Raw genomic sequence first — 64,079 nt, 5'->3', positions numbered from 1 at the left:
TCTGCTTCTGAACTGTTGTCATCACTTTATATATATTTCTAATGTGTTTATATGTCTTGAAGGTAAAATCTTAATCTGCAAAATAATTCATCACATGTCATTTAATTGTGAAATACAGTAGAGTGGAAGTATAAAAGAGCATAAAGTGGAAATGCTCCAGGTTGTGCTATTAAAATAAACACACAGCATGCTAGGGTGTGTGTTTCCTCCCCTCTGATTGAAGCTCGCTTGGTTCCTGTCCATGCTTGCTTTATTCCAAATCTGCCTCAGACACAAAGCTTCACAAACACATTTTTAGCCCCCCCCTCTCTGAAGATTAGCTGATCCCATATCCCACAGAAAAACAGAAAAACAAAACAGGTCAGCAGAGCCAGTGTGCCCCACTTGCTGAGCAGAGATTAGACAGAAACAGGAGCTGGCTTTGCTTTCTCAACAGGGCTGTCAATCATGCGCCCCACCTTACTGACTTCATCTATTCTCCCGTGAAAGGCCTCTCCACTTGTCAGGGGACGCACCGCGCCTGAATGCAACAGCGAAACCCGGATCAGTTCGGGAGGGTTTCATGAATGTGTGTCATGTCAGAATCTGAGCATCCACAGATTACGGCGGGTGTCATCATCATCATCACCACCATCCCAGAGGCTTCAAAGAGTGCGGGAGAGAGGAGAAAGTGGGGGAGGTGGTGGGGTGAGGTGGGTTAGGAGAGGGGAGGGGGGGAGGAGGAGGAGTAGTGGGGCACTGTGCTCTAAGAACAGGCAGCTTGAGTGGGAACTCTAGTACTTGTCATCACAGCTGCATGTTGCTCAGAAGTGTGAGGCGAGGGTGTCAGCGGGGAAGCTGGAGGCGAAGCAGCAACAGCAATTAGAACAACAACAACAGTAAAAACAACAGCGACAACAGCTCGCATCACAAGCAGGCAGGTGGAGCGAGACAGGCCTGCTACATTACTGTATCAGGAAGCAAATGAGGCATCGCCATGGAGCTCACGAGGGAGTGAGCGCTCTGTTTCATTGGAAGGAGGCTTAAGTGCTCCCACTGCAAGGTTTCCAAATGAAATTCATAATAAGATCATATCAAAGTGGTCAAAACGATTCCTGTCATGAATTTAATAAGATTTTTTATCTGATTAAGCAACCATCTGAAAACACATTTCTTCCTCACTGGGTGCCGCACATCACTTAATGTTGGTAGCTGGTAATCTTCATTAAATAATTCCTTTGATGAGAATCACTTGGTGTAGCGCATGTTCCACTTTAAACAAACACCATAAGCTCAGTAAGTTGATCAGAGACGACTTTTGAAAATGCTGATGACTCCTAGTTCGTGTCGATATTTTTTCTGAATTTAGATTCAGTGAACTTGAAGTCTACAGCAAAAAGGCAAAATGTGATGCGGGTACAGAAGTGGTCGAGACGCTATTTGGTTTAGAATATGTTTATGCCTGATTATAGCCAGGGACCAGAACAATCAATCAACCAAGAAGTTTTGACACTGCAGGCATTGCATGCATTCAGACGAAGAATTCAAGAATTTGAAGAAACAAGGTCAACACAAAACAAGAAATGTGAGCGAACACACAGGCATCCATGCACTGGCTGTTTTACAGTAAAAACTCTCCAAGCACCCCTTTGCTAACAATGAAATGTGTAACTCAGTTAAGCTTGTAACAGGAAGCTTGGAGAAACCAGTCCTGCCAAGGTATATATAGATGAAATCTTTGTCGAAAAACAGATTGTTTTTAACGTACGTTTGTTCAGCCAGAGGCTTCTTCAGCTCTGCTGCAACAAAGAACATTTCAGGAGGTAATAACTCTACACACTTGCCCTTTTTTTTTAAATTATGATTTATTGGGGTACAAAACCAGGAAAAATAAAGTAGGATGATAAATTAACAAGGAGGTTAGCAAGCCAGGTGTGCAATTTTTGTTAAAGGACGTATGAACTGCAATGCACAGACTGTAAGAGTCTGGTAGCTCTCCTTCACAAGTCCCCATCAACCATAACTGAACGTTTTCCCCTGCAATGACCACCAGGGCAATGACCAAATATGATGCAACATTATGGAAAAAGCTCTTTGGCATCCAGCCATCATCAACTGAACCATGCAAACTACATGAGATCTGCTGCATCTTCTTTGAAAAACCAACTGAATCAGTTTTTCTTTTTGTATATATAAAAATATTCAGCACGACATGTTTTGTAATGAGGCCAGTTTTCAGTAAGGTCGAGTTAATGTTCATTTGAAAGAAAAAAAGGTGTAATGCAGGTTCAGTTGTATATTGAGCTGTTATCAAAGCTGAAACGCTGGCTTGTTTTTTTGGAAGTGTTCAAACCCGTGTGAGGTTATCTTTAGTTTGTTGTGCTGTTCAAATGACAGGCCTCCGACAGGTGTCTGTTATTGAGACAGCTCTGGCGTCTAAGATGTTGAAACTTTAGCAGAGGACGTGTTGTTACGTTACGAATAGTTCAAGAAAAAACAACAAAAATGTTTTCTTTTTTTCCTGTTTTAATGAGAAAAAGAAATCGGCATCTGTACTCTCGCTCTTCTCATAATTAGTGCTGGCTGCACACGCATGTGTTTGTGCGCTCTGGACTCCGTTTTGTGTGTCTGTGTGAGTAATAGCGCTTCCCCGGTGAATGCCTCCCTCCAGCCCATAAGCCATTATGTGCTGTTGAGAGGCGGAGGCGAGTCAGAGCGCGGGAGCCAGCGGCACGCACGCTCCATTAACGGACCCACTGCCGCGCCGCTCTGCCGATAATTTGCGTAACGAGGTCGGAGAGAGCTCCAACGGTTGGTTGGCTCGGTCTGCCCGAGAAGCTGCCTCCCTTCTCCAACGTCACACCACTTCCCGGCTTCGCTTACGATCCAGGCCGCAGTAGCGGATAAGGAAAGGAGAGAGAGAGAGCGAGAGAGACGGAGATTACAGGCGTGTGTGTCCCCTGATCCCACGAACGCGGTTTCCTTCCCGCTTTATTGTCTCAATGTTCCGTTTTCCGCTGATGTCCAAGCGCCATCACGTGGACGGAGCAGATGGTGCAGACTAATAACTAAATTGAAATAGATAGATGAGTGAGAAAAACACAAAACCGTTAGAAAATAGCTCGCTGTTAGATGCAGAGAAATAAATATAGTCAGACCAGTTAACCTCATTGGATTACTTTTTGTTATGTTAATGATAAAGTTAGATGGCGTTTGGAAAATATGAAGAAGAGGGGAGTTTAAGTATGCTTTGTATCCTCTTCCCCCGCCTTTTTAATCCCTCACTGGCCTCGCTGTTATGGCTGGAGAGTTTGGGGCCTAATTACCTTATTGGCCACAGCTGTGAAGGTGCAGGAGGAGTTCAAGGAGGGCTCATCATTCTTAATCTGCTGCAGTTCACTTTGCTCATTTGCACTGAACTTCCAAGATCTTGACTTCATTTACAGATAGTTTGTAAAATTCCACATCTGTAAAAAGCCTTTTAGACTCATTCTGATATGGCAGACTTTGGACCTCACATACCCCAGGCGAGAATGATACTTTAGACTGACGGAGAATATTTAAGGTGTAGCAGAGCCCCAGTGTTTGTGTTTCGTAGCTGATCATTGAATGGAAGTCAATGGAATGACTAAGGACCAGATTTACTGTTTGAGCCCATTAACTTACGTACTGCAGGTTACATTCTAAACACAACCAATTTAGCTAAATTTGTACTATTTGGTGAATGAATGAGAGTAGGTGACAGGGAAGCAAATTGTTAAGCACTGCAGGATGTCAAGGCTTGGGTATGCATTGCAGTCTCACAAGTAGCAATATGACATCACCCCCCCCCCCCCCCCCCCCCCACACACACACACACACACACTATTATCCAGTATTGAATTTTGCTTGAATATTGATCTCTTTTGTCTGTGGTTATTTAAATAGGTTGAGGTTTTCTTAAGCGTTTCCTCTTGTAAGTCAGATTTGCTTAATTGACCAATCTTACCAATACACAGTAAAAGTGTCTATCAGCGTCTAGTCAATTTTGGTGTCCAAAAAAATTTCTAATCAGTCTTCTTGAATTTTTGTAGATGTCTAGTGGTTCATTGATTTTTTTTTTGCAGTTATTTGGTGAGATCTGTACTGAGGTTGATGTGAGAGGAAATGAGATTTCCTTCTGGTCTTTTAAATCCTTCGACAGTCTTTGGGTTGTAATGAAAAGTACAAATATGTCTAATTGAGCTCAGTGTGCATTATTGGTTGTATTTTTGTTTAATAAAAAGTTCGTCATTGTCTGGATTTATTGATCCGTTGCTGCTTTAGACATGCTACACAGTAGTTTGAATAATGCTATGTAACTTTTTTGTCTACCGTAAACATGCTTTACCTTCTGACATAACATCTTCTCACTCAAATGCTGAAGCTTAGCATCCCGCTTTAACTGCTTAAAGCCAGTTGATTAAAATATCTTTCCAATGATAAAAAAAAACATTAAAAAGCAGTGTTTTTGCTCTAAACTAACTGCTATTTGTAGTAAGCTTACAGGTCTCTTAACAGGCTTTGTCAGAAGGGGTCATGTGGAAAGATTTGCAAAGACGAACTATGGAAAAAAAAATGAACCAGTGATATCAGAAATGAATCAACTTCAGACAAAACTGTTATTCTGTGTATTTATTGATAATAAGACCACTGATGGTGATTTAGTCAGTAGTAGACGGCATGATGCAATCCCTCTTGAGTGTCTAGTGACCCCATGTGTAAGCTGGATGGTATTGCAGCTTTATATTTACAGAACAATTGTTTGGAGAAGAGAGAGCTGGAAAACATACATTCACAAAATAAATGTACAGCTTTAAAAGCAAAAAAGCCACAAGCAAATACTGACCGAAAAACTGATTACAGCACAGCCACAAAGTCTAGATGCTCGCTTTGGCTGACACACGCTCACGGTAGAGATAGATAAAGAAAGAAAAACCACACACACTCACGCACGTACAGGATAGAGAAGATGAAAATCACTGGATAAAACTGTAAACTCAACGCAAACCAACCCATAATAAAGGTACAGCTAAACTGTGCGTTACTCTTAACAAAACATCAGCCACAATTATCTTTTCAGTTTCCTAAAAACTATTAAACGAATATAGATAAAACAGCACAAAATGTGATTCAAAACCGTTACACAACAGTTATACTGATTAGCATATTAGAATGAGAAACATTACATCATATAAATTACATTTCCAATACATATCTACAGATGAGGATGATGACGGCCGCAGTAGGTCGATGCACTACACAGAATTTCATAAATAGTAAATGAACATTGTTTGAGTCCTGCGTTTCTCTCTTCGTAACAGATTGCTGGCGTTACATTATAATCTGCCAGACGAAAACAGCCCAGATGAAGCTCAAAACTTGCTTAGTCGGCATGTCATGTTCTCAGCTGGGCCGTTTGTGCTAAATCCTGACAGTTGCTTGCACATGAAGACAGAAAAACAAATACTGAAACATCCCCAATGCTTTTAATTAAGTGCTTCTCGTCAAGCAGCATCCTACATTATTTCTCCTAAGGAGGGCTGTTCATCCAAACCACATCACCGCCGGAAGGTGTTGTGTCTCACAATTTCGACCACTCCCCGAAACCAACCATCGCGTCCCCACCTCAAACTCAGATAGACAAGGAGCCAGATGCATAAACACCGTGTACAAAACAAAAACTATGCATTAGCCTTTTCTTCCCCCCTTTACATACGAGGTACTTATAAAGAAAAACAATGCATATCTCACAGATTCTTAAGACCACAAGTGCACATGGTTTTAGACCAATTTGAGCCTCGTATGAGGTGGAAACAAAAAACAGAATACACAAATTAACAGTTTCATGGAACTCTGTCAGTGTGAAAACTGATTTTGTTTCTCATTGTTAATTTTACAAGACAGTCCTGGATTTGTAACATAGTATCGCAACTAAGTGTGGGTGCCATTAATAAATGCGGCCGTGCGTCATGGTCGGGCGTAATGGCTGTGGGAGACCTTTGCTAATGAGGCTTTGAAAAGAAAATGAACCTTTAGAGATCTTTCTGGATTTTTTGGCACAATATTGGCACGTGCAAAGCCAACATACCACGATGCATCTGTACACATCTGTCTCTCTCACAAACTTTTTTACAACAGCGCTGTGTGATCCGGTGCACGGGTTCTGCGTTCATGGTCGCAGGTAAACAATGCCTGTCTTATGCTGTCTTTGTGTGAGGTGATATGCGCTTTCTATTCAGAGTTGATCCCTTCTGTCACTGCAGTTTTATTTCAGTGTTTCATTTGTGGAATTGCAAGCAGAACAAAAAAACGACTTATTTTTCTCCTTTCCGTCAGGTGTCTCAGCTTTACATTCGATAAAAGCTTCTTTTATGCCGTTGCTTTCATTGTCAAGCCTATTATGCTGTGGCCCAACAACATTTTCATATGCAAATGCCAAATTTGGGTAGTGTCCGCAACCATTTATGGCTAAAAAAAGTGGAAATCAGTTTCACGCACAGCATATCGTTTAACAATGATTAAGATGTATAGTAGAGAACCCTACATACGCACTGGTTCATAATATGCCAAAAAGAATGTGTACATATGTTTCTGGCTCTGTGAGTACACAGTTTCAGTCATGAAACCACACACAGGTTTATGCATCTGGCCCCCAATGTGTATCAACCTTACATTATAAATGCCTGTGCAGAGAGACCATCCAAAAGTATACGCTAAGAATGTTAAACTTAAACATAACTTGATGATTCATTCAGAGCCTGGAAAGGTCTGGTCACACCAACATGTAAAAATGCAACGCTTTGCAACAAAATCAGTCAATTTCAGTGGAATCAAAGCTTTGCGGAGGCAAAGAAGATTTGCTTGAATTTTCTCAGGCTTTGGTCTTGAAAGTGACGACTCTGACGGAATAAAATGCTATAGTTCAAACAAAGAGTTTCTTTTTTCTTTTCTTTAGCAGTGTTTTACATTTACTCTGTTACAGTAAAAGCAGCTTTAACGAAGATAAAAGGTTTGACAGATTTAGAGAAAGTCATTGTTGACTGTTCCAGTCTAACAGAGTCAGTTGGTGTGACAAGGCCCTCAAACTCCAAATAATGCATTTCTTTCCCCTCATAAAACTAATTAAATAGCATAAAGTATCGATTTAAGAGTATGTAGAGGCTACACATCTACAAAGCTGACAATTAATTTTAGCCACAGAGGGAGTTTTACAACAAAGATTATGTTTGTTCACTCCAGACTAAAGCTTTAACTGATATTCCATTTCAGTCATAATTTGCTCAATATTTAAATTTTACATTTTGGACAAAAAAATATTGTTCTTTATCTGAAGGTAAAAAATACTCTACAACAATTCTCCTTTTTTTCCCCCTCTCCCTTGACAAATAATGATGAGCAATAGCAAAGTCAAATGCAAAACTAAACATATCTATTCAACGATTATTTTCAGGCTTAAGTAATGTCATTGTGTACAAAGGTGCGCAGTGGCCTTCTGAGGAGACCAACGCTGCTGTCAGTCCAGACAACTCCGCTCTACCTGTTAGCTTTGGGCAGCACTGATCGGCGATAACTGCTAATGAGCAACTTTAACATCAAGCAGCGATGTGATGTGTGGTATAGAAAGCTTTGACACAACCGCAGCTGATCAAGGAATGGTGCTTTACAATGAGATACATTAAGATATTACATTAGGATCACAGGCAGAGAGACTGACAGAGGTAAATTCAGATTCAGATGTGTTTTGGGAATTTACTCTTGTCTATTCTTCTCGTCATCTGCCTAAAAAAAAAAGAAGAGTTCACGGTGTAAGACTTTTTTTAGCCGTCTATTTGTAGTCAGGTGATTTTGACTCTTTGAAATGTCTCTCACCTAACACGTCTCATCAGCTAGACCATCTCATACTGATTGGCTGTGATGATCCTGGACAGACAGCAGGCCAGCAACATGCCTATCAGCTGAAAGACAGACAGAAAGCCCAACATCAAATGCATCTCTCCATCATCCCCCCATTTTTTTTTTAACTACAGTCAAACTTTTTTTTTTTAACTCCTACCTGTGAGAATGCAATTCCAAACGTCACTCCTGCGATAATGGCCATGTTGGTTTCCATGAACGAAGTGACCAGCTCAAAGCAGCCCTGAAAAACAGGTGGCAGGTTAGTCTGCGGAGGGTACCAGGACATGTTATGTGTGCAAATTAGGGGCAGTATGGGTATGTGGGACAGTATCTGAGGCAGTTGTTAGTGCACAGAGAAGGAGGAGGTTTGAAAAAGAATGTGCCAGACGTCGCCTAATGAATGAGACTTCATGGACCACAGGTGAAAAGTAGGAAAACGTTATAAAACCTACCTGGTGGTAAACCTTGTTCGGGGCTACAGTGGCATTGCGGAGGTCTTCTGGGTTGCAATCAGATGAATCAAAGCAGCAGCTAGCGGGAATGCCATTGGAGGGGTAATACACACTGGCAAACCAACTGGTGTAGTTGTAAATGCCACAGCAACGCAGCTAAAAACAGAAAAGGAGAAAGATTTAAGAAAGTAAGAAAATTCACAGTTATGGCTCTCTATAGGTTTTGCTTTGAAGAGACCCAAATGAAATGGTTTCTGATGACGCTGTCAATCTTTAAACAGCGCAGTAATCTCCTGCAACCGCTGGGTACTGTAGTTTTACTGTAAACATTTCATGAACCGAAGCAGAAGCTGCATTTGTTTCTTCACAGTCTGACAGTTGCACGACCACCTTTACGCTTTGATTAGAGCATGCATTCCCCCTGAAGACCCCATCGAGCACGTCTTTTTGAGCCCGCGCCAAAGGGTCCTTTTTATTTTGTTGTCCTTCTTGTTGCCATGGCAGATTTCTACAGAAGCCCTAAATGGACAAACCTAATCCTAGCTCTTGAGGAGACCTTCTGTATTTTTATCGGCCAGCCATGGCAGTTCGTCATTCAGTCAGAAGGGTCAGAATGAGGTCAAGAGGCTCTTGAGCTGGCTGCAGACTGCAATTTTATCAGTATATGTCTCTGTGCCAAACAAACTGGACCTTAAATTAAATTCAATAATACTTTATCAATCCTAGGAGGGAAATAATATTGCTGCAGTATAAATAATTGTTTTGGATAAATAGCTAAATAAAAGTCAATTGAAAAAGTTTAAAAACGTTGAAGCGCAGCAGGGACAGAGATGTGGTTGAAATTGTCCACGACTGCACTGGGGTGTTGTTTTTGCAGCCTGGCAACAACTTGGTAGATGATGTCAGACTCGGCTACAGCAGGTAACAAAGGCGAATTCTCTCTGTAGAAATTCACAGCCAACAGTTCAACATCCGGGTGCAGAGATGCTTTAAAATGCATTTAATGCAGCAGACTACATATGAAAAAGTACACATTTAAGAAGACAATGTTAAAGATAACTAAACTGATGATGAGTGGAGGAAAAAGGAGAGGAACTGCAATCAAAGCTGTTAGCGTACAGTCCATCATCCATAGTCTACTTTGTAATGTGGTGACGCTTACTGGCCAGCGCTGGTAGTGCTTCCATCTGCTTACCATTTGTCGGCTTTTTACTTGAAAGTCCTTAAAAGCCTTTGAAAACATGAAAGCAACACAGCGGCAACCAGCTCATCTTGACTTGTTGACAGGCAAATGCTTTTGAAGAATTTTGGCAAAGTTCGTTTCTAGTTTAATGTGGATATTAAAAAGAAAGAGAAAACGTGCCCCGTCTATAGAATATGAGGTGCTGCATAAATGTGCTGGTGAATGAGAACCACATTGTAAAGCGCTTCGCAGGACTACAAGCGGAAGCTTTCCTCTTTAAGCCAAACACTATTTAATGTTGGCACTCACCTTGTGCTGCAAGTTATCAACAGCACGGCTCGCCTCGTTTTCAGCGTTGTAGTTCAGGACTGCATCAGTGTACGTTCTGCGAAAGGTTAACTTTATCTGCAGCATGGAAACATACACGGTTAATCCTGAACATTAACGCAGACTTGCACAACTTTCTGTGTAAATAGCTGCAACAAAGGGATACTGACCTCATGGCGAAACACAAATCCAGAGATCCCTGCCACTAACTCAGCCAGGAAGACGAGTGACAGAAACATGGCATACTACAGAGAGAAGAGGGAAGTGGCTGATTTGCATAGTTAGCATTAAAACCCTCTTCCTTAGGTGGATATCATTTGCCTATGGTTGCATGCACTCAAACACACTCAATTAACCATCATTAACCGCACAAAGTGCCCTGCAGCATCTATTGGATTTCTCATCCCTCTCTGCGGATAGAGGTCAAACATTATTCCTTCTATCATGTGACCTCGGGGTAATTAATCAGCGCCTACAACGCTACTCACTCCCTGCAACATAATACTCCTCCCTCCCTCTTGCAGCCTCTCACCAGCTTTAGCATCCATGGGCTTCCTCTGCAGGTGGCGAAGCATCCAAACAGGCCAAAAACGATGATGACGGTCCCGGTGCCAATCAGGACGTATGGGGCGTTGGTGGAGTTGTCGGCTATCAGAGAGATGTACGGGCCCAGCATCAACTTCCCCCATACTCCTACTGCAAGCAGGATGGCTCCTGTTATCTAAAAGGTGGGAGTTTGGGAGATGGAGAGAAAGCACAGAGAACAGAATGAAAGCAGGGAAGAGGCCTTTATTGCTGCACTTGTGCGATATTACAACAGTTGTCTTTTTCAGTGTGTCGAGGGGGAGGAGGAGAAAAAAGATCAAGGTGGAACAAAAAAAGGAGAGCAATTAGAATAGGGAGGAGGAGACAGAAAGCACAAAATCATCTGGTGTACGAAGTGCAGATCGCCTGCTTTATGAATATGCCTGCACTCTGCTGAGAAAAGGAAAGAGGACAAATCAAAGAAGCTCTTTGATCCGAGGCGAGACGCTTCCTCCTGTTGCGCCTCTCTTAGCATTTCAAATGAAAGCTACGGATAAAAGAGCGTGTTGTTCGAGGCAGCTGAAGCGGCGTGTGTCTCAGCTGGGTTTGTCTTGCTGGCGCTGGGAAGAGAGTGGGGTGTGGAACGGCTGCTGATGATCTGACTCCAGCGAGGGCCAACTCGCACACATCCCTCCTTCCAAGAGGAGGCTGCTCGCCATCCTCCTGCCAGGCCCTCTGACAACAGAAGGAACAGGCTGTGCTGAATGTCTCTGTGCACCATCAACACCTTAAAACTGAGGAGAGGGATCTACTCCGTTCTCAGCAATTCTCTCTTCACTATTTGCCAATGAAAAAAGGGAAGAGAACTGATAAACCATAATATAAAAATCCCTTGCATGTACCGAGGCCACCATCTTCCCTTTTTGCCTGTAATTTAAAACAGTCTCAGAAGGTTATTGAAGCTGTAAACCATATTTACACTTTGTCCCACTGGCAGACTGTGCATATAAAGACTAGACAAAGGTTTTTCACCAAAACAAATCACCAGCCTGTGGCCTGCTGTCCTTTGACTACGTCTTTGTTTGTTGATCTGAAACGAAGCGGCAAAGTGTCCTTCTCACCGGTACTTTTAGTGAATGCCTGTTACAGCTACAGTGTAAAGGCCTAAACTTGAAAAATTCTCATCTATTTTCATGTCAACATTCTGGCATACAAGGACAAAGAGCCTCGACTGTGGTCTACAGAGGCAGAAAACTCTGTATGAAAGGCAATTCTCGAAGAAAGAATCCGGCCAAAACTACTGATATGTCTACAAATGACCGATTTAAGGTGGCAACTAACAATGATTTTTGTTTAATCCATAAATGATCAGAAAACAGGGGAGAACAACTTCCTAAAGCCCACGCTGTCATAATAAAATTGGGTTGTTTTGTTAAAAAACAGCTAGTCTTAATACAACATAACATAATTAATACAAATCTTTTAATTGTGCCCATGTATTTGTCTGTTTGCGCTTATATCTTTCACACAAAGAAGAGGCCTCTTTTGTGAAAGGAAAGGCCGTACAAACGGGTATTATTGACAACATGTGGGCAGCGGATGCTGAGGTGAGAAAGCCCACACAGCGTATTGTCAAACCCATCACATGCAGATGAGATTTTCATTTCAAATGGTCTCTGAGCTGTCTATCTAAATCCTAGCCCTCACTGCAAATGCTCTTTTCTCACATTGCTGCAGTATCGCACTACGACTGAGAGATCACGCTTGTGAGGACTGATTTGTGTTGGTCGTTGTTCGTATTTTGTGGAACTAATTATCAGATTTGGGTGCATCTGCTCTTTGAAAGGAAACACATGAACAGTCAGCTGATGAGATCCATAACAGGAAATGGTAAACTTCCCTGCCACGGTCTGGCGGCCTGACCAGCGTGTACCTGCCTCTCACTCATGGATGGATGGATGGATGAATGGTAAACTGGGATTATCTTGTTTGTGTTTCTGTCATGTAAAAATCTTACAATGACGGATGTTCATAATAAGTGTGGCCAAATTTTTCAAATAATCAGGTCAATATAGGTAAAAGTAATCCCTGTGAGCAAAAACTTAAGGTGTTTCTGATTTAATAACAGGCTGATATGAGTTTGTTGTGTCACCTGCCACAGCCACGACAAGCCCGGAGAGTACGGCTAAGATGAACAGAGGAAAAATAGAAATATCTAGAATTAGAAAATGGGGAGCTAGAAATGAGCATAACAGGTCCCATTCTGATCTCACACTAGGACATCCAATAGCTATACTGGTCCACGGTGGAAAACATTGTTGTTACATGATAGAGTAAAAGAAATTGTCCAAAAACTACATTTTCCTGATACATTTCGCTTTCTAAGGACAGACAGTCAGATTCCTCTCGCTTTTATGTGATAATCAACATTTCGCTACATTATTACGCATTACGTTTGAAGTCTTTGTATTTCTGTTGAAATGCCCACATACAATATCTCGCTAAGTGACACTGCTGATTTGGCCAAAAACGCTCACAAGGACATCTAAGGAGGGGAGGGCAGAGGTGTTAGTCATCCGACTTCCCTGCAATAGATCGATCTCACTTGTCCTCTGTAGTCCTTCCCCCTTTTGGGGACAAAGCTCCCAAACTCAACTCGTAAACGACCTCGTTTACAGCTGAGACCCGGGCTGCGGCTCCTCTTTAAGCGATTGACTCCAAGCCCATATACCGTAATTCTTAATGTGTACCTAGACAAAAATCTGCGTGTTCTTTGAGTCAACCACAATTATTGCAATAAAATACTAATCACTAAGCAGATATATTACCATCTAAAGTTGATGTGGCAAGACTATTACTACAAAAGCCATTATATACACATCTTGTGGACACTGCAGTTTTATATTAACTGGGATCATAATGTTAGCCACCTGGTGAACCTGAGTGCAATAAAAAAAAAAAAGCTCTTCTCAGCTTTTTTGCTGCTAAGTGCGATTGTAAAAGCTACATTTGTTTGGCATCAGTGTGGTGCCGAAGAGTCTATGAATCAGAGCTTCTTCACTGGGTTCGTCATGACATTAATGCAGTTTTAGCCAACTAGAAGTTAGAGCCGGTCGAGCTGTTAACAGATAAAGGGATAAAACATTTTAAAACTAAAACGTCTTTATCCATGGCAAAATAAATGATGTAGAGGTAACTCTCTGTGCAGTGGCATAGATGACTGTTTTAACAACAGACCTTGGTAACACTTTAAGGTGCTTTTTTTTTGGAAGGATGCACTGCTGTCACTCTTTTTACAGACTTGAATGCATTTACTATGAGAGACTTCAGGCATGAAGCAAACAGACAGAGACAAATGCTTTACCGCTGCTTTGTTAACACATCGTCAGCGCATTTGTGTATCTGTTGAGAGACTGGATGCTCTGATGGGTAGACGATGCTGATGTTTAATGCTTCAATTTAAGCACCAGACAAGCAAATGTCTTCATTGACAGAAAAACCATTTCAAAACCCATTATTTGCATGCAGCAGATGTGGTCACTGATTTGCAGCTTTGACCAGGATTGACCAACGCAGAGGACTGCAGAATATGGACTACGTTACCTTTAATTTTGCATGTTTTTTTTGCTTTTTGCCCTCGAATTTAGGAAACTTTGGCTCGGTTAAATGAAGACTTGGGCCAGAAACAAGTGAAACTGTTCATAAATGTGGCTGAAAGCCAGAGAAACAAGTCAACACTACAGGTCTTGGACATAAAAATATCAAAGTGATAGACACAAATGTTATTATGCTGTCATATCACACAGCCTCCCTGTGCAAAAGGGTTTTAGGAGACCTTACATCAGCGACAAAAAAGTCGCCGCATAAGAAATAAAAGGATCATCCTGTCTTTGCTCAACTTTTAATGTCAATTGAATCCGAGGAGCATGGGTGAATAATTCAGACTTTGTGTCTGCTGCTCAACTCTCCACACTTTCAGACGCCCTTCCCTCTCCCTTCTGGAGCCCCACTGCCCCCCACCACGTTTTGTTTGAAATTCAATGCCCAGCCAGCCACCGTGGTTACAGCACCGAGTTTAAAACGGGTCGCCCCCACCTTCCCCTTCGCCTCCCTCGGACTAATAAAGAAACAGACGGTGCAATGACAAAATATGCTGGCGAGGACACCACGCAGCCTCTACCACCTGCTCCGCATTCCACCGGCCTGTGAGTGTGTGCCTAAAGAACGGCGGCACAGCTCTTCCCACTTGAGACATTATTTGCCGTGACAAGCTGCTGACAGCGAAACCGAGGCCTGACACGGACACATCTCTCCCACTTCGAAAACGAGTGGCAGCGTCCTCTCCCAAGATTCGCCCTCAGGGGTCGAAGAGACCCGCTGAGCTGTGAGACACTCCTTCACTTTGGCCGCCTGAAACCTGATGCTGTAGATGTCATGGAGTGCATACAGAGCATCCAACCCAGACTAAATATAAAAGCTCATGTCTGTGACACCGCTACACGTCTGCAGAGCAGACAAACGCACAGCTCAGCTCTCCTGCCCGACCCCTCAGGACTTGAGATCTTAGCTGGAGGACTGAACTCAGCTTTAACTTTCCTTGGCAAAGATTGGATTCACTTAGTTTTTTAAAGGGCGGTCAATAGAGGTGTTAAAGCTATTGACACATCCTGCAACAGCTTCAGCACCTTCACACATCTTACGTTACGGTCACTGGCCAGAAATCTAGCAAGAATGAGCGAAACGGCACAAAACTCAGCCCCATGTCGTGTTAAGCGTGACTAATATGTCATCGTCGATGGGTTCTTGCACAGTTGCAAGATCGTATTTGAGGAGGGGAAATTCAAAGGGTGTGCCACATGGTTTTGACTTGTTACGCTCTACAGTAGCTCAGTACAGATGCCTGAGAGTACACACGAAGACGCAGTCGACACACTGAGGCATGCACGCTATCATCTTCATACAAATAAGTGTTATTCTATATATGCAATGCTGCCTCGCAGGTCTAAACATAGTACGGCATTGAAACAAGAAATACTCCGAGCTCGCAAATTCCAGCATTCTTCTCTCCTTTTTTGTCGTTGACAAAATATCAGAGACAGCTTTTTTTTTATAGTGTTCACTGTTTAAAAAGCTAATGACGCTCAAAATGCCGGATTCTCTCACGCGTTGCAGAAAACTGGACACCCAAAGATGTGCGTTTGACAATATTTTCTACGATAAGATTTAATAAGATTTACGATAAGTTAATATCTTACAGATCACTGAGAATGAGCCGGATTTTTTTGATGCAGTGATTCACAACACAACAACAACGCCCCTCCCAAAAATGTTTTTTTTTTCCCCTTACTTTCCCTTACTTTTGTAAATCTAATTACACAACACGGGTCACGTGCTTCCGTTTCTCCAAACACTCAATCGGAAGCTCGTTCGAATAGTTTTTCTGCCCCTATATACTCTTATTCAAAAGGTTTAATTGATGGCTACAGTAGATGGTCAGACTTAGGTTTTAAAATCTTTTAAAAGGGTACGGAGTCAATAAATCACATGCAGTTACCCGCTACAGGCAGATCTAATGCTGTCAGCATTAAGATACATGTGAACGTACCAGCAGGAATAATTATAATAATAATAATTATGATAATCCAACGGTCCAATGCTGACGTCGCTGTTACATATCTTTTTGTAATTAAGTTCTTTTTTCCATAGTGTTGCACTATAACTGGAATGAAATAGGAGACAACATATTCCAAAAAAAACTAGAACTCCATTTCTGTATGCAGTGGAGGAAGAAAGATTCCGAACTCACACTTAAGTAAAAGCAGCAGTGTTACAGTGTAAATATAATTCACTGCAAATAAGAGTCCTGCATCTAGTCTTGGACTACAGTCAAATGTAGTTATCAGTTCCTTACAAATAGTAAAAGACACACAAAAAAGCAAATTATGTGGCAGAATGGGTCCTCGTGTATAAATATATGTAGCTTATAAATCTAATTATCTCATTTACAAGTGAGGGATCTGATTTCAGCGACCCCTATCGAAACATTGAAATGGCATGTTCCTTAAACGCAGCATAACATGTAAGCAGTAAATGGGTTTAGATTGATTTCATTGATTTGTATTGACAGTTTTCAGGAACATGTACATTACCCTGGAAACATCTTGAGCCACTCCCCATTTTTTCATGTTTTGCTTCCAATGAGCCACACTTTCAGCAGTAGCTAAAATACACTTGAGAGGTACATCTGGACCAGTGGGATCATCTTGACAGAGAGCAAAACAAAAGGCAGCCAACATCCAGAAAAGAGCTTTGGAATGTCCTTCAACGAGCCCGGATAACTATCTGAGAAGCTTGTCTGTGAAGGCTCAGGCTGTGCTGAAGAATAACAGTGTCCACACCAAGTATTGCCTTTCAAGCTTATTAAAATTGCACAAACGTGTTTTGCTTCTGTTTTCTTGCCTCATATAATGCATGTTGTTCAACGCTCGCTCGTGTTCCAATTAAATGCTGCACCCATTTTCGTATCTATAAATCAATACGTATCAATAAATAAGGGGTGGCTGAAGATTCATTTATTTATTTCTCACCAGACGTGGTGAGGAGAGTAAATACTCGAGTCAAGCAGGGTGTTACATTCCACCACTGAAGCTGCAGGGTCCCTTTAAGGATCTGTGGCAACCAGTCCAAGATGCACAGGATATGTGGCCAGAAATGGGCTTAAAAAACGGGCCTTCTCGCCCAGACCAGGCCTTCAACGATGCTTCCATCAGGAATTAAATCGCTGCGGCTATGTTAACATCCTCCACCTCGGACTGACAACCATGATGCTAAGATGGAATACGCGCACTGACGCCCAGCAGCCAAAACATGTGTAACCTTTACCCCAGTTATATAACAAGGCAGTAGACGTTCACATTTATATGTAAACGCGTTTTTGTTTTGATTTGTTGGGGGGGGGGGGGGGTTTTACACCTAAAACGACCATTTATCCAAACAACAGCATGAATCCGTCGATGATGCTGGCAGCGTCCACCCTTCATCCCGCACAACAAAACATACACGCACGATCGTCGTCCTATGCAGGGCTTTGCAAGACAAAAAAACAAAACAAAACAAAAAAAGAGAGAGAATACCTACCCAAAACACGAAGGAGTACACGATGAGTAGCGTTTTAAGGCAGGTGATAACCGGTTTGGTCTCCATTGTGGACCTCCGCTTGAGCCGCTGTGGAAAAAAACCGAAACGTCTTCGGAAGCTGTCGCGTTGCGCCCTGCGCGGATGTAGCCGCGCGTCATCACTTGCTCAGCCAGCAGGTTGCACTTTCATATCTGCGGTTCGTATTTAGCATCAAATGGCATCCTCAGCCTCTGTGGAGAAAAATGACTGATGTTACTGTCGTGAGCGCTTATGATATCGCCAGTGGCGGAGGAAAGATGTAGACCCCACTATGGCATAAGTTGCCTACCCATTGAAAAATCCTCCACTGCAGATAAGATAAATATATTCACAAGTTAGTTTTTAAGTTGTCTACAAGAAGATCAAGGATAATCCGGAAAATGTAACATATGAGATTTTTTTAAAACATTTTTTGAATAAAACTGAAGCCTCGTTATTGTCATCATGAATCTTGAATCTGCTGATTGGCATCCCCGTCACTTTATTGTTTAGTCAGTAACCGTTCAGAAAATGGTGAGAAAGACATCCCAGTTAGCCAGATCCCACTTTTACAACACGGTGGTTGAAAGTAGCTTTCATTGAGGGGCACATCATCACACCAGCTTATTTTTTTAAATCTTAAATGTACTTAACAAAATCGTAGTTTAGTGAAGCAACTTGTGTCTATAATATGTCAAAAATGTGTATATGCTCTGAAATGCTGCTTGATAAATGTATTTGGCTACAATCCACCTCTGAATAGACCCAACAAGGACATAAGCACAGGAAAGATGTGGTCAAGTATGCTTCTCTAGTTCGACAGTGGTGGCAAAATTAGAATATTCACTCAAGAAACATTTCCAGAAGATATTTCAAGCTTTCCATTTGTGACGTAATCAAGTTTTCACTGAATTCTGATCTTCTCTTCTCTGCATCTGAGAGATGCCTAAATATCCTTTGGTATTGAATAGTGTTACGTTACTTTGAGGATTTCAAAATCAGTCTGTAAGAATATATTAAAAGAAGAACTGATTACGGTTATCATCATGGCTGAAGTTAACCTCTCAGCCAGTTTAAACTATACAGCAAATTTGATGTCTGATTAACAAATAATGTATTGTTTTAATGAACAAAAATGCTAAATGGGGCTTCAAATGTGATTATTTGCTATAATTTCATGATGATCTTTTTTTTTGTGAGACAAAACCAAAGCTCCATGAAATAAAGGGACGTGTACAGTATCTCTGTATTTTCTGACCTTATTTATCGGCCGTCGATGACATTCATTTTTAGCTATATTGGCAGTGGAGGTAATTGTGCGATGCCGCACATAGAGGCATTCTCTGATGAAGCTTTACAATAATAATGTCCATCAGAGCTTCTCCAAAGAAGATATGTTATTGCATAATGCATTATGCACTTAAGTGTGCCCACAGGAAAGAGTGACTTTGAGTTATATCTTATTATGACCTCATTATACACTTTTCGGGACGGTTTCTACATTGATAATAAGACAAACAAAGGTTGTTAAATTGTTTTATCAGAATACACATTAAAAAAAAAAGAGCCCCTTTGGACGATGAAGAACCTCCTCCTGTCATAGAGCTCTTGATTCTACGCTCTTGGAGAACCTCTATATGAGTTAGAGTGAGTTAGAGCCTATCCCTGCTGCCATTGGCTGAGAGGCAGGGTACACCAGTCCATCACAGGGCAACACAGAGACAAATGAGACAAACAACCATGCACACTCAACTCACCAAGGGTCAATTTTAGAATCACCAATTCACTTTACATGCATGTATTTGGAATGTAGGAAGAAGGCAAGAGTACCTGGAGATACACGGGGAGAACATGCAAAGTCAGTGCATAAAGGCCCCAGCTGGAATGTGAACATGGAACTTCCTTATTACAGGTACACTAAACCCCAAAGGACAAGTTACAGAAACGCAGGCGTAAAAAAAATTATTAAAACACATGGGGAATTAGAAGATTACCGGTAGGTAAGAAGTAAATATAGAAACTGTGGACCTCAAGTCAGCAGGCGGCACTGCCACAACAACTTAAGGCAGCGGGGGATCTTATTTTGAACACAGCTGAGACCAATCGTGACCCGAGAGACCCCGTTGGGTTCAAATCAATGAGCAAGTCAGAGATGTACCAAAGGCCAAAACCATTAAACTCTTCATCGACCATTCGAGGGAAAAAGAAGAGACCTCGGTGCTGAAGTAGTATGTTTAGAAGCAGAGGGAGTAGGTTCTCCACTCTGTGACGTTCTGTGGACGTTGGCCACGAAGTAGGGGTGGTGGGCTCCAGGTGTGGAAGCTCATCATCAAAAAAAACGCAGATTCAAACAAGATTCATTCAATATTGCATATGGCATCTTATTTTAAAATTTTCTATAACCAATACAACATAATCTCTGCCCATTCACAAACAGAAAATTACGCATATGCCGACTATTTTCCATCTTACCGTCCTTGCTGCTGTAACATTGTGAAGTTCCCCACTGTGGGACCATCTTATCTTCTCTTTTTCCTTGTAATTTGTTCAGCATACAATATAGGAGACGAAAGGGCGACTGATGTGTATACTGAAGAAACCTTCGAACCACCATCCTCTTGAACGTGACACAAAACCTGAGATGAATCGATTTCATCAAATGAAGCAGGCGAGATTTCAGGTTGAAAATGAACGTTTTCCTTTAATTAATTGTATTTTGCCAGCAAATGTTAAAACCAACTAAAACACACGGTCAGTCACAAAAATAACAGGCACCACTAAGATTCAAGTGTTCAGTCAGTAGTAAAAACAAAGAGTCCTCGTGAAAATGCATCTAAAGTGCTTCAATGTAGAGCCGTTTTTCTTCTTTTTAAGACAAAGGGCCTCATGCAGCCGCTGATTCGTCAACAAGTGGCACATACAAGTGATTTCAGATCTGAGTAAATACGTGGCTGAATCGCATGACACAAACTTTATGCAAAATTGACATTATTTTCATCATTTTCATGGATCATCGTGTTACGGCAGCACGACGACACCTTTTTTTTTTTTGTAGATTTTAGTGACCCTTTAAACAATTCAGTATTTGCACGTAAAATTCACGCCAACAGTTGCCTTGTGATCCACCTGAGCGTCTTCCGTCTTAACGTCTCTCATTGTTGGCTGCTGCTTTAAAATATGTACATATTCCAAATTGTTTCTGGCCTCCTAACGCGAGCGTAAACGCTGCTGCATTTCTTGTACTTTAAGATCTGGAATTTACAGCAGGAGGACGTGAAGTGTCCAAAAACAGGGAGCAGAACGTGAGCCGTTTCGTAGCGACCTCAGCGACGTCCTTGAAATGATTCCCTCCGATGTTTGCCCATCATACAAAGAAGCCTCCATGACAGAAGTGAGGGGATGATTAAATGTAATACATGTTCTCGCATGAGGCCCGATGTGAAAACTAGTGTGAACTTCTTACCTGTATTATACTACCGTTTACATTAAAAGGTTTATTGTGTCCCAGGACTTCATCCTTGATGCCTTCAGATCATTAAAGTCAGTCAGCAGCGGGATGACTGACATCTCTACACATACGGTCGTGTTGAAGAGTATGTGAAAGTGCAGGCATGAAGCCACTGAAGGTTTCCCTCATGCTCTTTCAAATGCACCAGTCCTCTGATGTGAATTTCGTGATCCCTGATGTGCTTCACAGCTCTATTATCTCCTCCTCTTCAAAGCTTTCGGCATTTCAAAGCCGTCCCTCTTCATTTCAAGTCCCACTGTCCATGCGCCGCCGTTCTCTACACCGACCCAAACTCAGCCATCCAGGCTTCGTATTTCTCCAGGTCTGCAGCGGAGACGGACTTTGAGATCTTCTTGAGTGTCAGGGTGAAGTCCTCCATGGTCACCGGCATCTGCAGCTCGTCTTTGGACAGGGCTCGTATCTCCTCGGGGCTCAGGCCTTGGATTCGACGACGCATCGCCATCATGGAGGCATCCCTGATGCAGAGGCAGAGAGGGACGAGAAAAAGAAGGCCGTGACTCATTGTGTGAGCGGATGAAACGCATCTTACATGAATGACACCATGCGACACACAGAGAATGTTTGGCAACATAAAATTCCTGCCATTCCCTGCATGCGTGCAGGAAAATGAATCCCAACACCAAGGGAAGAATGAGAAAGAGAAAGCTGATAACATAATGCTAAAGCACTTAAATATATTCTGCTGATCAGTCCACCTTTACAGCTAAACACCAGGCAGTGCAAATATGCTCTCCACCCTTTGATGTGCAAACTGGAGCACAGGAGAGGGAAAATGTCATACAGCGAGAATTTCCGCCGCCGATGAAACAGTCAAGTGGAACTGGCGATTTGCTCAGCATGTGAACGCGCTCGGTGAGGAAATCTAAACCAGTTTTCCAGATGTTCACACATGCTTATCAAAGGAATCGTGACAGCTGAGCCTCATTTCAAGCTCGGCTGTGAGGAAGTGCTCGCCTGCCTTCAAGCCGATTCAGAAATCTTTTCCAGAGATGGTTTACCAAAAGCTTTGGAGTGTAATAATGAGACACACTTTTTTTTAAATCTCTTCTCTGTTTCACAGTTTGATGGGTTGCAATTCGGGCGAAAACGTATCGAAGGAATAAATACACGCCAGCATTGATGTTACTGCATTCTGTTTATGTTTATGTATTTAGCAGACGCTTTTATCCAAAGCGACTTACAAATGAAGCTATATAAAAAGCTAACAATAAACTACATAGAAGGAACCCACTAGTCCGACTCTGTCAGAGGTGACGGAGTAGAGAGCGGGTGCAGGCATAGAAGGAAGTGCAGAAAGATAAAGTGCAGAGATAGAGGGGGTAGGTAAGTGTAAGGTAAGTGCTCGGATAGGAGATGCTCTCTGAAGAGCTGATAGACAGGGACGCCCCTGTTCTGGCAGCGCTCGGTAGGTCATTCCACCATCGTGGGACGACACATGAAAAGACTTTGGATTGTCTTAGGCGTGGTGTAGGCACTGCTAGACGACAATCCTGGGACGATCGGAGGGACCGAGTTGTGACATAAGCCTTTGCAAGAGCATTCAAGTAAATGGGAGCCGTTCCATTAAGCACTTTGTAGCTAACATCAGTGACTTGAATTTGATGCGGGCGGCTAAGGGTAGCCAGTGGAGTTCAATGAACAGAGGGGTGACGTGTGTTCTTTTAGGCTGATAGAAGACCAGACGCGCCGCTGCGTTCTGGACCATCTGCAGAGGTTTCATAGTACAGTCTGGGAGACCAGTTAGGAGAGCATTGCAATAGTCAAGGCCGGAGATGACCATGGCCTGCACCAGGAGCTGGGTGCCATGTTGGGTTAGGTATGGTCTGATCTTTCTTATGTTTAGTAATGCAAAGCGGCATGAACGAGTAACCGAGGTAACGTGATCTTTGAAGGTTAGTTGGTCATCAATCATGACACCCAAGTTTCTAGCAACCTTTGATGGAGCAAGAGATAGGGATTCGGTTTGGATGCAGATGCTGTGGTGTATGGTTGGTTTGGCTGGGAAGACAAGCAGTTCAGTTTTTGGGAGGTTAAGTTGGAGGGGATGGGCTTTCATCCATGTTGATATGTCAGAGAGACAGTCTGACATTCATGCTGAGACCGTGTGGTTGTCAGATGGGAAAGACAGATAGAGCTGGGTATCATCAGCATAATGAGAAGCCATGTGATCGGATGATCTGTCCCATTCTGTATTAAGAGAATGAAAGTTGAACTGATAAAGGACGGAGTCAGTTTCAACATTTGGTGATCTTGTACACACACCTGCAGACATTGGTGATGTCTGCTCCCGAGTAGCCCTCAATCTTCTCAGCTATGAGGTCCAGGTCTACGTCAGGAGCCAACTCCACCTCTCTCAAGTTGATCTTTAAAAGCTCAACACGCCCCTCAGCTACACACACACACACACACACACAGGCACATGCAAAACAACACTGATTAGATATCAGGGTGACACAGCTGAGCACCATTTCATGAGGGATGTTCTATATACATTAGATGAGTAAATAAAACACTATGAATAAAAACTAAATCGTCTTTTATAGTGTGCAGCCTCTCAGACAGTGGTGCCGTCAGTTTGTGCGTTGTGAAGTTACCCGTGGGAAGGGCAATGTAGATCCGCTTCTCCAGCCGTCGCCGCAACGCCTCGTCGATGTCCCAGGGGAAGTTTGTAGCAGCGAGGACCATCACCATCTTAGAGGGGTCATCATTCTCTAGGGCTCCTCCCACACCTGCAAACCGCATAAAACTACAATCCCAAACAAGAAATGCGCACAGCTGTACTGTTCATGCAACATGTAGTATTCCAGAGAAGCAGTTTTGGATGAGTTCTCTCAGCATCCCCTGCGCAGTGACACCGTCTTATTTCTCGGTCCCACTAACCGTCCATCTGGATCAGGAGTTCGGATTTGACCCGGCGGCTGGCTTCGTGTTCGTCGGATGTTCCTCTTCTGCCGCAGATGGAGTCGATCTCATCTATGAAGATGGTCGTGGGAGCGTAAAATCTGGCCTGGGAAAATATGAATTGTGTTGAGAATTTTGGTCACGCGGAAATATGGCACAATGCTTCGGTTTCACAAAGGTTCAGCTTCTTGCCGGCACCACGGACCGCAGCTGACCCATATGCCCATTTGTACATACACTCACCATTTCAAACAGCAGGCGAACAAGTTTTTCAGACTCGCCCCTGTATTTGGAGGTCAGGGTGGAGGAGGACACGTTGAAGAAAGTAGTCCCGCATTCCGTGGCCACGGCTTTAGCTAACAGGGTCTTCCCAGTTCCTGGAGGGCCGACCATTAACACACCCTGAGAGAAAACGTTAGAAACACATAAACGAATGAACGCAAATACAAATGATCAGGTAAGAATCTCTGAACATTACTGTGCGATGTGTCAAGCTCTCTCAGAATTCACCTCACGACTTCTACTGACAATCAACACTGATTCTATTACTTCAGTAACCTGCTCTTATAGCTGGATGCAAAGATCAATATCACATTAAATGTGAAGCATGTTCGGTACAAAGACAAAAAGACAGGGGGCCCAACTTGACTTGGATCATCTAATGTAAGAAAATAAAATAAAATAAATACATCTACTAGTACCAGAAAAGGTCCCTTCTGGTGGGAAAGAATTTGTTGCCATGTAAATAGATCAACGTGTGAGCCCAGTTATATGTATTTTGATTTAAAGTCTTTGATATGAAATAAAATTTCCACAGCCTGGTTTCTGCAACCATTATTATAGCTGCCACTCTGGAGTCTAATGTCTCTGGTTTGAGTCTGTTGCCATGGAGATTGCATTGACCGCAAAAGGCACGAAGGGTGATCTATTATATTTCTAAGAAACTGCAGCCCGTGATGCCTCAGAATCCATTTAGTAACGCATCTTATGTTTCCTGCAGGATACACCAGACTGCATCTCAGCAGTGAGGGTGAACTTAACGAGTCAGAAATACGGAAGGATCAACAGAACTAAAAAAAAATTAAAATAACGCTACCGAAATGCATACCTCCAGCCTGTGTGCTCGCCAAAGTGATTAATCCCTCATTTCACTGCACTTCCAGTTTTTCCAGGAAAACAATTGGTGGAACATCTCATTCAAATGTGGTGTGTAAAGCTCAATTATGCATACTGACATCAGACGAATGATAAGCACTGTGCTGCTACAAATAAAAATAAAAGTATTCTCATATGACAGGCCTGAAGGGGAAAAGGCCTCACATGATGAAGCTAAACAGGGGCAGATATGGAGGAAAGCTCCAGTCATTCCGCAGAGTTGTGAAGACATAATAGTACAACCAGGCTACATACAGTTCTCCAGACCTTATGAAGGTCTTTCAAACCTTTTCTTTGGACACTGGCTGGTTTTTCACTCATTTTCACTGTTCTATGATCTGTGAATCCCTCATCTACACTGACCTAGCTTAAGAGATGAGCAAGTGTTGTGTGTACACATGACGTAAGATAGAACCACTTTGAAATGGTATATTTTGGCACTTTGTTACTAGCAGCCTGTTGCGAAGATTCCAATTTCTTTTGTAGAATATACAAAAAATAAAAATATATATTATATATCAAAGAAAACACAGTTTGTAAGTTAGAAAATAGTATTGAGGTGATTACCAAAGAAAAATGAGCTGAAATCTTGGCAAATCTCAGCATGGTGTGCACTGTGTCCTTAAAAAAAAATGTAAGTAAAAAAGGAGAAGTGGCGCACAAAAGGAGAAGTGGCAGGCCCAAAAACTACAGCAGATACACAATATTAAATCCAGCAAAGACCTGACACAGGACCTTCAGATGATCTATCTACTGTTGGCCGAAGCCTTATCAGAAATGGTCTCTATGGAAGGGTGGCTGTCAGGAAGCCAGTCTTAAGGAAGGGAAACGGGGAGAAGAGCCTGAATATCTGTGTACCTTCCACGGCCGACGAATCCCCTTAAAGAAGTCAGGCATCCACATGGGCAACACCACTGCTTCCCTCAGCAGCTTTTTAGCATCTTCCAGATCAGCAATGTCCTCCCTGCAGTTCGCCACGAGGAATCAGTCAAAAGCAACAAAAGAAAAAAAAGTTAAAGAGCAAATCATACGGTAAAAGGAATTGTGGAAGTATCAGAATGCGCCTTCGTACCAGTGTACATTAGGGTTACGGGACACAATATCTCTCTCCAGTGAGTCCACCAAGTCGCTGTCATAACCCGTGCCATCAAACTTCTTCTGTTCTGCATCCCCCTGGGGGTCTCCTTTCTTTCCCTGATGATGAAAAAAAAAGAGAAAGAAAAAAGCTTCTTCAGAAAAGGGGTGCACCAACTCATTTCCTCACCCATTTATTCATCTGTCCAGTCTACTGCCAATCAGCTGCTGCAGCCTGACCTTGTCGTCTTTGGCCTTTGTGCCTCGGCCGTCTCTGATCCCGGGCCGGTCTGCTTTAGGGTTGGCCTGAGCGCGGCCTCCTGCTCCCGCACCTCGATGCTGCAGACCAGGAGAGTCCTTTTTCTGCTGCTTCACTCCACTGTTGGGCCGCTTCACCGCAACAGGATTCCTACAAAGCCACAAACACAGGAGTACAGCTATACAAACGAGTAACGGCCACACACATGCACAGAAGGCTTGCTGATAGGCAAATTTGTAGTATCATTGAACGCAAATAGTCCCACTTTTTTTAAACCAGCTCTTCTAGTTCTCTACAGCCTGTGAAATTGTGCTTGTAAGAGGTGACACAGTTTATGCAAATGACATCGCTTTGGATATCAAAGTGCTTCCCTCTGGAACCGTTTTGCCCCACGGAGTTTCTGGGCAGCATCATTAACGGTTCGCTCTTGCAAAACTGCCAAACAGGAAGTTAAACAAAAGAAAATCATCTTAACCACGGGTGGCCACAAGAGCGTAACAAATCCACAGTGGAAGATGACAAAATACCCACACAATGCAGCCATGTTCCCGGGGCTTTAACAAATGAGATAGGAAATAACAACAAGGTGGCTGTGTACAGGTATTTTTCAGCCTGCAAGTGCATCATTATGTGGAATTCATGGATCGCATTTAGTCTTTTATGGCACACGCATTAATAAAACTTTAGTAATATTTTTAAAATGGCTGAAGAAAACGCTCTTATGATGGCGTAGATGCAACTCCCACACACACCCACACACCTGTGCTCTGCAGGGATGGGTGGGGGCCAAACGACTGGATCCTCCTGTCGCTCCTCCAGCTGAGGAACAAGGACGTCAACCGGCTTCTCGGACTTGAAGCTTTCGAGTGTTACCATGATTCCCTTCACCTGCTCATATTCCTCAGTCAGTTGCTGCCTGACCTGGTCAGAAACAGGAAAGGGGGAATTACTGTTAACAGCATTGACTGATCACAAAGCATCCGATTGAAAACTCAGCTGTTCAATGTGCACAGATGTTCCAACCAAAAACCAAACAGTGTCTCGGGTGAACGAGGATATCACATTTCACTCTGAAATACCCATTTAATCTCCTAACAGGTGCCAATTATTAGGTTCAGTGTAAATGTTATGGTTTTTTTTTTTACAGTTTGTTGTCCTCATTTTGGACATTTCTTTTAATATTGAAATAACAATAATGAAAAATCCAATTTCGATGTGCAGCTAATGATGAGGAAGTCAAGAGAAAATTAATACAAACCAGAGCTAATAAAGGAATAAGGGGATGGGCGTCCAGCAAATAAAACCTTTAACTTCGACAGAAAAAAACATGAAAACCAGATAACAACAATTACCAGGACCACTTCTGTACAGACATTGTAATAAACACAGCATCTATTGTCTTTTTTATTCCCACAATAATTAAAACAGTGTGTTCATAACCAAGGATGGCTCCCAAATAGTTAGACCTGCGATTTAATAACCGGTGGAACAACAGCTTTGAAGGACTCACTTGTTGCCATCTGACTTTGAGAGCAGGGTCTCTGAGGGACTGACAGTGCTTGTGGATCTGCTGAATGACACCCTGGTAGTAAACAACGGAGGAGTCATAGTTCCCCAGCAAGGCGTATTCACGGCCCTTCTTGGCGTTGTCACATATCTCTGCCAAATTCATGCTGAGCAGCAACAACAGAGAATAAAAACAAGAAACTGCATTAACCGAAGAGGGTAACAATGAGTTGGCGGGTGTAGGCTACTTTCGTTTAATTTTTGTTAACGTTTTCAACACCTCATTATCTTTCCTTATTGTAAATGCTTGCTATTACTGAGCGGCGGCGCTATATGCAACACAGTCAGGTGCCTATCAGATAAGTTGGAATGCGGCTCCAACACCTGCTACACGTTGGTTAAGCTAGCCGGTGTCAGGGGCCGTGATTTATTATTTTTTTTAATGAAAACACGTTTCATCTGACTGCTTAATCACGCCAATTCCGTTTCTCTACACGTTCACACCCAGCGTTCTCGCGGACGTTAGCTTTTCGTTTGCTAGCTTGCTGCTAGGCCACAGGCAGAAAACAATACGAATCGTGTGTCAGTAAGTTAACGCTCCTTAATCCTCCCAGCGTGCAATAAAAACGCATGTAGACGTAAACAAACAAACAAAAAACCCACTGACAGTGTGAAGTACATGTCTAACAACACATCCGAATTGAAAAGTTCCATCATACCTGCATTAAAAGCGTTTGTAAGAGAGGTGTATTTTTTTAAATCGGCCGTCCAGTATTGAGAGAAGTGTTACCATGGCCGCAGAGAGACGCCGTGTGAAGAATACAGACAAGCTCGGTCATAACGATGCTTTCATGTACCCGTGGAGAGGTCGTAATTACGAAAAATAACACCTCGTCGATAAAGGTCATCAATAAACAGAGGTGCTGGACAACTGCTAAATTTCCGGAGAAGTGACGATATTAGATTGTTTTTAATAAACATTGAATCCAATTAAAAAACTAAGTTACTATCTCTTTTTCACGTTTAGGCTAAAGTAGTACCAATGTATTCATATTTCCTGGTTTACGTGGTTTCCAAAACGCATCAACACAGCTATAGCTATACAAGAACTGGCCACTTGTTGTCGCCAAAAGAGGTCAAATGTTGGAAACGGTTTGGTTAATTTCATCATAAGGTCCCTGTAATAGCCGTTGTGTTGCCTTTTGTTCTTTAATGTTTTTTTTAACCTAATCTAATCAGCAGATGGAAGTCAACATAGAGTTAATAAAGCTTTATGTTCAACTTTGCATGTTCAATAAAGCTACACAGATGAAGTCAGCGTTCTTTACCTTGTTATAAAATAGTAACAATACAATGCAGTTGTTATTTACCCTTACATTGTGCATTTAAGTACACCATAATATCAAATTACAACCATGAAGTTGCATAAAGGGTCACATCACAAAGCAACCACTTTGAATACCTCTAATCCTAACAATAATAGCTGTGACATGGTCTAAGAACAGAACAGCTGATCTCTGGAAGAACTGCTGCAAACCCAAATTAGAACGCTTAACTCATCTGTTTGGTAGACCAGAGTAACTGCCTGTGATATTCACATCTGACATTACTCTTTGTCATAATAATCACCAGAAACCTAATGGAAAAAAAAAAAGCCACACACATGATACAAAACCAGTTTATTGATTTTCAGTTTTACATGATCACAAATCTCCAAACTGATGTAGGGTTATTGCATCATTGTACACATGCAGCGTTACTCATCAGTCAACTGTGAATAGTTTTCTTTTGATATCAAGGACCGAGTTTGTATTCGGTCATGCTTTTCAAGTGAACTGTGTGAATCTGCATTTCTTACCAACAAACAGCTACATTTTCTAATCACTGACGTACTTGGTTTTGATTGAGCTCCCTCCGCAGACCAGAGAAAACCAGAAGCAGCAGCAAAACTCATGTTGCACTTATACCTTTTGTTTTAAGAACTAAAAGATCACTTTAAAACACATAGTTAAGAAAATGGTTGCAGCTTTATTCACAGTTTCTTCTTCTTCTTCTTCTTTTTTTTGGTCCCTTTACACATTGAAAACCAGTTCCCTTCATTTGCTGTATTGTGTTATATAGACAGAGCGGGATCCTGCACGACGGGCAATGATTGCATGTCATTCCTAATCATTCATCTTCTAAAGTGCAAGTACTTGGTATATCGCCACATCCACTTGTGCATTTTACTGAAATGTTGGTTTAACAGTGTGCAAACTCTAGACTTGGTTCAGCACTACGATTCCCAGCACCATTATTATTCCTGACGGTTGCAGTGACCTTCGAACACACTCGTTCTTCCAAGATACAGGCAACCTCAGCACTGACAAGATGTGGCTTCCTGCTCTCTCTGGCTCCCCAGCTGCCTGACGTCGCTCTCACTCAGCTGCTTCAGTCTCAGAGGCTTGTGGCTTTTCAGCCTATATGCTAAAGTCAGAAAGATGGCGTCAACATGTTCTTTCTCAGATGGGTCCTTGGCCGAAGTCTCAAACAGGGGGAAGTTGTAGCCATCGGCAAGACACTGGGCAGTTGATGTGGGCACCTCCCGGCGCTCCCTCAGGTCGCACTTGTTTCCTACCATGATGCGGGGCACCAGGGGCCCCACGGAGTGTCGGCTGCACTCCTCAATCCACTCAGGGATGCTCTCGAATGAGGAGAGACTGGTCACGTCATACACGAAGATGACAGCGTGAACGCTGCGGTAGTAATGCTCCACCATGCTCTTCCTAAAGCGCTCCTGACCCGCTGTGTCCCAAATTTGCAACTGGAATAGAAGCAGAATCCGAACGAATGTTATTCAAAAGGATCAGGCTAGAGTTGTAACAGATTTTTGATATTAGCAACCAATCTCATAGGAGAAAATAACAAAACTAATAGTGTTTTAATCAACTTTTAAAATGTATGAATACCTAATTTCGTACCCCGATACCTATATATTTTTTTCCATCTGAATGAGGACATTTTTCTTTAAAGATGGGTAACATCATAATGGAGAAAGAATGAGACAGGCTATGCTTTGAGATGCGAGAGGTAACTAAACAAACGTACTATGTGTTTTTTTTACAGCGCTCATTCAGACTAAAGTGAAAAAAGATCAAAATAAAATGGCTAAATTCCATTTAAATGCATTAGCTTTATTGGTCTGGTATTGTCCTTGCTGGCTCTCTGTCAGGCTGTCTTGGGTTACTGGCGTTGAAATGGGAAGTAAAGTCAAAATGGCTGGGTCTAAAAAAAAAAAAATTGAAACAGCACTGGCGTGAAATACACCGGAAACCAGAAGTTTTGGCTTGAACAACAACTCTGACCTGGAAGTAACTGATAGTATTAACATCTGCATAGGCACTTGTCCATTTTCTGTGATGACAAGTTTAAATAAATATGCTCTGAGCCCTCTGCTCTGACTGCAGACTGCCGAAGAGGGAACCTATCAGCAGTACAAATAAAAAACACCCGGGATATAAATAGACAACTGACCGATGAAGGGTTGAAAAGATGATGAAATACTGTAAATGAAAACCTCCCAAGTCATCCCTCAAAGCTTCACTTTTCTCCTCACAAACCTCCCATCCTTAATCCCATCTTCAGACATTTAGGTTAATAGATCGTAGGTTTCTTTCTTGAGCAGCAAAATCTGCAATTAATTGTCTATTCCAGGGTAAGATGGGAGGTCATGTGACGCTAGGAGGCTACCGTTGGTCATTTAATAGATTCAGGCCGGCGTTTTGATGTGAAGCCGACAGTCATTAAACGTCACTTAAAACAAACGGAAGGGTACAATTTACATAAAAGGGATGAATGGCAGGTGTGTGAGTTTCTCGTATGCTCTCCCACCTTGACACGCTCTCCATCCAGCTCCACCGTCCTCTCCCTGAAATCGACCCCGATAGTCGCCTCTGGGTTTTTCAGGAAAGTGCCCCCGCAGAATCGGTAAGTCAAACACGTCTTCCCCACATTTGAATCTCCTATGACGATTATTTTGAAGATTCGAGCTTGGGCACCGTCGTAGTCATGATGAGAGGAGAGCTCTAGGGAATCATTTACACTAAAAACTGTGTCAAATTCCTCTCCAGGTTTGTTTTCTATTGCCATTGCTCATCTTCTCGCTCGGTCTGGATGTGTTACCGCGGCGCTGAAATATCGCGAGAATATGAAGAGCCACCACTGGATGCCGCCCGTGGACTTTCAACAGTATGTGCCAACATCAGATTGGCTGGAGATCTTTGAACATAAATCAGTAGCAAATAGCACATTGTCACAGCCTGTGAAGGGCAACATGGAGAGCTCAAACAAGGAAGTTACTTTTGGTTAACACAATTAATGCTCGATAAAACCAATCAAATTTATTTTGTTTGACACCGTATTAAGCTTACATTTGTCCTTTTTTGACCTTCACTGTCAACACTGGGTGGCAATCCAACAGACTTAAACATCCAAAATGCACACAACCAATGTACTCTATCAAACAGGGATGTTTAAATTTGACCACATATTCCACAACAAGTAACTCCTTCCTTTTCCCTCTCCTACGGTCAAGAATGCTGTACTGTTCCATCTTCTCTGAGAGGCTGATCTGACTTCATGGTCGTTCGAGATTGTGTGGCTTTTAAGCATTATATTGAGATGTGCTGTACCTCATCATTTTTTTTTTTTTTTTGGTGTTTCATCTACAACCGTTAAGTGTAGTAGAGCTGGCAGATAAGAAATTACAATGAAACTCTGGTAATAATCTGATAACTGAGTGTAGGAGTTGCTGCTCAGCAGTTCCATGACGTTCAATGGAAACATCCTCCAGTTCATTGGGATCCAAATGATACTCGAACAAAAAAAAAAACCCACAGAATTTTAATTTCTTATTAGAGCACAGACGTTAAATAAAATACAGTAAATAAAAAAAAAAACATACATGTACACCCAAAGTTTCAAATCAGTTTCATTAAATGTAGAGTTTGTCAGCAAAGCAACCGGTTCTTACCACAAAAATCAATCATGGCAAACAATCTTTTGCTGAGGCCTTAACCTGAGAATGCACCCAGTACACTGCACACGGTGGTTTTTCACAGCTCCGGCTGTGCGCTTCCTCACATTGACATTAAAAGGACCGTTCGTTTGGAAGCACCGTTTTTTTGCCCCGTTTGGTTTGAAGTAAAAAAAACACGAGGCACTTAAGCTGCCCGTCCCCCCAAACACAGAGGTCATGATTTTACACATTTATTCACTCCAAATACAATAATTCTGTCACAAAGCATTAAAAAGGGCCCTCCACTGATTTTCTGTTTGTTAGTGATGCCGAGCACTACTTGGCTTGTGCAGTTTTCCTTTACATGTGTATCTCACAGGTGTCGTAGAGCCAGCTTCACGAACTAGGACGAGAATAAATTGTACTGCTCTTAAAACGCAACGCATCCAAAAGCATTATGGCCGTGTTTTCAAACACCCTTATCTGCTGTACCGCCCTTAGGCGTCATCGGTCTTATCCATATGTTCATTTTCAGTTGCTGCCATATGAATTCTGTCCTGTCCGGTAAAAAACAAAAGAATCCAATTCGACATACGATGGGATTCAAACTCAATCATTGATTAAGGCAAATTTAATTAATTTAAGAGAAATTTTAGGGGCAAAAAAAAAATCATGCCAGTGAGTAAGCTTAACAGCTGTGGGACCTAATAGTTTGAACTTTTTTTACCCTTTTCTCTGCTACTGTCATGGTCTGCAGAGGCACACACTCACTGAGTATGATTTACTGAGTATGATTTACTGAGTATGAATATTATTTACTTACCTACCTCTTACTTTACTTGAGTCTGAGGTGGGCTGAGTTAGTTGAAAGTTTGGGGTTAAAGCTACCCCCCCCCAACAGGATCCTGCAGGTTTGACTCGTCAAAGTGAGTAAAGCACGGGTGGAGGTGATAACACTAACAATGGCTCAGTTACAGCAGTTATTGCAAAGTAACACAGCAACGACCTGTCTTGTTAGAAACATCCGTTTTAACAGCATCTCCCTGCTACGAAAAGGTGTTTTTCACCTTTTTTTTTTTCTCCACAAAGTCTTAGATATCCACCCTACAAAGTGTCCTTTGTAGAAAATCACTGCATCATGAGGATCCACAGGTTCCTAAAACATGGACTAAGACACAAAACGTCTACATACAGTTCACTAGCATCTGATGATCGGATTTAGACCATTCACCCTGATGTATTAATCCTTTTTTTTTTTTTGATTCACCTGTGGTGAGTAATAATGAAGACAGATTCCTGACTGCGTAGGGAACCTGTTGCGTTTTTTCTGTAAATAAGGGTCCCTCCTGCTTTTGGAATCCGTCCTCACTATACGACAAGACAAATAAACAAAAAAACAAAACAACTGAAACCAACTTAAGTTTGTTTCTTCTCTTCGACATGTAGATAATTATCATCCACATCTGTGAGAGACATCCACCAATCAGCCACAACATTCAAACAACCTGCCTCTCGTGCCTATAACGTAGCTCGGTCTCGTGGCGTTTGGCATCGACAAATTTGCAGCAAATGTGGGAGGAGGCCTCGGTGCATTGGATTAACTCATCCTGCAGCTCCTCAGTCAGGTTGGTATCAGGCATCCTTCCCAAAATGCATCCAGAGGAAAGAGGGTGCTTGCTGAAGGATCTAAAAGGTGTAGATGCACGCGTACCTTTAGTAAAAGTCTTTGTTAGCTTTGATTGAAAGGGGGGTGGGGGCACATTATCCGGCATTATAAGATGTATCAAGACCAATGTATACACACATTGAGCTAACCTGATATGAATGATGAAATGCAGCAAGGGGCCGTGACAAAACACAGAGCAAATGATGCAGCTGCATCAAGTCGTATTCAACTGACGTCGGTTTAAAATGAGAGAGCTGAGGCAAGCATGTTTCCTTTTGATTATGCAAGCGACTTAAACTCCTCTTTCCACGTGCCTCTTTCTCACCCACTTCTGCTCAAATTGCAAATGTGAGGGACAAGGAGCGAAAGACGGTAAGCGAGGATGTACAAACTGGGAAATGAGATAAAGAGACGCTCTTTATGGGCGTCTTTGCACATCGTCAGGCCTGAGAATGCTGCAGACATCAGAGAGTGCCGAAATTGCCCTGAAGGGGGTGCGGTGGGTGATACATCTTACAGTAACATCCATATAAATGGCAGGCGCAGATGTTTCCCAGCCGAATGTGGCATTGGGATGAGATCATCAGTTATTCGTTTTACTTGTGAGTGGTTTTAATGTTGTAGCTGACTGGAGTAGAATAAAACAAAGATTTCTACCGACCATCTGGGCTTTCAAGGTAAAAAAAAACTGCTTAAATACTGAATTAACACTGTGACCTCCAGGCAGACAAAACCACCCTGTAAAAACCCAATGAATTTGAAATAAGTTAAGCTTTTCTTTGACACGGTGACACACTTCACTACCAGTTCTCATCTGAGAAGGAGCTTGAGCTGCCAGAATCGGAGTCCGCGTCGGTCAACCCATCCAAGTCCCAGTCGGCACTCGAGCCACTGTCGTCGTCCTCCTCTGTGGAGAAGCTGTGAGCGGAGCCCAGGCACGCTGGGTACACGCGTGTCGAAACACACACGGGTCCCAGGGTGGACACGTACACCGCCATGATGTTCTTCCACGTGTCCCTGGCAGGGTCGTACTCATGAATGAGGACCCTGTTCTTGTTGTGCTGCAGTAAAGTCTGAGTGAGGAGGAGCAGCTTGTTGTTGTGCTGGATCACTTGATAATTTAGAGCGCGGCTGTCAATAGGAATGTCCCCCAACCTCCTCCATTCCCCTCTCGTGGGGCTGTAGGCTTTGACCACGGGGATGTCGCACACGCAGATGATCTGGTCCTGGAAAACGCAGGCTTTGTGAAGCTTGTCTCTTCGGAGCGATCCACAGTGGCGCCAGCGGTTTCTCTTGGGATCGTAGCACAGCATTCTCCTTTTGTTCACCACATACAGGTGGTCATTTAGTGCCACCACCTGCATTTTACCCAAAGAGTGAGGCAGAGGAGCCACAAATGTCCACTGATTCCTCTGGATGCTGTAACACTCGACCTCCTTTAATCTGGCATCAGTCACTGGATTTCTTCCTCCCAGAAGGTACACGTGCCCATTGAGATAGCCCATCCCCGAGTGTATTCTGCCCAGTGGCCTCTCTGCCAACTCCTGCCAGCTGTTCAGGACTGGATTGTACAGCCAGAAATGCTTGGAAAGATGCGAGGCTAGGTACAAGTTGTTGTCCGGTGTGGCACAGGCGATTAAGGACTCCATGGTGGAGCGTTTGTAATCCTGACTGCTGAGATCCTCTAAAGGAGGAGCCATGAAATACAGGTCCTCTGAGTAAGGATCACAGCACATGATGTTGTCGTTTGGTAGGCCAAAGAAGAGAATCATCTCTTTTGCGCTCACTCCTATTCTGTGTTTCGGCACATCCAGAGCGGCAGAGTTCCCACAGCTGTCCTCTGCGGACCTGTTAAAAAAAGATGACAGGTATTTCTCGATTAAAGGCCTCGCCATGAGACTCTCCAGGAAACACTTGTCCTTCTCGCTGAACAAGTTCCAGCGCACACACTTCAGCGCTCGCAGTGCATCCTCTTCATTCAGCGGCGCGTTCACCTCTATCCACTGTAAAGCAGCCGAGCAAACCTTCTTCTCACAGTCCACATCCAAGGTATCCAGAGACAACAGGTTCCTTAACTGAACCAAGTCCAGCTCGCCAAGCTCCCCTACATTACACACCTGGCTGAAGTTCCTGGCTATGAAACCTTGGGCGTTCTCCTTCAACTCAGGATTGTCATAGGTGTCCGCAAACTTGAGTATGCCCACGCAGTTGGAGAGATCCAGCCTCCTTGTCATGAAACTGGAGCAAGCTTTCCTGATGTACTCCAGCTGGAGCATGTTGGCAGCTGCGTACAGCCTCTGGACGTTGCTCTCCGTGATGGTCACCCTGCCTGTGTAACAGTAATCGATGATGACAGACATGGATTCAGAGTCCACCCCTCGGATGACAACCCTCTCCTGCATGCTCTCGTTTAACCCCCCGGTGAACATGCTTTTGAAGTAGGGGCTGGCAGCGGCGAGGACGTTACGGCTACACAAGAAAAGTTGGCCAACGTCCCCTCCGTCGGAGTCACCGCTTTGCTCCAGCGACTCATCTTCACACTCCACTCTGATAGTAACGTCCCCGAGCAGCCGGCAGTCGTACAATGACTTCAACTCATTCATCAAACCCCGGGCATGATTCACGTCCTCCAGCACCTCGGGTCCAGTGAAGCAACTCAACGCCGTAGCCATTGCTGCAACTTCAATAGGCAAATGTACCGTTTCACGTCGGCTATGAGCTCAAAATACACGCTGTCAGCCAGCTAACATTCTCAATAGGGCGAAAGTGCCTCTACAGTGATACTGACACATCCGCTTGCCGATGGAAACCAAAAATATGCCGTGGATAAATACATTACCAGCGACTTAAAAACTGACGGTCGCCTCTGGATCCGAAAGCCAACAGCTCCCGGTCTGAAAACCATCATAATGTTGCGTTTAAACCACAGATAGTTAATTCATTACATCTGTGGAATCGCTTCCAAAACAGCAACAGTTTTCATTATTTTCTCTGTCCCTGCTCTTTTCTTGTTTTGGGAGTAGCAGAGCTGCAAATGTCAACGGTTACAGGAGCATTTTCCGGGAGGAAATACAAAATAAAAGTATGGGTTTGTTTATAAATGTTGCAAGAATTACTTTCATTCCCCCCAAAATATTCCTCTCAATACATTTTTAATAATATGAATTTATCTTGATAACTATCAACACGTGTCTTTATCGAAATAAGTATTTAGAACCCCAATTTAGAAAGAAAATACTCTTATTTTGAAGGCACTCTCAACTAATTTCCGTTTTTGCTTACCGTAACACTTACAACCTTGCTCGGAAAGGGTTCGCTTTTTTGATTGGTTTGAAACTGGGTCAACCGGGTATGGATGATCGAGATCAGTTGAAAACCACTATGCATCAAATTTAGAAACTATTTTACATGATAATTTAGCATTTTGAAGCCATCCGAAAACCTATATTAATATATGTGTTAATAATGACATGTAATTAAGTGTAGATTGTGATGTGTTATTATCATTATTATGATTATTTCTGATGTTGTTTTTGTAGCCTTTATTAACAATATTAGCACTGAAGCACACAAAATCAGATGTGAATCAAGCCTCCCAAAATTACCATAGAAAGACAAAACTGCAACATTGAGACCAGAGAACATATGATACAGAGAACCAAAAAAGACATGCTAGATTACTAAGAAGACATATCAAATGTCAACAAAAAGAAGCAAATTTGTTCAATTGAGACAGAAATACCCAAACATTTACAAGTTATGAAATAACTTATATAAAGGGGAGGAAAACAAGCATGAAAACAGACAAAAATTGCCCAAATATTTAGCAAATGGTCTAATATAAGACAAAGAAAAAAAAGGTATAAGCACAATTACTACATAGATACAGACCAAACATGTGGCAACAGATGATCAAATAAGGACAAAAATTATGCATAATTACCTAACTGAATTACTTACACTCATCTCTTTCAGTCTGGGTGTCTTTGTCTGCAGTTTGTACCTTCATAGATCAGTCGGAGTCCCTTTTACACATCTATGCCCTAGGCCTTTTGTGCCCTAATGCCTCTTTGTTATTATTATACATATTATTATCGTTTCAAAGCTCACAATTAAACATGTTTTTAGCTGTAAAATCATGATGGATTTGATGATAGATGGGTTTTGTTACCTTTGGTCCCGATACTGAGTTAAATTTCCAATTTCCTATTTGTAGTTGGGTGCGACCCTCGGGTAGTTGTTGCTGTACACCGTATACCAAAACAACCCAACACAATCAACCCTATATCATTGTATGAAAACAATCCAAAGAATACCTTAAGCAAACAGAGAATTTTGAGATAAATCATACTCAGATCGAGCCCATGAATCTGCTTTGTAACTTTATTGCCAAGTCTTTCACTTTTTACAAGATAAAAGTGCCACTACCCCTGTTTGTGTTGTGATAATGAGTCCATTTATTTCAGTGCAGGATATCCTACAGTATGCATGCATGGTAGGAGGAATGGACATGACCAAAGCTGATACCCTTCAAACCCTTCAAAGATACCCTTCAATCAATCTTTAAGTGAATCTACGGCTGAGGTCGTTGATTCTGCGCAGTGCGTCTTGGTTGCGAATGGTCTTATGGACTGTGATGATGAAGGGGAAAGCAGAGGGAAGCTCCACTCTTTTGCTCAGCTTCTGGTGACCCCAGTGGAGGCAGCGCAGTTTCTCAGCCAGATCGCGTCTGCCGGCTCGCTCCAGTCCATCCTGCAGCAGCTTGGTCTTATTGGGCTTGTCCCACGACCTCTCATACCTGTGAATAGATGGGAGTTTATTTGAGTGATGGAATCCACAGGTTAATGCAATAGTAAGAAAATAATAAAACACAAGCAGCGTACAAAACATATAGTATGTTGAGTCTTGAGCACCTTTAGTGCAATGGTTTCAGATGAGCAGTTCGTATTGAATTTAAAGGTAGATTTGGAGCAAACATTACATTGATATAAATGACGTGTTACTATCATACTATGAAGTTTCACACGCATGCACGCACACTGTACCAGTTTTCCAACATGGTCCTGGCCTGCACACTCTTCTCCGTGGATCTGGTGTGAAACCTTCCTATCTCAGCTCTGTCGAAGCCAAGCTCGTATGCCAAAACTGTCCACTCAAAGCCGAGCTGCCTGGAAATCTCCTGCAGTGTCTTCAGGTTGATTACTGCATCCTGATCAAAACAAAAACGGCACTCAAAGTGTCCCAATATGAAGCGTGATAGTGAAAATGTAAACAGCTTGCACAAACCTCTTGAGCTTTGTTGGGCATTATCAGAAATTCCAAGAGGTCAGCAGTGCGGACACACACACTTTCTGTGTTCAAGTCCAATGGGAGGATTTAGTGAAAAAAACAAACAGACCTATAATTGTTGTCCAAATTTCCAAGTTGCAGGTAGTGATTTTAGTATCCCACCATGAGATGTGTGTAGAAAAAATGTGCAACGTTTGAGGGTTACTGGGGAGACTCACTACCAACACACAAGCTTGTTAAAGATTAGTCAGTCTAGCTTCTTCGGAGCTCCTCGTGCAGCTAACTGTGCAGTTAAAGTCTGTTTCACAACTTCGTAAACAAGTGGAGGGAATTCTGTATTTTTTTTTTCAAACCGAAGACCTATCTTATGTGTCGTTGGTCACGTTAATGTCGGTGATATTCACATTTTAGAACAGGTTGCCGTATGTCTGTTGAGATCTACCAACCATTTTGTGTTGCCTTTTTTCCTCATTTCACCATTTCGGTCGATCTTAACGTAGATTTGCATCACACTCAAGCCACCGTTATCTTCAAAAATGCTGTTGTCGTCTGAGAAAATGTGTCGCCCTCTGTGCTGTTGTGTTTAATTCATTTTCTTAGTGTTGGTACTGATTGTTTTGTTTTATGAATTGTTGTCTCTTAGTGTTATATTTACCGCTTCCTACGAGATGTGTTTTCTCTTTATTAAGTTCTCTGCAATGCTTTCTTAAAATTCTCTTCATTTGACTTTTCTGACGTGTTTCTGAAGTCTCCTAAAATGCTGTGGCCTTGTATCGTGAAATGTTGCTCGTTTTCTTCTGCTCTGTTTTTCACTTCAGTAATAAAGCCGAATAGATGTCACATTTCCAGCGACAGTCTATGGTCACGATGTAACAATGACGTCCCGTAGCAGTACGCAGTGGGACCGTTCAAACGTTCTCAGTGCTTTAATGAAAATGAAAGAAGTTCTTGAAACGGCACGGAATCATTTTCAAACGTTTTTTATTCACTTGAAAAAAATTAACCTCCTCTTTAACGTCTTGTCATCCATAAAAAGCATCGGGGCTCTATGTGCAATATCACTGCATTCATTATGTTGATCGAAGACAAAACTTTCAACGGAAACGAGCAAATAAAGAGAAACAAGCCATAATATGAAGTTTGCATACTGATATAAATCAATTTCATACTTGACATAAGAAACGAAGCAGATCAGTTATTTGAACATGTTAATCATGATTCTGATCCAAAGTGCTGTGAGGTCCAGCCAATAAATACAACTCACGGGAATTAACACCTCCTTTAAACAGGCACAGGAAGTGACTTAATTCCAACTTCAGTTTCATCTTTATTTCTGACAACCTAAAAAAAACAAAAAAATTAATTAATCGTATGAAATTATTAAGGGTTATTTTTTTTGCAAGCTTTCAGCTTGAGAAGACCTTTCGTTCTACTGAACGAAAGCAATACCTATCCACAACGACGAAAAAAAAGGAGAAAAAAAGTCAAAGAGCATCCATTTGATATTTAGCGACTGATTATCAGTGTATTGCATGTTGTTGGCATTGTGTGTGTGTGTGTATGCGTTCAAGCAGATATTAAAGGTCCAGCCTGCTGGACCCGTACTGTTCAAAATCTCTACTTTGTCCTTCAGTCAGGAGTCGTGCTTTTTATTCATCGTCAACAGTCACTTTCTCTGGGACCTCCTGGCAGCATCGGTTTATATCAGTTGGGTCCCAGGCAGCGTTACCCTGTGCACCTTTCACACCTCAGTTCATTTGGGTTCAGTAGCAGCCGTCTTTCCAGCTGCCGTCCCTCAGGGCGCTCAAAGCAGCCATGCTCTTTGGAGGAGTCAGCAAACTGCAGACAGAAAGAAAGTAATCCACTGAGCATCTAAATCTTAAATCAAATTTTAAAAATGCATGATCAAGTTTGAGTTCAACTGGACCAATAGCACCTCTCACAGGTCAGTCTAAGCAAATGTTTGAACTCCTGCAGCGTGCCTAATTTCACAGCAGTGATGCTCGGTATACCGGAGGGCTGCAGCCAAAGGCACCGGACTTATGTTAGACTTTAAATACGTTAAACTTCAAGTGAAAAGCACACGTTTTTTCTTATATGGAAACACATGGAATGCGGGAGCGGATCACTAATCTTGAGCACTCAAGAGATGAGCACTCCATTGATGAAATTGAAATGGGGAATTGTTTCGAGTAAGTGCACTGGAAAAATGCAGTAAGTGCTACATTCACACAATATCGGCCTAAGTGGTCTTTTTGTTTGCCCATGCCATCCCTCTGGAGCACCTCGGGAAAATTTAGGGACTGCAGTGCATGTGTGAAAAAAGCTTTGGTGACATAATTGCCACATGCCATACATGACGTTTGCCAAGAAAGCTAAAAATCTTCCAATATTTAGTTAATATAGGTTAATAGTTGCTGAAATGTTTTAATATTTTAGTTTAATATTTTAGTTTATTGAGTAATATAGAATGTACTGCAGATGTATCTTAAACTTTTCTTGCAGTAGATGCACACGCAATGGGTGATTCAAGGATTCAAAGATTTATGCTGCCACACCAACGCATGTTTTGGCATCATGTGGAACAAAATCTTCAACACAGTTCCCAGTTAAAAGCTTAGTGATAATCACAAACAAAAAAAGAGCAATCTGTTCAAAACAAGGGGCAAAATCAAGAGCAAAAATATACAAAAGGAGACACAATTACAAAGAATCAGTGTGTCGTGTGCAGAGAATAATGCAAAAGGCTGGTTTCACATGGTAGACTGCCAGTTGCAAGGAGCAGCAAAGCTCACGAGGCTCCACCAGAGTTCAAGAGTCTTACAGCTTCAGGGAAGAAGCTGTTTCTCAGTCTGGTGATGCTGCTCCGCACGAGGCTCCAGCCTGAGGGGGCGAACAGTGTGTGTGTGGGCTACGTGATACTTAATTAACCCTGACACAATATGCAGTGTAGGCCGTCGCTACTTTCAAAAGCAGAGCTGGAAACTCAAATCACGTCGTTCTTTCATGTTTCACGGCACAGACTTAGAAAAAAAAAAGAAGCATGCCACCGTTTAGGCAATCAACTACAACATTGTTGGACTTACAAAAGACAACTAGAAAAGAAAAAAACGGTAGTCACATGTGGTTAGATCCATTCTCTCTAACCCCACTGGATTGTTTGTTGATGTTTAAAAGGATTTCCACAGCTTTTTGTTCACAACAGAAGTAGACTTGTGATGTGCAGAATTGTTGGAGTCGATGCATTCGTCTTTACCTGCGTGTGGGTTGTGTGATTTTACTTGCACGCGGAAGTCCACTTGCTCCTATGAAGGAGGCCGGTCGAGGAAGGGAACTGCGCGGGGCAGCAGACTGGTTGGTGCTGGCTTTCAGGGCCTGTGGCAGCAAACTGCTGCTGGGTTTGAGGGGCTGAGGCAGTGCGACACTGCTTGGGATGGAGTTTAAACTGGTGGAGGTGGACAGGGAGGTGGATGTGGGACCCTGCTGCACTGTAGGGCTTACATAGGCTGTTGCTTTTAGTGGGTGTCGCAGAGTGGTGGGGAAGTTTCCGACACTCTGGACTCGTTGGTTGAGCTGGCCTGGGGAAGGAACTGAAGAACCGCAAGAGAGCAGTTAGACAATATGATGGATATTACTACATTTGTTGATGTCAAGCTTTCAGAAAAGAGAACTGTAAATGTATTCATACATAAAAAGTGCTGTACAGCTGATTTACAGACAGACACAAACAAAAGTGTCTTACTGGAGGACTGGAGTCGTGCGAGTCCACTGGATGAATCAAAGCTCTGGCTGCTCCGGAGGGAGGGCATCGCTGGCAGGGAGGAAGGGCCATTGGAGGGTGGGTTGGCGGGGGAAGCCAGGCAAGGAATACTGGGAACACTAGGCATGCTGGGAGCTCGGATCAGGTTGGGCATGCTTCTTCGTAGCTTGTCTATGCAAGAATATGAACAATTCTGATCAGGTCTTACATGTGTGGAGTCACTTATACTTCCAGTGTAAAAGGAAGAGCTTGACACTTTTGTTTCTTGTCTTGAATCTAAAGTGAACTAACCAGCCACTAGATGGCGCTTCATATCTATTCTACTTACTCTCTGAGCAACAATGTAGCAAGGTTTATTGCACTTAAAGTAGCACTTTTGTACAAGGAAACTTTTTTTTTTAAAAGCAGAACATGCAAATTTTCTAAAAGGGTGAAAAAAAGTCAAAATTTAGCTTGGGTTATTTTGGAGGAGATTTAGGGATCTCAAAGAATCCATTACCCACTCACCTGTGCTGCCTCTGTATGCTGTGTGTGCTTCTGTTATCAGGCTGGAAGGTCCAGAGAATTGAGATAGTCCACTGAGTGAAAACTGAGGGGTGGCTGAGCTGCGTCTGCAGTCTCTGATACTGGAGAAGGTGTGAGAGTGGGGCAGGCTGCCCCGCTGCATAGACCCTGTGCGGAACAGCCGAGGCTGGGGAGGAGGGAGCTGGTCGTACCCCTCGTCCTCCTCATCCTCCTCCTCCAGGTCCATCTCGCTGCGCCTGAGGGAGTGCAAGGAGAAGCTGGAGCTGCGGCGGGTGGCTGTGGCTGTGGCTGAGGTAGAGGCGTAGTCCTGTCGGAGACCTACAGGGTGATGGATCAATGCTTTTATCTATAGAGGAAAACATGAACCCGGGCCTCATATAGTATGTCGTCATTTTTTTCTGAAGGCTCTCATCCATTATTCAGCTATAGAATCTGTAAACCAGACTGATACAGGAAGTTTATCTGAAATGTCCTGCATAATTTAACAGCTGTCTACTCAAGTTAAACCGTTTAAAGGTCAGACATGTATCTGAAATTTAGCCATTCATCAGAAATGTAACGGCGCAATCCGTTTCAGTCTCACATAGCTATACTGCAGATCAGCACTTCTTCAAACCCGCAACCCAATGATTTCAGCAATAAAATACAGCAGAGAACACAACCGTCTGATAACAGCTATTGTGACCCATAAATGCGGTCCTGTTTGCAGCGGTGACTCAATAACCTTCAATTTCCCAGACTTTTCTACATACAATAATGTGGAAGATATAGAGCAATCGCAGTCAATTTGGAGGATTTACAAATTAGGACACAAAAAAATCATCCGGTGCTTATCAGATCTAAAAGACTGGGAAATACAACCTCAGATGAACCACAGCACATGACATATTACACAGTGTCACTATTTATCAGAACTAAGCAAAAATGCACGGGTTGTGTGTGAAAAACCAACAACGCCGTTACTGCTTCCGTAGGAATTAAAAGATTAAGTACAGCAGCCGCTTTCTGCTAATCAAAAGCATTTGATTAACTGATCATTAGCAAGAGTAACTACCTCTACAAACAATGTAGTTTTGGCAGTTTGCTGGTCCAGAATATTCAGGTGTGTGTTAACACAATGCTAAGGAGGAAAGACATCCCAGAGAGTTCACCTCAAGGTCAGACAGTTCAGTGTTCAGAGAAACTGCAGGAAACCCAAGAGCTACATGTCAGACTCTACAGACTTTAGATGGCATGTTAAATGTTCAAGGTTATGACGGTATAATAATAATAAATTTAAAAAAAAACGAACAACTAGGGTTTGTTTGATTGGATTGTCAAGGAAAAGCCTCTTTTCTCTAAAGAAAACATGGCAGCATGGCTTTGGTTGGCAAAGTTACCTAAAAAAAATAACAACACTTCTGGAACAATGTCCTTTAGACACTGAGATTAAGGTGGAGATGTTTGGCCATAATGCACAGCTACACGTTTGGAGAAAACCAAACACAGCATATCAGCACAAACAGATACCATCCGTGAGGCACAGTGGTGAAGGGCTGATGGTTTGGGCTTGTTTTGAAGCCACAGGACATGGCCCCTGTATATCAAAGTATTGTCAAGTCAAATGTGACGGCTTTTGCTGTCTTTCAGAATCTTGGCTGAAACTGGGTCATGCAACAGGACAATGATCCCAAACACAGCAGCAAATCCACAACAGGATGTCTGAAATGCTGAAATGGTGGGACCTTAACTGTGCATAAGCAAACGCTGAGAGCCTTAATGTACTGTAGCAATGTCATTGCATTTTGTATAAAACGTGATTTTGTAGCGGACTCACTCTCCTCCTGAAGCCTCGCCATGACCTCCACATCTGTCATGTCCTGCAGTTTGTAGCTCATGGTGATGGAGTCATCCTCCAGCTCTGACACACCCGCTTCACTGTCCAGGGAAGACTGGGGTGTGATGGCTGCATGACGCCGACCGACATCTAAAATGACAACGGAGAGGCACATCTTTCTCACAGTATTTCACTTTTCAGGGCCAAGACCGTTACGCGGCAAAGACATTTGCCTGACAGTTGAGACCTTTATGTGGCTGGTGGAATGAATGACAGAGCAGCGAAGACGTGTTGTCAGTGAAGTCTTACGGTGGAGAGTGGAGTTTGATAGGAAGGTGGGCGCTCTGTCGCTGAGGCTGCAGCCGGCCCTGAGAGGGAGAGTCGGCTGGAGAAAAGACTGTCCAGATGAGGACAACGGCGCTTGGAAGCAGAGAAACACAGCAAAGTAGAGAGAATATTCAACCCATACTGATATCTGTGTCAACATGAAATATGGATAAGCAGGCACACTGAGCTTTTACTCTGGCAGAGTTGGAGATTGCTAGTCTCATCTCTCTTTAGGGTTTGACCTTATAATCTCTCCCCTGTAAATTGCTGTAATCTGATTCTAAACTGCATGTGCCAGGTCATTGAAAAATCCGGGTCATATTACATACAGTTACATCCAAAAGCAACAGATAGTTTTGGCTCCATGTCCTGATTAATTTGGACATGAACCAGAGACATCAAGTTCGAGCTTAAACTTAAATGAGTTTCCATTTGATCGATTGATTTCAATTACCGTTCATGTTGCCAGTGCCAAAATGCAAGCTGAAAGCCTTCATTTGCACATTTTGTAAACAATGTTAAGTGTTTAGTTACTGGTTTATTTTATCATTCAATTTGTAAATGATGGCGACGGTGTCAGGAAGGTTAGAAAAGCAGACTTTAGTCTTCAGCACACGAAAAATCTTCCCTTGATGCTAATTGGCATCAAATACAGTTTTGATGATGTTAAGAAAATCTGCCTCGTGAGGACACTGATTGGAAAAAGTTCTGGCACAGTTATATGATCCGTAGAAAAGAAGGGAATCAAATGTTGTGGGTATTTTTTTATAGTCATCATTGCATTTAACTTTCAAATGAATAATGAACAGAATGAAAAAAAAATCCATATTTGGATGAATTCTGTCTGTAAACAAACAGTTTTTGAGATATTTCAACAAGACTGAAAAAATGACTTCAAATGAGCCTCAGAGGCAAATTAGAGTGACTATTTCATGGTTAGTGAGAACTCGCATGCAAGTCTTTGTGTTACCTGGGGTGTCGGTTAGTGCAGCAGATTTAGTGTAAGGCAGGACAGGGCAGCTGAGGGTGGAGAACCCCTCTATGCAGCTGTATGGACGGACGGAGGAGACTCCTCGCCATCGCTTTGCTAGAAACAAGATTCCAGCACAGGACACGTTAGTCTGATTGCTTCACCATGTAGCACCACATACAGTGCATTGATTTCTATACTCTAACACACTCCAACCAATGTTAATCTGCCTCATGCAGCTCAGTTCTGATGCTGTAAATGATTGGGTCGAGGAGGCACATACAGTAAGACAGGGTTTAGCTTACCACTGCAGCTTTTTTGGGCTAAATCACAGATTTGTGTTTTGGATGGATCTTAGGTTAAGCAGGGATTGTGCTTGTAGGCTGCATCCTTCTCGCAAAATTGGAATTAGACCACTGTGGACTGATTTGGGATATGGAGGTTACATTTATACTGTTTCAAATTTCCTGTGTATCAATTTCATTGTACAATACTGTCCTAACTCATGCTTTATCAAATGATTATGACAGTAACTAATGGGTTATGTAATGGTTGAACCAGCATTGATTGGAGTTTGTAAGCTAGTCTCAGATACGAAAAGCTTGACATACCATTGTTACTGGCTTGCCAGGCTTTTCTTCTGATCCAAATACTTATCATTAATGCTCATAAAAAATGTGATAAATCCACACCAATTAAAGCAAATAGACACACTTTATAAGCGCTTATGTCTTGATAGAAGGTAAAACTATCAAATTTCGCCCTTTAATGCTGACTAGTAGAAAGTAAATTAGCCTCAGTTGCATAATGTGTGTTCAGTGTGTAAACAGTGGGTTTGCCCCCACTGATTGGTAGTCAGAGGGGCGCCCACTTGACAAAGTGGAGCGTTTGGCATTCCTGACACAATTAGGCTTAACCACTACTGGATAAAACTAGCATTCACAGCAGGTTACACAAACAACTGCTACTGAATCTCAGACACAAGGATGTATTCAGGACCCACAGGAGGAGAGCCAACCTTCGCTGAATACAACTTTAGAAAAAGAAGAGGAATCTGACACACACACCAAGGAACATCCACACCAGCACCTACAAATGTGCATTGCTTAGTCGCAGCATGGACACTCGTTACGTATGGACCCTCAGTATGAGAATATTTGATCAGAGAAAATTCTTTGGAATTTCAAAATCAAAGCACACACATGCACAGCGTGTACCCGCGCAGGCAAAAGTGTGTGGCATCATGGCACAAGAGTCTCTTATAAAAGGCTGTTGGAGCAGCGAGTGTTGTGCAAACCTACTTCAAACTCCATTTAATGTAAGCATGGTTTCCATGGTAACCATATTCCATGCATGAGTGTGGAGACTGTAAAGCATCAGATCTAAAAGTGGGTCTAGCAGCAAGTATATCGTTATGGTGTTCATATAAACATACGTATATATATATATGTATATATGAACTAATTTCATTTTTATCATTGAATAATCTCAATAATCGCTTGTCCCAGATAAGGAGAACATGCCTAAAAATGGATACTGTCGCCTGCCATGAGTAAAGGTTATGCAGCAGTTTCCAGGCAGACAGACACACAACATTCGGCTCATTCTAAACTGCGGAGGTGGCTCAGTCAGCACAGAAATCACAGATTTATTGGCTGTCGATGAGTAACCGACAGTGGACAAAGTTGATAATGTTATAATCATTTAGGCTGGCATTGCAGAGTCAAATATGCAAATGTGAATCTGTCCGTAAGCTCTCGTCTGATTCGTCAATTTCCAGTGGGCGTTATGAACCGGTCGGTGCAAACAAAAATTACCCAAAATGCAAGTTGATGAACCTCAAACCAATCATGGCAACAAACTGTGGGACGTATGACCTCGCTGGCGCTCCTCTCCTGTCAAATAAAACCTTCTAATCTTCTATTAGAAATACAATTTTGATTGGATGTTGTGGGAAACACTAGCTGGAAATCGGTTTGAACGGGAAGGGGGCCAAAACGCTTCCCGCTTTGACTAATCTGGATCCCAATAATCATGCATGTGCACGTGCAGGTAAATACTCAATTTCAGCATGTAAAGTATTTCAACATCTTCCAAACATTGCACTAGATAAATATGTAAACGTGTATGAAGCTACGTCTCAACTTAAAACAGACAGCATTTTGGGAAATAGGCCTCACTCTGCGTTCCAGCTGAGAATTAGATGAGAAGATGGATACTATCCTCGTTTTTCTCTGTGAAATAAGAAGCTGCAGCCAAAACATGGTGAGCTTAATTTAGCATAAAGCCCACAAAGGAGGTTACAAAAATCTGGCACAAATCAATTTTGAAAAAAAAACACAAATTGTGACTGTTACACTTTGATTTTTACATGGCTTAGATAAACAGAATGATCAGTGATATTTAGAGGTCTTTGTAGACCATTTTTTATACCTTAGGATTGTAATGGAAAATTTTATAGCTAGCATTTCTCTCTTGTTTTCTGTTCTTGACAGTGTATCGACGTTCTCATCTAGCCCTATGCAATAAACCAAACAATGCCTCTCCCAAAAAGTCAAAACTAATTCTTAAAAACATACAGATGTAATATGAAATGGAAATATTTTCATTTGAATCTTTTAACACGAACGTTTAAGATCCATCTCGTGATTGTCATTTAGCCTAAACACCAGAATGCTTTGTGCACCGTATTTTCACACGGAATATCTGATCAATTCTCGGAAATCAGAATGTTCAGACTCCCTTAGACTTTGTTAAATGCTCTAACTTTCGAATGCTTAAACTTTCAAAAGACAGGGCTGCATACAGTTCATGCATTGCAGCAGAAATGCTGTTTGAGTGAAATACCAGACAGCCCGATGTCCCGGGGTGATCTGGGAGGTAAATGCACTGTACCTTGGTCCAGTCTGTGACAGAAGGTCATCTTAGCCAGCTCCACCTCAGGCCCAGGGTGGTCCAGGACCTGCCTGCACCACTGCATAGGGCTGAGGACACTCTCACTGCGCAGCTTTGCTTTGGGGCTCACATACAACCTGCCAAACAACGCACAAACACACAGTTAGGTCCTGTAACCTTTACAGCCCCAGTGTGTTAAATAAGCACAGGGCTGATTTATCTGTCTCTTCTGCCTCAAGGAGGGTAACTAATGGATGAGTTTTACAGTGTTTTACAAAGTGAAAAAGCAATTGCAACAGTGGTGCCATGATTTATGAAGCCATCAATGGAAAGTGAAAATTGTCAAGCCTATCCATTGCAGTGATGTAGACTGTAGAAGATTACTGCTACAACAAGACACGGGAGGGTTTATGGTGGCTTAAAACAATGGGTGATACCTGTAGATTACTAAGATCACAGAAGATTAAGCAAATTTTGGATAACTGCCAACAGTGGCAGTCGTTTTTTTTTTCCAAAGAAAAATTGAACAGATTTCCGAGGTTTCAGCTTCTAATGTCAGAGTGCTGCTCATTTAATTTGTAATATCTAAAAATGAACGAAACATTTTGTGGATTTAGAATGTCAGTTAGATGAGAAATGACATTTTGTACATCTTACATACCAAACGATAAAAGAGTTTATCCAGAAGAAGTAAAAAAAAAAAAAATCATTGTTTTTAAAAGGTTTAAAAGTGATTAGAATCGCTGTTAGGGAAACACCACTCAGAAATGACAATAGAACAAGATGATTCTTATTGTCACTTTTACTGGAATGACAAGATTATAAAATGAATCAATGAACCAAGATCTACTATTTGTCTGTGCTACATGGAGTGGTAGTATCCTAAGATAGATTCTCAAATGATTGATTCTCAGACTTTTAAAAAAATGACGTGTCACCTCTGTATCCAAGTGCAAGAACACAGACCAGGCGAACCTGACCTTTCATTCAACTAGGCCACGGTGTTTTACTGACTTTAGGGTCAGCTTGTCATGTTAAATGGAGTAAGGATGTCCCAGTGCGGTGAATGTAGGCTGGATCCTATCTGTGCTGCACTGAACTGTGCTCTACATTCTCCACATCCATCGCTTCGGATGCATAAAGCTGGAAACGGTTTAGTTGTCAGGGTGTCAGTGTGTGAGCTACCAAAGTCAGCAGCGACCGTTCTTCAAAGTAGTTCAGCCTGGGGCTGAACACCACGCACAAAGCCAAGCTGTTTGATCACAAGCTGAAGGGGGTCATTGTTTCTAATTTCATCTCAGAGCAACCTTACTCTGAACAGCTACCTATCCTGCATGCACTGTGCATAGGATGCAGCTAGTGTCAGGTCAGTTTAGTTGTTTTTCCACCTGTAAAAATGACTGCAGATTATACTTGCATACATCTTCACTCCATCAGGAGAAGAATCAATAATGCAATCAATAAAAAGACACACGGCAGATACACATACTATCTTAAAACTGTGGCTAGTTGCCCGTCCTCTGGCCCGTGAAGCATCCATTTTTGTCACTCAAACACAAGGGACACGGATTTTTTTTTTCATTTTATATCCACAAAGGCATACAATGCAAGGCTGTAACAAAAGTGGCTGACACAAGCAGAGTGATTACCAGCTATCGGGCTCTCCAACGGGGAGCACGGTGTTGAGGTCCAAAATATCAACCTCATCCAAAACAGTTGTGGCACCAGCGGCGCCGCTGTCCTCCACAGCGGCATCGAGAGACACCGAGCTCGGCTGAAAATAGGCGAACGGCTCCTCCGCTGCACCGCGACGCGCGGAGACACAAGAACGTGACCGCGTCGGGCTCGATATGTCATATTTACTGGGGAAATTGTCAGTGGAACACGTCGTAATACCATGCAGACACAACAACGAGGTCTGGAGATGAGGGCCGACGGAGCAATTGTTTACAGCGTTCGCTCTCGTCCGCAATTGTTCGTTTTGCTTCTCCAATTTTCGGACCAATTCCTGAAGCTTTAACACCTCCAGCTCCGCGTTGGTAATTTTATTGTTGCCGTTGACGTCTGCCATCATCTGAGGGCTCAACACCTCTGCTTCCATTTGGTAAAAAGCACATTGAGAGTGGCAAAAAGCACGGCCTGCCTGCAGAGGGTCCTATTCAAATCAGAGAGGGTGTCCAGATTCCCCAGTTTAAAGCCACCACTCAGACACACTCACAGGCTCACACTGATGCTGCTGCTGGGATGACTGCACAGCCTGCACCTCATTGGTCAGCAGCCTGGAGTTCAGCTCCCATCACACCACTGCTGAGGAATTATTTGTTACGACCGCTTCACACATTCACACAGCACCAGTGTGCGTCTTTGTTAACGTGGGCGGATTTTTTTTTTGTTGTTTAATTATATATACACATTATGTATATTCTCCACACACATATGTATATATATGGAGCCGGGATCACACTGGATTATGTCGACTAATTCGCAAACCAGCCATAAAATATACTAAAAAAAACATTTTCACATCTGAATCATAGGACAGCTCGAAAAGTAATTTCAGAAATGGGCTACCACTTGGTCGATACTTAGTGGGTCTTTTAGAAACATTAAAAAGCATGTTAATTAGTCGTTCACATAATCTCTGCTATTCAGTTGGAAGAATGTATTGTTAAATGTGTGATATTCCAATGAAGGAGAAGCTACATTAGCTTTAGATAAGTTAAATTAGCCTTGTCCAGGCACAATGGCAGAAAATGTACCAAATAGTCAGAAAGGGGATCATAAGATTACTATATTGAAATAAGTCACACACATCCGTTTCGTTTTACAGTTATCTAACTTTTATGTAGCTATTAGAGTGAAATAACGTCAGTGTAACTGACATGAAATGGCACATAAATGCTGGCTATGTTTTCAAAATGGCTGTCTCAAAGACTTATCCCTATTTGACTAAAGATTCATGTGTAAAACTTTAGTTGTCTCTATTAAATTCATACTAATCTACTCGGCTAATATTTGCATATTTATCAGTAAAATGTTGAGGTTGATGTCCATGAATATGCAAGCTAACTGACAAAGTATGGTGCAGTGTAATTACCCTAGTGTAATTACTAGTTACCCTAGTCACCCTAAGGGTGACTTATGTTCTATTTCAGAGATGCTAGAGAATTTTAAAACCCTTCTCAACTGGAGCTTCCCTCTATATACTGACGTCATTGAATTTTGCTGCTACACCGTGGCACTCTTGTCTCTCTGTGTCTCTTTCTCTCTTGTCTCTCTGACATGATCAGATATGAATTTGCTTTTAATTTAACGAGAGGGCTGCCTGTCAGAGTTATGGTGACAAGATAGCTGCAAGGATTACTGGTCAGTCAGGAGACCGAGTTCAACCTTTGACCTCTTGATTTCAACTTTTATTTACAGTCACTCTTTGATAAGGCTTCGGTTCCAAATGCACTTGTTTATGTTTAGGAATGAGTCCTGCTTTGTTAGGTTTAAAACACTTTATTTCACAGTATTCTAGGTGCTGTTCTGTAGCCAGGGTTAGTAGACTACACAAGGAATCACACGTTGTTCAGAAAACAACTGTGACTGGAAATGTTTTAAATGTTGCAATACCTGCTTGAAAAAAAAGTCTCTAAATATGAAACTGTGTTGTCACAGCTTAGGTTAGGAAGTAAAATCTTAAGTGCTATTGCTGTCCTAAAGAGCACCCTTGGTGACATAAGGGTGATAAATATCAGTCTGCGGCACGAGGATTTATGGTGCATGAGAAAACTAAAATAGAACATACCCAACCTCTTACATAGAGATTAATTATTGCTCAATAGTGGCATATTTAGTGGTTTTCTACACGTTGCCAAACTAATCAAACTACATAATCAAACATGTTGTTCAAAGAGCAAAAACTGTTTAAGGATCTGGTGGATATAACATTGATAAAATGCTCTTAGCAATTGTAAGCATTTTAAAATCAAATGTCAAAAACACTGTTTTGAAGGTAATTTGGTTCAATGCACCTCAGCATTTTTTTAAAAGACATTCAAGTTTCATAGGTAAAGCTTGATTTAAATGACAGACGAGAAGAGTAGCGCTATTATACAAAACTTATGAAAATAATGCAGAACATCCGATTCAATTAGGAGGGTGTGACTTGATCTGTAACCCTTAAGCATTTAAGCGATGACCGAGGTTTTTTTTTTTATCCGATTAGTCTTTACTGCTCTGTCTGTAGATTTACCAAAAAATGTTCAGAATGTTTTAACATCTTATTCAAGGTCAATTGAGTTCATCACATTTTGAGATTCTGATTTGTTATGTTCTAACAAATGCTAAATTCTCTCTCTTTGATCATCATTCTTCATACAAAACAAGTTCTTCAATGACACTTCAATGCTTCAATGACGGGGACATTTTTTCGAGTGAGAATTTTTTATTACCTTTATTGCACAAAGAAAAAAACACCCCGGCCCTTACAAATAATAACTTTGATAGCTCCCATCATGTTACTCACAAGAGTACCCCAAAAAGATGCAGACTAGGGAATAAAAGACCTCTATTACTACATAGAGGCAGATACAGCAACAGTATCATCATAACACATTTACAGTAAGAGACAGTGAGAATTATATGTACTATTCAGTGCACATATTGTATTCAAAAGTCATATCCATAATGTAATTGCCATTTATCAAAACACCCACATAAATATGTGTCAGCCTGTTAATAAGGAAAGTCTGTAAGAGCCTGAGTCACCGGGATCGTGATTATCTTTTTGAGGGTTTCAGCGTCGCCATTTTTCTGTGTGTGGGGGGGGGACAAAAGCACCAGTTGAATAATTTTTTTGCCAAACATACACTAAGCACATTCAGATGTATTCATTTGTTGGATTTAAATAATGAAATAACCCTTTAATTTACCTCTGGTGATGTCAAAGCAGTTCTCACAGTGCACCATTCGTTTGTAGATCCACATGCTGTCCCCAGCTCTCAGATTACCCAGAGTACTGTTGCACACATCACACTGCAAAAACCCAAACAGATGCTCCAATGAGGGAGGATACACATGCTTACACACATAGCAAAAAGCAGTTGTTAGAACTGAAAAAAAAAAACATTTTGGATGAGAGGTAAAACATCCTCAGAAATCAAGAAAAGTTGTCCACTTGCCTTTTATTTAAGCTCTTAGGAGCACAAAGTGTTGTTTTTAGGGTAGTTAGCTTTTTGTTTGTAATAAGCCTGACCACTTCTCCAGTCACTGATTGTTGCTGAATCATAGAGAGAAAAAAGTCACATCTTTAAACTAAAAATGCTCACTTTAAAGCAGGTAGCGTGGCAGTTGATCTTCATGTCATCCAGGACCATTTTGGCATCACCAATAAAGGGTGTACGGCAGATGGTGCACAGGTCTTTCTCATTGACCGGCCTGTATCAGAAAAAGGTTTGTACGTGTTTTAATGGTAATTAGAAGAATACTGAGGATGTTCACTGGCTTTAAACATTGCAAAGAGGGATTTTAACACCTTAGCCCATGCACCACACAGTACGTTGTGTCTTAACAGCTACTTAAAGGATTTACAAGAATATATGAGACAGTCCAACCAACAGAGAATGAGCCAGCATCACGTTAACACTTCTGACTTGAAAAGTATTTCAGTATCAACTGATACTATCCCAGTCTCATAAGAAACACTGGAATACATACAATAAATCCATCCACTTTTCCAAAACAAAGCAGTTTCACAATCCATGGTTGTAAATTGTGAGATGGTAACCTGTACTTGAGCTGTTTTTCTCTGTTGGGCAGCATTAACTTGTGATGATGAATCACAACACGTAAATATCAAAAGGTGTAAGCCATATACATTTATACTTTTGTAACTGTGCACTTTCTAACATGTAGATCTAACCATGACCCGTTAATTCCACCAAGTACTTTTAACGCCAAGGCGAGCTTGCTGACGTTCGCATTTAGCTCAACGCAAGGCTGTGCCCAGCTGGACTGAGCTTCGGGTAGAGTTTTAAGTCTTTGTGCTCTCTACACACTGTCTTTACACACTTTGGGGTAAACAAGTGCTCCTGTTCTTTTCCTACCTTTCAGAAGATGAATACACATTCTTCACGGATGATTTAGAGTAGATTGGATCTGAATCATCTGACCTGCTGTGAGAGTTAGGGGTGGGGTCTCATTTTATTCTCATGTAACAATTGCACACCAATGTTAATACTCACAAAGTTAAGATCATTCAATACCTGCTACTACTCTTGTATGATGTTTTGGTGTAGGTAGTGGGACTGGTCACACTGGTGTACTCATAACTATAAAAAGACAAAGTCAGAGACAAGTCACATTTCAGTTGTCTTTTTTAATTGCTCTCTACAATGCATGAGGTAATAATTTGCTCTGCTTCCTACCTGGAGTCTGGTTTGGAGTAAGAGTAGGTTTTAGGGTCACTGCTGTAGCTGTCACTGAATGTGCAAACGCAGAATAGATTATAGATAATACAAAGACAACAGCTGCATTTTCTTTCAGTTGATAACACACAAATGGTTACCTGTAGGAGCTGGTGCGTGTAGAGGGAGTATCATCAGTGTAGCTGTACCTGTGTATCAAAGAGGCAAATGAGTTAGCTTGGTATGGTACAGTGAGTGCATTCTAATCGGATTTTATGATGCCGAAAATTTTACTTGGTATGTAATAAAAGACCTCGATGCAAAGTGTTACACGAACTCGGACAAAGCTGACAGAATCAGAAATTCTAAGTTGGGTAAAATCAACCCCCTAAACATACCAATTGGTGATGCAGTTGTATGTTATTAAGGTGGGATATTCCCCACTTAAATTCGGACCTGTTCAGAGGATTTTAGTCACGCATTACGTCTTTACCTGGTGGTACGTGTGGAGGATGGTGAGTTCAGAGTTGGGCTTTCTCCTCTGACATAAAAGAAAAATGTCTGAGTTCATATTGTACATGCATGGTACAAAAAAAAGAAAAGAAAAAGACAGACAGGACAATCATCAATTTGCAACCCTCACCCTCTGCTGCTGTCCACTGTGACAGTCTCTCTCTTTGTGGTGCTTGTCCTGTTGGCAGAGAAACAATAGAGTCCCTTACTGACTAGAATAACTTGTTTGTTTTGTCTGTAGTAACCATTCACTAAGACATCTCACCTGACAGGCGAAGAGAGATCAGATGTGATAGATTTAGGCAGAAGGGAGCCGTACAGATCATCCTCAGCCCTGTTAAATGAGCAATATCATGAATGTGTGTTCATTATAGGTTCAACCTTGATGTGTTTATAGTATTTTTATATTAACGGTGAATGGATGTTTGTCTTACGTAGAGGAAGTCCTTGTTGTTTTTTTGGCAGTTTTGAAATCATCCCTGAAACATCAGATTAAGACATAAGGTTCTTCCTGACTTTCGGGTATTTAAATCACAGCTGTTGCGTATGTTGGCACTGCAGGGACTCACCCATTAGGGCTGCTTTTCACTGTCACAGTCTCAGTACTGGTCACAGTTGTTTTGCTGTTAGGAACAGAATATTTCTTACAGATTATTGTTGTAAAAAATGATAGCTCAGGCTCTTACTAAAATGGGAAAAAAACCAATGAATCTCTACGATATAGTTCTGAACTAACATCACCGATTAGTCAACAATCATACCTTTTTTTTTTTTAAGAAAAAAGAAGATATTTCATTATCGTGTCATGCACCACCTTGTAGGAAAGTTGCACTTACATTCTTCTATCTGCTCACCTGTTAGTTTAAACCATTCACAAAATGTTTATATAGAGCTCGTAGGACCTAGAGTAGCTTTCATAAGCGGCCCTCACCTGTCGGGGACATTGCTTTTGATAGAACTGGGAATGAGTGAGTTGTAGAGGTGGTCCTCAGCACTGCAAGGAAATAATTTCAACATAGTGTAAATGACATGTTAATGAGAGGTGATTTAAGCTTTTTTTCTTGTTTTCATTCTACACAACAGAAGGTGAGAAGATTGCCACTTTCACTGGGAGTCGAACATAAGCGATAATATCAGCACACTGTCTGTGGCATGTTTAAAACTTGGCATGAGGAGTCGGCTGCATACCTACAGTCGTAAGCATTATTACTTAGCCATGTTATTCACGCTAATTAAGTCTGCCGTCGACTGTACATCTAAAGTAGGTTAACGTTAGCTGCCAGAGGCAAACACTGATGAAATCACATCAAGTGAGGCTTCAGTATTAAACCTCAGAGTATTAACCTTTTTTGTTTGTTTGTTTATTAACATCATTCTATAGCTTGAAAAGAAACATAGTTGAATATTAATGGAAAAAAAAAGAAAAGAGGAAACCTGTGCACCTGTAATTAAAAAGTCCCCGTTTGGTTAATTTGTTCGTATCTTGGCTCTATGTCTCTGCAGCCTAGAAACAAGCTGAACAAGGCGTACTGTACACTCACAAATCCTTTCACACACCTACAGACCATCTGGCCATTATATATTTTTTCCCAGCAGGAGATGAAAATCCAATATGTAAGAGTACAGAAGAGGCTGTATTAATGGTGATATCGCTGCTTGTTGACGTCATGTTTTAAAGGCATTGGCCCTTTTTTGATGTGTCTGATATTGAGCTTCAGGAACAGTATTTGTCGGAGACTAGTTTTTAACACATCTGGTGCTCTGCTGGCCAGTTAAGGTTTTTACAAGATCTATTGTCACTCACTGCAGCAGCTCAAAGTTTGGGACAACAACGGAGCAATTGCAGTGTGTTCAGGGGGTAAATTTACGTGTTGGTTTTGCTACTTTGAACTATTCAAGTGTTAACGATAAGACAGCAGATTATTACCAAGCTTATTCTTATTAATCATCTATAAATCTAGTAAAGAGCCTCCTCTGCATTACACACAGTATTTATAAAACTTACTTTTTGTCAGGGCTGCTTTTCACTGTCACAGTCTCAGTTGTGGTGACAGTTGTTTTGCTGCAAAATTCATGTTAATTAGTATAAATAATTAATCTTTGTGTGGTGGTATATACAGTATAATATGATTATTGATGTCATGGATGATAATGTCACCTGGTTTTGGTTGAGGACCCATCCTTGATAGATGAGGGGATGAGATCATCGTAGAGCTTGTCCTCTGCACTGCAAAGAAATATGATGAAGGTGCCATTAATTAGAAATGATGCATAGATTTGGTCTTCACTGTAATCCAATGATCTGATGATGTCTTACTCTTTAGTGCTGGTCACTTTTGTTGTTCTGGTGGGTGAGTAGGTTGAGTACTGTGGCCTGTGTGTGAAAGGATGGACAAAAACAACTTCCTGTTTGAACAAAGTTCAAAGCCTGGGCATTTTGCAGCCTTTGACGGCAAGACATGGGGACATTTTTTGGGTAGATATAAACAAAAGCACAAGACAATAACAAATGCGCGAAAGTGGCAATAGAAAGTCTAAGTACATGCTGTGCAGAATGCCTTCAATTTATTTTATATCATCATGTTGTTTTCTCATTATCAGCCTCTTTACTTCAGCCGAATCACTTGTGCACTTGCGTGTGGAAGCACAAGTTAAACGTTGTACTTGGTTGAGGTGTATGTCATTTAAAGTGTCTTATGTAGGGTACTTAAACCAATGATTCTGCATAGTACATCAAATAGTAATAAAATGCAATAAAGTTAAAGCACTGAGGAATTAATATGTAGTTGTTCAGCACCCCTAACAGTATCCTTTTAACCGCAGGCACTGACTGATACATCAGAACCAACAACCTAGCATCCTAATGTACAGTTTATCTGATACTGTTCTTTTGTGCTGCTACTGAATAAATAGCTTTATTACTCCTGCCGTCACTGGTTAATTTAGTAGTTTTACCCTTTGCTTGAAGACTTCACACGCTCAGTGAAGGTCTCAGTCTTGGTGGGTGATTTAAGGACAGGAGATCTGATGAAAAAATAAAAAATAGAATTGTCATTACACTGATATTCAGTGTGTGAGACAGTGATACATTCTGTACTGATGCAGTGGCATTCTATACTTCAGGCTCTGGGTGGTGGTGATGGTGGTCTCAGTGGTACTGCCATTGTTGGTCACTGTTGTGGTTCTTGTGCTAAAGGAAAAGACATTCAATATTAATGTACAAAAGATCTCATTGTAACATTTTCCATGTTGGTATGTTGCAAGCAGCACACCTTGTTTTTGGTTCCTCCTTGACAGTAGTTGTAGTCCTGTAGTGGCGTGAGAAATGCAAAATTACACATCATATTCACTGTTTTCCTGTTGAGTTTTGCATTACGTGTAACAGACGGGCGCAGCGCTTACTTGATGGGCTCAATAGTTTTCCCACTTGAATATCTGTTGAAAGAAATGGGCAGATTGTTCAGCTGTTTTGCTAGAAACATCACTGGATGACATGAAACTAGTTTTGAAAATGTACCGTTTGGTGTAAGAGGGTGAGGTCTTGCTGGAAGGGAGGGTGCTGCCAGAAGAAGAAAGATAAAATTAAGACACACGTCTGGCTAAAGTTGAAACACTCCACTTGCATAATAAATGCAGCCACTACGGCGCAGTGCATTTGTCTGCTGAAGAACTGGAATATTGTACCAACCTGCTCCTTAGCTCGTCCTGACTTCCACCGAACCTACAGTGACAAAAAACACAAGTTCTCATTTATGTCCCAATCTATTTTCATGATCTTTTGTTTCCTCTCATCCTTAAAAAGACCATAGTGTGTTCATAAGAATCTTACCTCTTGGTGAGAGCTTGCACAGATGATGATGAGCTTACAGGTTTGGTGGTTTTCACCTCCGCCGGGTCTGAGCTACTGCATGAGAAAGTATACAATCATTTACAGCATATTACACAATAGGATGAATTACTCATATTTCGTTTTTGTGATCTCTTTGAATATTTGTTTTCTGTTACTTTATCCCTAAGTTGATGGTAATTCAAACATTTATTTTACCTGGCTAGAGTTTCATTGGACCTGTACCGGTTTAACACAGTTCTGCCAAAGTTTGGGTCACGGCTGTGAGAGATAAAACACTTGAATGAATTCATGCATTCCATCAAGTATGAGTGACTCAACCCTGTGATTTTCAAAAAGGAATGTTAAGAAGTCTTTTGTCAAAGGAAAGTAAGCAGTCACACCCAATTAGTTAGTCAGTGTGTGTGTGTGTATTTGTGTATGTAAAGCCCTAAGTTCAAGCCATTGTGTTTGTGTTTCATACTCGACAGGTTCGTCCTCGTCACTGTCTTTTCTGATCCAGCTGTTGTCTTTCAGCACGGATGCTTTCTTGGAGTCATCAACTGCAAGGCTGGAGCTCTTATCTAGAAATCAAAGAGATATTTATTGTCACTCAAAATTCTCACATTTCCTCCATTCATATATATTTTGCACGTATATAAAGCCTTATATTAGCATATTTTGGTATATTAGAGCCCACGAAATACAATCTGACAATAAAATAGCTTTGTTTCAACAAGAAAATGTTTATGGGAAAAGAGAAAGTCTCATTTGGATGCTCATAACTGTACATAACATAACATAACATAACATAACATGACATGACATGACATGACATGACATGACATGACACAACTATAAATCAACACAACTTATTGCTAGACTAATATATATTTGAGTGTTTCCCTGCTTGTTTATGAATTAAATTGTTCAAAATTATGTATTTCTTACAAGTTTATGTTAATCTCTTATTATCCATGTTAGCTCTATGTGATTTTAAATTATGTAAATATGATAGATATTACAGAGAGTAAATCTAACCACACAAAATGTGTGTTTGGTACATTTTTCCAACACTACTCTGAATTTTTTTGTTTTCATTTTGTTAGTTGATATTTGTTGATACTTACAAGGTTTTACTGTATATCTGCTCATTTTGGAACGTCACCTGAAAGTGAACAGGAGAAGGGAATGCGTCACATACATTAGACACTAGGTGTCACTGCAAGCTGAGATCATTTATGCAGTACCTACTCTTAGCTGAAATTCAACCTGAAACCAGTAAACAAGCAAACTCAGCTGAAAAAAAAGCTTTTCAATCCTCCGAGTACTTGATACTTGAGGTTATTTTATCTGCTTATGCAGTTAATTAGCAGGTTGCTTGTGAACATGTGCAGCAGTTGAAATTCTGGTCCACCCCTGACTCAACAATTAAGCCGTAAACTGGTTTGTCTTGATCTGTACCCACATGCAGACACACCCACCCTCCATAACACACCTTTTCCAAACACGCCATTGTCAGCAAAACAGAGGGGCATACAGTAACGTGCCATTAGCTATTGATCTTAAAGATTATGCCCATTCGACACCATGAACGTTACAGCCCAAGAAAAAAACTCATATCAGAAATCTGAATTCAGGTATTCTGTGAAGGGAAATTGTCAATGAAAAATATCTCTAAATATTAGCCATAATAGTATAAACTTACTGTGAGGCACTGAGTTTGCTGAAATGAAAGGTGTCCTTGAGCTGAGACAAATTAGGATTGGGTGGTAATACGCTGTCCAATAACACAACTCAGTTCTTCCTCACAGCTCAAATATTTGAAAATATTTTAATTCGATAACGTCTTGTAACAGATCAGATCTATGGTCTGTTCAGTGATCTAGCAGCTTGAAACTCTCACCATACGGGTCAGAACATCATTTTTACTGTTAGCATCACATTCTTTGCTTAATTCAGGATTTAAGCTTCCATTTAAGCTGCAAGAAAACCTTGCAAGTGTTCCTGTCCCTCTCACATGAATTTGTGTCTGTAAGGCATGAATTCATTCTTCAGAATGAAATCACATTCCCAGAATGTAGTGTGAGAACATTCTGAAATAAACACACAGTAGTGATATCGATACGGTTTGTTTTTGTATGCATTGGTCATCAACTTGGTGGCAACCATTGTGTCTGTAGCTGGAACTCAGTGAGGAAAGTATATCTTTCATTTGAGCTAGTTTTTAAATGTCGGTTAAATCGCAGTCATGCACGGTAACGATCATCATCATCAGCATCAGACAGAAAGTCTAGTTAGAATGAAAAAATAAAGTAAAGTGTGAGAGTAATATCAAACTATGCTCTGATTTTTTTTGTTTTTCTTCAGGGTTTATGTTTTTCTAATGATATAGAAGGTAATTATTTCATTTCATATGCACATTTTTTCTCTCTCTCACTCTGAGCTATAATGAGACTTACGATACAAAAACTGACAGAAGAATCGAGAAAGAGATGTTGTACATACCTCCACTGAAGGCTCTTATAGCTTGCTGTGAGAAATTTAAGTCCTGCTGTACTTCAGGTCAGAATACCTGTCTATCACGCCGTGCTGTAGAGTCACACCCGTGTCACTCCTGCCTTTTAACCTCAAGAGAAACCACCCAAAGGAGTGGCTTCACGGGGTAATCAAAGTAAAGCTCTGTCGTCGTCACTCAGAATGTTTCTGTCTCCATCACCAACAATTCAACAATAATAGATAGTTTCTGCTTGTTGCCTAAAGAAATAAATGGAACTGGGTAGAGAGTTGATGGACCTGCAATTCAGCTTGGGTGTTGAGGAAGTAGACCTGCAACATGGGCGTGAAAACATGTCTAACTTTTATAAGTGATCCCCCTCAAAGGTGTCATCCAACTTGATGTATGTGTCAGTATCCCGTTGATGTTTTTACACATTATTATGACAGCAGACTTTGCACTTTACGCATGTTCTCTATGCTGATAAAAGTAGTTGAAGCTCAATTATATTTTGTTTCCAGTCTCATGTTATAGGATTATTCATTGCCCGCCGAGGTCCAACAAATAGCATAATATCTCAACTCACACCTGTACAATCTGGCCTCAAAGAGTGGATCAGCAGGTCCTATCAAAGCCATAACCACT

At 41.7% G+C, this 64,079-nt stretch overlaps 7 protein-coding genes across 9 annotated transcripts; all 7 read right to left on the bottom strand.

Moving 5' to 3' along the window:
• Positions 1-4,617: 4,617 nt before the first annotated feature.
• Positions 4,618-17,775, bottom strand: tspan7 (tetraspanin 7). The gene is made up of 8 exons (XM_072396653.1): positions 17,521-17,775; positions 10,391-10,579; positions 10,029-10,103; positions 9,841-9,936; positions 8,349-8,504; positions 8,054-8,137; positions 7,870-7,955; positions 4,618-7,779 (listed from the first exon to the last, which is right to left on the bottom strand). Exons 1-7 carry the CDS (start codon positions 17,584-17,586, stop codon positions 7,887-7,889), a joined length of 735 nt encoding a protein of 244 aa, XP_072252754.1. The 5' UTR covers positions 17,587-17,775; the 3' UTR covers positions 4,618-7,779; positions 7,870-7,886.
• Positions 17,776-20,207: 2,432 nt separating this feature from the next.
• On the bottom strand, positions 20,208-28,791 carry katnal1 (katanin p60 subunit A-like 1). Its single transcript, XM_072396652.1, has 11 exons — positions 28,682-28,791; positions 27,967-28,129; positions 27,217-27,377; positions 26,438-26,606; positions 26,196-26,317; positions 25,982-26,087; positions 24,212-24,370; positions 23,948-24,074; positions 23,662-23,796; positions 23,330-23,456; positions 20,208-21,522 (listed from the first exon to the last, which is right to left on the bottom strand). The coding sequence occupies exons 2-11, from the start codon at positions 28,126-28,128 to the stop codon at positions 21,324-21,326; spliced, it is 1,467 nt and encodes a 488-aa protein (XP_072252753.1). The 5' UTR covers position 28,129; positions 28,682-28,791; the 3' UTR covers positions 20,208-21,323.
• Positions 28,792-29,631: 840 nt separating this feature from the next.
• LOC140319842 (ras-related protein Rab-33B) lies at positions 29,632-32,293 on the bottom strand. Its single transcript, XM_072397626.1, has 2 exons — positions 31,833-32,293; positions 29,632-30,765 (listed from the first exon to the last, which is right to left on the bottom strand). Exons 1-2 carry the CDS (start codon positions 32,088-32,090, stop codon positions 30,319-30,321), a joined length of 705 nt encoding a protein of 234 aa, XP_072253727.1. The 5' UTR covers positions 32,091-32,293; the 3' UTR covers positions 29,632-30,318.
• A 30-nt stretch (positions 32,294-32,323) lies between these two features.
• Positions 32,324-37,654, bottom strand: kbtbd7 (kelch repeat and BTB (POZ) domain containing 7). The gene has a single exon (XM_072396651.1). It carries the CDS (start codon positions 37,294-37,296, stop codon positions 35,425-35,427), a length of 1,872 nt encoding a protein of 623 aa, XP_072252752.1. The 5' UTR covers positions 37,297-37,654; the 3' UTR covers positions 32,324-35,424.
• Positions 37,655-38,149: 495 nt separating this feature from the next.
• scel (sciellin) lies at positions 38,150-63,566 on the bottom strand. Of its 3 annotated transcripts, none has more exons than XM_072396649.1 (17): positions 63,446-63,566; positions 62,068-62,105; positions 61,422-61,521; positions 61,157-61,219; positions 60,941-61,015; positions 60,800-60,832; positions 60,629-60,670; positions 60,514-60,546; positions 60,384-60,419; positions 60,230-60,301; positions 60,067-60,135; positions 59,429-59,485; positions 59,270-59,338; positions 59,117-59,173; positions 58,043-58,105; positions 57,668-57,734; positions 38,150-38,164 (listed from the first exon to the last, which is right to left on the bottom strand). In XM_072396649.1, the coding sequence occupies exons 2-16, from the start codon at positions 62,090-62,092 to the stop codon at positions 57,677-57,679; spliced, it is 852 nt and encodes a 283-aa protein (XP_072252750.1). In that variant the 5' UTR covers positions 62,093-62,105; positions 63,446-63,566; the 3' UTR covers positions 38,150-38,164; positions 57,668-57,676. The 3 variants fall into 3 exon arrangements, with proteins under 3 accessions (XP_072252750.1, XP_072252749.1, XP_072252751.1); XM_072396648.1 differs by having other exon boundaries at positions 60,629-60,674; positions 60,801-60,832; XM_072396650.1 differs by having other exon boundaries at positions 60,629-60,674; positions 60,801-60,832; positions 60,941-61,012.
• LOC140319183 (uncharacterized) lies at positions 39,188-39,931 on the bottom strand. The gene is made up of 3 exons (XM_072396785.1): positions 39,911-39,931; positions 39,670-39,833; positions 39,188-39,422 (listed from the first exon to the last, which is right to left on the bottom strand). Exons 1-3 carry the CDS (start codon positions 39,929-39,931, stop codon positions 39,188-39,190), a joined length of 420 nt encoding a protein of 139 aa, XP_072252886.1.
• Positions 40,903-52,474, bottom strand: slain1a (SLAIN motif family, member 1a). Its single transcript, XM_072396647.1, has 9 exons — positions 51,856-52,474; positions 50,207-50,343; positions 47,312-47,428; positions 46,324-46,434; positions 46,015-46,164; positions 44,181-44,516; positions 43,656-43,844; positions 43,170-43,503; positions 40,903-41,752 (listed from the first exon to the last, which is right to left on the bottom strand). Exons 1-9 carry the CDS (start codon positions 52,305-52,307, stop codon positions 41,677-41,679), a joined length of 1,902 nt encoding a protein of 633 aa, XP_072252748.1. The 5' UTR covers positions 52,308-52,474; the 3' UTR covers positions 40,903-41,676.
• Positions 63,567-64,079: the final 513 nt, after the last annotated feature.

The sequence above is a fragment of the Leuresthes tenuis genome, unplaced genomic scaffold (genome assembly GCF_036924035.1).
Source record: "Leuresthes tenuis unplaced genomic scaffold, fLeuTen1.0.hap1 SCAF_12, whole genome shotgun sequence".
Taxonomy (NCBI): domain Eukaryota; kingdom Metazoa; phylum Chordata; class Actinopteri; order Atheriniformes; family Atherinopsidae; genus Leuresthes; species Leuresthes tenuis.
The sequence above is the reverse complement of the archived record's forward strand: the minus strand, read 5'-3'. Positions and strand labels throughout refer to the sequence as shown.

What these genes read in the sequence shown, in the direction of transcription:
- tspan7 (XM_072396653.1), bottom strand. Translation starts at nt 17,586, where the DNA reads ATGGAGACCAAACCGGTTATCACCTGCCTTAAAACGCTACTCATCGTG. An exon ending in TGTACTCCTTCGTGTTTTGG is followed by an intron (nt 10,580 to 17,520) that starts GTAGGTATTCTC and finishes CCCACCTTTTAG; the next exon opens with ATAACAGGAGCCATCCTGCT. An exon ending in TTGATAACTTGCAGCACAAG is followed by an intron (nt 8,505 to 9,840) that starts GTGAGTGCCAAC and finishes TTCTGTTTTTAG; the next exon opens with CTGCGTTGCTGTGGCATTTA.
- katnal1 (XM_072396652.1), bottom strand. Translation starts at nt 28,128, where the DNA reads ATGAATTTGGCAGAGATATGTGACAACGCCAAGAAGGGCCGTGAATAC. An exon ending in TTCGCCTGCTGTTTGAAATG is followed by an intron (nt 24,075 to 24,211) that starts GTGAGTGTATGT and finishes ATATTTTCCCAG; the next exon opens with GCCAGATTTTACGCTCCCAC. An exon ending in CTACATTGCCCTTCCCACGG is followed by an intron (nt 23,457 to 23,661) that starts GTAACTTCACAA and finishes GTGTGTGTGTAG; the next exon opens with CTGAGGGGCGTGTTGAGCTT.
- LOC140319842 (XM_072397626.1), bottom strand. Translation starts at nt 32,090, where the DNA reads ATGGCAATAGAAAACAAACCTGGAGAGGAATTTGACACAGTTTTTAGT. An exon ending in TGGATGGAGAGCGTGTCAAG is followed by an intron (nt 30,766 to 31,832) that starts GTGGGAGAGCAT and finishes CTTCTATTCCAG; the next exon opens with TTGCAAATTTGGGACACAGC.
- kbtbd7 (XM_072396651.1), bottom strand. Translation starts at nt 37,296, where the DNA reads ATGGCTACGGCGTTGAGTTGCTTCACTGGACCCGAGGTGCTGGAGGAC.
- LOC140319183 (XM_072396785.1), bottom strand. Translation starts at nt 39,931, where the DNA reads ATGCCCAACAAAGCTCAAGAG. An exon ending in TGCCCAACAAAGCTCAAGAG is followed by an intron (nt 39,834 to 39,910) that starts GTTTGTGCAAGC and finishes TGTTTTGATCAG; the next exon opens with GATGCAGTAATCAACCTGAA. An exon ending in AGGACCATGTTGGAAAACTG is followed by an intron (nt 39,423 to 39,669) that starts GTACAGTGTGCG and finishes ATCTATTCACAG; the next exon opens with GTATGAGAGGTCGTGGGACA.
- slain1a (XM_072396647.1), bottom strand. Translation starts at nt 52,307, where the DNA reads ATGGAAGCAGAGGTGTTGAGCCCTCAGATGATGGCAGACGTCAACGGC. An exon ending in ATCAAACTCCACTCTCCACC is followed by an intron (nt 46,165 to 46,323) that starts GTAAGACTTCAC and finishes TTGTCATTTTAG; the next exon opens with ATGTCGGTCGGCGTCATGCA. An exon ending in CGCACGACTCCAGTCCTCCA is followed by an intron (nt 43,504 to 43,655) that starts GTAAGACACTTT and finishes GCGGTTCTTCAG; the next exon opens with TTCCTTCCCCAGGCCAGCTC.
- scel (XM_072396648.1), bottom strand. Translation starts at nt 62,092, where the DNA reads ATGAGCAGATATACAGTAAAACCTT. An exon ending in ACCACCACCCAGAGCCTGAA is followed by an intron (nt 60,136 to 60,229) that starts GTATAGAATGCC and finishes TTTTTTCATCAG; the next exon opens with ATCTCCTGTCCTTAAATCAC. An exon ending in GTGAAGTCTTCAAGCAAAGG is followed by an intron (nt 59,486 to 60,066) that starts GTAAAACTACTA and finishes TTTCACACACAG; the next exon opens with GCCACAGTACTCAACCTACT.